At 41.4% G+C, this 69,715-nt stretch overlaps 6 protein-coding genes across 10 annotated transcripts; 4 read left to right on the top strand and 2 right to left on the bottom strand.

The window, feature by feature from the left end:
* Nucleotides 1–438: 438 nt before the first annotated feature.
* Nucleotides 439–11,002, top strand: LOC121186191 (solute carrier family 45 member 4-like). 2 transcript variants are annotated; one of them, XM_041044864.1, is made up of 12 exons: nt 439–697; nt 4,606–4,794; nt 4,887–5,066; nt 5,272–5,945; nt 6,182–6,331; nt 6,452–6,700; nt 6,822–6,941; nt 7,159–7,258; nt 7,389–7,469; nt 7,605–7,735; nt 7,887–7,955; nt 8,202–11,002. In XM_041044864.1, exons 1-12 carry the CDS (start codon nt 439–441, stop codon nt 8,487–8,489), a joined length of 2,490 nt encoding a protein of 829 aa, XP_040900798.1. In that variant the 3' UTR covers nt 8,490–11,002. The 2 variants fall into 2 exon arrangements, with proteins under 2 accessions (XP_040900798.1, XP_040900799.1); XM_041044865.1 differs by having other exon boundaries at nt 6,185–6,331.
* A 1,139-nt stretch (nt 11,003–12,141) lies between these two features.
* LOC121186307 (DENN domain-containing protein 3-like) lies at nt 12,142–26,156 on the top strand. 4 transcript variants are annotated; one of them, XM_041044995.1, is made up of 28 exons: nt 12,142–12,277; nt 14,316–14,412; nt 14,848–15,037; nt 15,285–15,374; nt 15,536–15,651; nt 15,911–16,035; nt 16,340–16,451; nt 16,621–16,740; nt 16,837–16,935; nt 17,417–17,536; nt 17,634–17,749; nt 17,892–18,047; nt 18,145–18,241; nt 18,385–18,488; nt 18,658–18,845; nt 19,011–19,170; nt 19,377–19,572; nt 19,727–19,895; nt 21,198–21,457; nt 21,554–21,724; nt 21,806–21,935; nt 22,166–22,273; nt 23,419–23,558; nt 23,767–23,927; nt 24,330–24,466; nt 24,596–24,714; nt 24,991–25,128; nt 25,464–26,156. In XM_041044995.1, the coding sequence occupies exons 2-28, from the start codon at nt 14,335–14,337 to the stop codon at nt 25,680–25,682; spliced, it is 3,819 nt and encodes a 1,272-aa protein (XP_040900929.1). In that variant the 5' UTR covers nt 12,142–12,277; nt 14,316–14,334; the 3' UTR covers nt 25,683–26,156. The 4 variants fall into 4 exon arrangements, with proteins under 4 accessions (XP_040900929.1, XP_040900932.1, XP_040900930.1 ...); XM_041044996.1 differs by having other exon boundaries at nt 12,151–12,277; nt 14,319–14,412; XM_041044998.1 differs by lacking the exon at nt 16,621–16,740.
* Nucleotides 26,157–26,934: 778 nt separating this feature from the next.
* LOC121186310 (potassium-transporting ATPase alpha chain 1) lies at nt 26,935–36,366 on the bottom strand. Its single transcript, XM_041045000.1, has 24 exons — nt 36,299–36,366; nt 35,662–35,766; nt 35,289–35,348; nt 34,832–35,035; nt 34,479–34,592; nt 34,220–34,354; nt 33,651–33,768; nt 33,224–33,492; nt 32,972–33,050; nt 32,724–32,843; nt 32,428–32,537; nt 32,074–32,208; nt 31,672–31,864; nt 31,213–31,388; nt 30,898–31,034; nt 30,496–30,646; nt 30,013–30,181; nt 29,629–29,783; nt 29,309–29,432; nt 28,736–28,881; nt 28,438–28,571; nt 27,815–27,916; nt 27,473–27,564; nt 26,935–27,374 (listed from the first exon to the last, which is right to left on the bottom strand). Exons 1-24 carry the CDS (start codon nt 36,308–36,310, stop codon nt 27,346–27,348), a joined length of 3,069 nt encoding a protein of 1,022 aa, XP_040900934.1. The 5' UTR covers nt 36,311–36,366; the 3' UTR covers nt 26,935–27,345.
* A 3,126-nt stretch (nt 36,367–39,492) lies between these two features.
* On the top strand, nt 39,493–45,282 carry tbrg4 (transforming growth factor beta regulator 4). The gene is made up of 11 exons (XM_041044999.1): nt 39,493–39,577; nt 40,061–40,569; nt 40,681–41,001; nt 41,437–41,611; nt 41,800–41,957; nt 42,089–42,199; nt 42,295–42,439; nt 43,339–43,578; nt 43,698–43,809; nt 43,924–44,038; nt 44,725–45,282. The coding sequence occupies exons 2-11, from the start codon at nt 40,156–40,158 to the stop codon at nt 44,824–44,826; spliced, it is 1,893 nt and encodes a 630-aa protein (XP_040900933.1). The 5' UTR covers nt 39,493–39,577; nt 40,061–40,155; the 3' UTR covers nt 44,827–45,282.
* A 10,888-nt stretch (nt 45,283–56,170) lies between these two features.
* nacad (NAC alpha domain containing) lies at nt 56,171–59,875 on the top strand. Its single transcript, XM_041044701.1, has 8 exons — nt 56,171–56,860; nt 57,101–57,349; nt 57,910–58,001; nt 58,309–58,377; nt 58,549–58,695; nt 58,775–58,909; nt 59,063–59,185; nt 59,737–59,875. Exons 1-8 carry the CDS (start codon nt 56,197–56,199, stop codon nt 59,749–59,751), a joined length of 1,494 nt encoding a protein of 497 aa, XP_040900635.1. The 5' UTR covers nt 56,171–56,196; the 3' UTR covers nt 59,752–59,875.
* A 495-nt stretch (nt 59,876–60,370) lies between these two features.
* glipr2l (GLI pathogenesis-related 2, like) lies at nt 60,371–66,229 on the bottom strand. The gene is made up of 5 exons (XM_041043399.1): nt 65,868–66,229; nt 65,104–65,212; nt 63,460–63,563; nt 62,891–62,968; nt 60,371–61,643 (listed from the first exon to the last, which is right to left on the bottom strand). The coding sequence occupies exons 1-5, from the start codon at nt 65,878–65,880 to the stop codon at nt 61,477–61,479; spliced, it is 471 nt and encodes a 156-aa protein (XP_040899333.1). The 5' UTR covers nt 65,881–66,229; the 3' UTR covers nt 60,371–61,476.
* Between the last annotated feature and the right edge of the window lie 3,486 nt (nt 66,230–69,715).

Raw genomic sequence — 69,715 nt, forward strand, 5'->3', positions numbered from 1 at the left:
TCTTCCTGAGTTTTGAGGTTGTGCAAGCTGCAGCGAGAAACACTGCCTCTCTCCCGCTGAGCTCGTGCACACTGGTCACATATCAGCATGATGGCGATAGGATAAAATGTATGGAACATATTTTTACTATATCGATTTTTTGGACTCATGAATGTCATTATAATGATGATTCCTGGCTCCTCCTCAATCATTTGCTATTTTTTAGCTTTAATGCAGAATGTGATGACCTGCAGAGATGCTCGCTGATTAATCTATCTGGAAATTTTGGGATGCTCTTAAACAGTGAGTTATCAAGATGAAAACCATGGACATTATATGTACTATTAGCATATCATAACATAGTATTATAACACAGTACGGTATGCTTACACATAAAGCCAAGTAGTAGCAATACATGATATACACTGATAGATAGATACCAACCATCCAGCAAAGGAAATGGTTCCTCTGAAGTCAAACCAAACTGTAATGGGAGGAGAAGCAGAGGACCAGGAGGGCTCTGGCCTTCCGGAGGAGAGAAAGCCAAAGGAAGAGGCAGAAGAGAGTGACAGTGAAAGTGAGAAGGAGGTGGAGGAAGAGGGCAAAGGTCTGCGGATCCCTCTCCATCGCTGGGTAATGCACGGGGCAGTGATGTTTGGACGTGAGTTCTGCTATGCCATGGAAACAGCCCTGGTGACGCCAGTGCTGCTGCAGATAGGTAAGGAAACACAATACAGTCATGTAGACACAAACACAGTCTTGCTTTTCTCTTGTTTAAGCAAATGTTGTAGTGATGTTATAGGTATATCTGTGGATGAAAATTCAGCCATTCTGACAGTACTGGAATTTCCACTTTCCAAGTGTTACTAGGAACTGGGTAAATGCCAGCAAATCAAGTCAATTTTACTTATATACCACCAGGGCACTTTCATATAGAGCAGGTCTAGACTGCACTATTATTTACAGAGACCAACATTCCCCCATGAGCAAGCTCTTGGCAGCAATGGCAATTTTAACATTTAGTAAATATACCTTGCTTGCCCCATTCAGAGGTAGCAGAGTTGTTGGACCCCTCCCACTTAAGTTACACAGTGCTATGGTAGTAGTTCTGTCACTATATGCCATATGGTATGATGTGATATATAATGTTTCAGAGCGGGTGTTTACACTGGCTGTAATGTATAGCATATTCTGTTTACCCTGTCAGGTATCTTAGTTATGTACTGTGTTTGTGTTCCCCTGATTAGTGTCAGGAAATGGGAAGATCCACACTGACAGTTTGCCCAGATTCAACTATAAGCATCTTGTTGTTGGTTCTTTTTCTATATGTAAGAATAGTATGATTTGTGATGAAGCCTATGGCAGCTATCCAAAAAGGGATCCCCATCAGTCTAATTTCCAGCTGTACAGTTGTCAGGTAACGGCAACAGCAATGTGGAATTTGACTGTCATTGCGTTAGGCAGGCTGGATCTATTGATCTCTCTGACTGCACCACTGTGTCGTGAAACCTGTGTGCCCAGCAGTAGCCAACAGGGGCTATGCAGTTAGATGTCAGGTTTGCCACCATAGCAGAAATGGAACAAAGGCATTTTCCCCTGGCTAGGTATTACAAGAATGTCTAACACAGCACATTTCAGTCTCACTGTTTTCCTCCCTGTTCACAATATTGTAAGAAAGATTATGTTTAAAAAAACTTCCAACCGAACCCCATTCAGGGTCTTTTTGGATGCATCCAGTTTTGCTTTGGTACTATGCCAGTAATCTCTGCAGAAACGTCTGTTCAAGTTGTAGTTTAACTCATCCCTTTAGGTTTTTGCAAGCCTAGAGTCCCATGCCTGACCCTCAGAGAGAAAAGATTGTTGTAAATGAATTGCCATATAATGTGGATGATAGGCGACAGTTGACCATGGTAGGTATTAGTGGTCTAAAGTAGCCAATTAGTAGTATTGTAACCTGTCACACTTATCATTTGGAATGAATCTTTTCATGGAGGGGGAAGGTACATACAAGATGACCAACTAGAAATATTAAGCAAAAAAGTAGTAAAGTCCATGTGCTGTACTTTTGTTTCCTTGTTCTGTCCACTCAGTGTTGCAACAGTGTGTGACAACGCTACCTTCAGAAACATTAACATGTTAAGCCTGGATGAATTACTACTAGTCTGAAGAGTTGAAACATTAGCTCTGTGTTTTTACAGGTTTGACTTTGCTATAGTCATCAACTCTAAAGACATACAAACAGTAAATGCTTTGCCAAATAAATCTATAGCTAAATAAATCCAAGCTAAAGCTAAAGCTTGCTGAATTTCCCAGAGCACCTCAAGCTTGATCACAAATTTACATACATCCTCATGTTTCTTGAGTCAATATCCATAGCGTAGGCTGTGGAATCTTGTTTGGTAAGAGTTCTCATTAGGTTGACACTTATCCAAAGAAGTTTTAGGACAGTGAGTCCATACACTGTTAAACATAAACATGGATCAGTTGGAATGGAACCTGTTTCTCTCTCAGAGCTACACAGTACACAGGAATTTGTGTTTGTCAGCAAGATTTCGTACTGTGATTCATAACTAATGATGCAAGTATCCAGTTCCTCATTTTGCTAGCAACACCCAGGAAACCCACAAAGTAATCCTTGTTTTTGTAATATCTGCTTTAAGAACCCGCAATTTGGCTTAAGTCATTTGGAGAGAGGCACAGCGAAATATAATAATCAAATGTGACCCACAGTTGACTGATGGAAAAGGTGGTTCTTCTAAACAGTGAGATGAAATGTGACTCCACTGTCAGTCACTGCAAAGTACTGTAGCTTTACCACACTGGGCTGAAACAGGATGTATGTTCAGCTTCTCGCAACACAGACTTACCTAATGAGTGTGTCATAGTTTGCTTGCCCTGTGGAGTTTTCTTTTAAACAAATAAAAGTTATGTTCACATACAGTGTTACTCACCAAAACACACAGTGTTTCACCTTTAGGTCTAATAAATGTGTTGAATGTATTCCCTTCCCCATTTAACACTTGCAGAGCCAATTTTTTTGTTTACCTGCATTGTTTGCACTCCTATTTACTATGCAGTGGTCATCGGCATCCCTGCCTTTGCTGCTACATTTCTAGCTGCATTACTCCCACCTGTCAGTCAGTGGAATGATGTGAAAGCATTGGCAGAAGTGTGTAGCTCATGCACTTGCGTCCTCGTCCATATCCACGAAGAAAACAAAATGGAGACCCAAAGACCCAAAAAAAACTTCATAGTGTGACTCGAGGTCAAAAATTCCTCAGGGTACCTTTCAGTCCTGTAGGCCTGTTGACAACAGAGAAAGTGAGCAGCGATGGGAAAGACAGACAAAAAGCAAGACATTTTTCCAACTGCAATGAAGTCATCTGCTGTTTTGTTGACTTAAGGGAGAGGGAAGACAGGAGCAGAGCAAAGCAGCATGGGTAACAAGTTGTTCCCGTGAGAACCAGTAGAGACTCACCCAGCCAGCTGACTGAATTTAAATCCATCAGATTTTTGCATTGAAACTAAAAGCCAGTGTCTTTATATGGAGTGGAAAATCAGGATATTGTCATCTAGCAAAGACAGCTGTGTGCCAAATCGGTACAGTAAAAACTGTCAAACCACACAGGTATTTAAGGACTATAAGGATGAGTGATTTCAGTGCATGCTAAAGCCTAGTTCTGTGTTATGACACGGTCAGCTGTAGGTGATTTCACCACTTTCCTGGCTGGTTGGTGCATACTTCTGTCTGTTGTAACAGGCCACCTCATTATCTGAAATGTTCCTGCCATCCTAAAAGCTGTTGGTAGAGGAAGCTGTTGAAGAGCCCTAGTGGTTCTTCAGCTATGCATTGGTATGCAAGTGCAGTCATGTGCTATGCTTTTATAAACAATACAACATAGGAAAACTTTCACCATTTGTGCAGAGAAAAAAAAACATCTGCCCAGACTCCCGTTTTAGTTATTCTGGCAAGTTCCTGCATGACAGACAAGTAATGATAATAATATCAGTCAGTAGTTATGTAGTCTGAATTAAAAAAGGGTTTATGATCAAAACGTAAAGTAAAACCAATTAAACCAATTAAACATTTCAGCATCATGCAGCATATCGTATGGACAAAGCTCAGAGTAAAAGACTATGCTTCAGGCCTGAAAATTATCGGCTCAGGTGCAAAATAAACACAAAAAACAAACTACATCAGATGCAGTAAAACATATTTTATGCTCAGTGCTGCTTGAATAAAAGCACCAATGGTGAAGCGTTTAATCTTTTCTCCCATTTTACACCTGGTCTTTTTTGATATATAGAGCCTGTCAGAAAATAAAACCATTACGGTTTCAACAAGTGTCTTCTCATGTCTTTTATCTCATTGCAAGGCTCAAGTCTATAATGTTGTGAAAGCACAGACAATTTAGCAACAGTTGCTGTAACAGTGTAGTTTATTATAGTAACTTATTAACAGCATGGTCAAACATAGGGGAACACAGACAAATATAAGGTAAAGTAATGCACCTGGTTCAAGCCCCTGCTCGAGAAAAAAAGTATATTTTAAGGCTTTTTTTTGGCTTTAATCTGATCTTACTTTGTCTGAATGCGGGGTACTGCTCTTTTCTTGCTTGTTTTTAGGCCTTCCTGAGCAATATTACAGTTTAACCTGGTTCCTTAGTCCCATTCTTGGTCTCCTCTTCACACCCCTGATCGGTTCAGCCAGTGATCGATGTACTCTACGATGGGGCCGGAGAAGACCATTCATTTTGGCCCTGTGTGTGGGTGTGCTGCTGGGAGTGGCGCTATTTTTAAATGGATCATTAATAGGTGAGTAGAAGGTTACAAATGTGATTACCACTTACAAATTACAATAATTACCGTTTAACCCCACCTGTGTATATTTTGTGTTGTTGTTTCAGGCCTTTCCATTGGTGATAGCCCCAACAGCCAGCCAATCGGCATCGTCCTTACTGTATTAGGTGTGGTGGTGCTGGACTTTTGTGCTGATGCCTCTGAGGGACCAATCAGAGCTTACCTTCTTGATGTTGCTGACACTGAGGAGCAAGATATGGCCCTGAATATTCATGCCTTCTCTGCTGGTAAGACGTGCATGTATGAACACCCGCACACACAGATCGACCACGTTGACCTGTATAAATATCAAAAAACATTTTAAATAATGAACACATATACATCCTCAAAACCTACCAGTGATCTGAGAGATTTTTCTTTGTTATAGTATTTGTACTTGTTTCTTAACACTATAATTAACATACGTATCTGTGTCTATCTTTGTTGCTCCAGGGCTCGGCGGAGCAGTGGGCTACATGTTAGGTGGCCTAGACTGGACTGGCACAGCTCTGGGGCAAGCATTTAAATCACAGGAACAGGTCCTCTTCCTGTTTGCGGGCATCATCTTTATTATCTCTGTCACACTGCACATGTTCAGTATCCCTGAGCGACCTTTCGCTCCAGCTAACCAACTTAAAGTCACAGGAAGTGGGGAGTCTACCAGCCAGTTGTCTTTCAGGCCCGTTGGCCACATGCCACCTGTGCTTGATGTGATTGCAGAGGAGGATGGTTCTGCTCAAGCCCCGTCCCGAGAGGACAACGAGTCAGATCCTGAGGAAGGGGAAATGGATTTCCTCGCTGTGGAACGAGTGCGGAGTAAAAGCGATTCAGTCTTAGCCATGCCAGATTCTACGATTGAGTTGGATCCTGACCTCAACCCAGATTCACAGCTATTCCTGCCAGAGGTGCATCCCTTTATACCAGAGACACAGGGAGAACTAGAAGATGCTTTCAAGCCATCAGGGCACAGTACTGGGTCTCCCCCTCCCGGTGGACCACCCGCCCTTACCGACATAATGGTCTCAAAGTTTGAAAATCCAGTTTTGCCTGATCATACGGATCCAACAAACTGTCCTTGTTCTATCCTTCAAATCAGTTCTGGCTCAGAGGACTCACATCGGAGACAGGTGAAATTGTTTGCTACAGTTGCAATGTTGTTTTTGTTAGCTTGAAATGACTTTCAGACTGTGAAACAATTTATTGCATGCACAGAAATAAATGTCATCAAGTGTCAGTATCAACAAGTTATTTGGTATGCAATTATTTTCAAAATGCAGAACTCTTAAGAGACAGAAAATCTCTGTACTGTGTTTCAGATGAGTAAGTAGACTCATGCGGTTTCTATGTCTATCTCCGGTCCCAGCAGGTCAAGGCTGCCAATGGTATCAATGCTTGCTTGTCCTCCACTGATCACTCCAATGCAATGAAAGGCCATACTTCCACTAAGCCTGGTGGCCGTCCAACCAACTCCTCCAGTTCACCACGGCCACACCCACACACCTTCTACAGACAAGTACAATTACATTTAACGTTTTTTGAATTACTCTGTGTAACCATCCTAAATATTTGCTGGACACCACAGTTCATTTTGCAGATGTGGAAAAGCTGACATTGGTCATCTTCTACTCTCCAGCCTTCCTTTACGTTCTCATACTACGGACGAGTAGGATCACAGCGCTATCGACTGCGACGGATAGCACCTTCAAACCTTCGGCCCATCACCACCTCCCGCAGTCTGAACGATCTCAGTGACCTCCAGCGGTACGCAGACAGGCGAGCGTTGCATCTCTCAGCTAGCAGTCTGTCATCTGAGGGCTCAAGCACTGAGGGAGGCCCAGACAGGGGTACAACTGTTCGACTGCTGTGGTTGTCCATGTTTAAGGTGAAGTACATTGAAAACTGATGTTTTTTTTCTCCCCATCACACTGTAAAGCAGTGGAACTCCGTTATTTTCACCTGCTAGTCTTGATTCCTTCTCTGTTGTTTTTTTTTTTTTTTTGTAGATGCCTAGGCAGCTGTGGAGACTGTGCGTGTGTCACCTCCTCACATGGTTCTCTATCATAGCTGAAGCTGTGTTTTATACTGATTTCATGGGGCAAGTCATCTTCCATGGAGACCCCACGGTACACACTCTCACACACACGCGTGCACACCTACCCTCATTATTATTGAAAGACAATTGTGCTAACTGACATCATTTTAGTGTTTTGTATGAGAGACCACGCAGTAGACGAACACAGAAACATAAACACAGTACACTACACATAGTAAATGTAAACACTACCGAGTTATCCAGTCCAGTGTATGATAACATTGCTGCAACTATTCCACTTTTCTCAGGCACCTGCCAATTCCACAGAGCTACAGAATTATCACCGAGGAGTACAGATGGGCTGCTGGGGACTGGTGGTCTATGCTGCTACTGCTGCTGTCTGCTCTGGTAAAACACAATGTTTTCTATTTTTAGATTAGGATTACACCCAACTGCTGTACTTACCCACAAAAAAATGTGAGTGATACAATTAAACTTCCTCTGCCTTTTTTTGATCCTCTGATTTTTCTCTGCCCAGCCATCCTTCAGAAGTACCTGGATAATTTTGATCTGAGCATTAAGGTCATCTACATTGTTGGAACTCTGGGATTCTCTATAGGTCAGTTAATACATAAGAATAATCAGCTGTCAGCAGTAGCGTGTATTAGGAATAGAGGCACATAGCCACAATTTGTATGTAGATAAAGGGAAGTTTAGTTAAATTACTTACAACTTATATTCCCCCTTATCTTAGGAACTGGAGTCATGGCAATCTTCCCTAACGTTTATGTTGCCATGGTGATGATCAGTAGCATGGGGATCATCTCCATGAGTATCTCCTACTGTCCCTATGCATTACTTGGGCAGTACCATGAAATCAAAGAGGTATGTACTCTCACAAACACTACACACACAAGTTCATGTTCACTGTCCCTACCTGATGACACAATATAAAAGCTTGATATATATATATATATATAATCTAAAGTGAACTATATTTGCAGTTGCAACAATCTCTCCTCTCATGTTTCCTCAGTACATTCACCACAGTCCAGCAAACACACGAAGAGGTTTTGGTATTGACTGTGCTATCTTGTCCTGCCAGGTGAGTGTCTCAAACTTAAGTTTCATGTTAAAACTTAAACTAATGCAACAGTGAGATCCAGGTAACATTTGATAGTTAAAAACATCAACACCCAAACATGGGTGATTCTTGATCTTCTTTGAACAAATTCACAGACATGATTTATGCTGTGGGCTAATAACGTGCTGGTGCTAATGAGAATTTGTGAAAAGTACCGTTATATTTTATGCAGTTATGATGACTCACAATGTCTGTCTCCGCTTTCAGGTCTATATCAGCCAAATTTTGGTTGCATCGGCCCTGGGAGCTGTGGTGGAGGCAGTCGGCAGCGTGCGCGTCATTCCTGTAGTGGCCTCTGGAGGCTCCTTCCTTGGCTTCCTTACTGCCTGTTTCCTCGTCATTTATCCTGATGTGGAGCCCAGTAGCTCAGAGCAGGACCAGGTGGATTTGTCTGGAGATTCAGATCAGAATGGAGAAAGGACCAGTGAGCAGGGACTGGCTCTGCTGAACCTCACAAACAGTTTGAAGAAGACAGAGAATCACTCTGTTGCCTAAGCATGAACATGGAACATGGAAATAAATGGTAAAGTTTTATTGCCACGGAGTACAAGCCACAGCATGTGAGGATTATACCAAATCCATCCGACTGGTGGAGGGAGGATAGTGAAGGAAAATGTGGCAGAAAGTTCACATTCCATTCTTTACAGAAATCTGGGTGGGATCAATTTGGAAAGATATCTTCTTGGAGTGGAGGACTGACGAGAAGAAACTTGCTCAGTTTTGGGCTGCTCTGTGTGTCCTTTTGCTACCTCAGCCCTAACACAAGGAAATGTTTGGATTGATAGAAGTAAGCCATTAAAACACACAGAGCCACATGACAGTGATTTTGGTCAGACTGTTGAAACTAAAGTAGCTCACACTGCTGAAGCAAATACAAGCCTTTATTGTGAAAACATAAATGGGAAGCACACAGAGCACTTTCTGTCTCACTTCTGAACAGTACTGTCACACTGATGCTGCAGAATGACGTAGTGTGTGACATTTTACTTCACGGAAGCTGCTCTATAACTGCTTAATGGACAATCGTAATGCTATAAAAGTGTACCTCTGCATTGCTTGTAGATTGAATACAGATGCAAATATTTGTTCCAATCTGTGAAGGGAATACCTTGAAATGACATTGTTATTTAACAAATGCCACAAAGTTTCCAAACTACAGTTAGAGCCCTCTGCATTTGTTCTAGACATATACAAAATGTTTAATTTCATAGGCTTTTTCAACCATGATCATGATGTTGTAGCCTGTTAACATAATAAGCTAGTGTGCAGTTAAAAGTGCTATTTTATGATTTTTTAAATGCCTTTACAGAAACACTAAAGTTCTGAATGCCATATTCTACTTTCAGGTTATGTTACACAAGCAACATTGGATCATAATGATGTTGTAAAAAATTGTTTGGCATTTTGCTTTGCAATTACTGTGAAATTACACAGTAAATGGAAGTTTATCATGGGCTCCTAAGTTCAACATCAGGTGGTTTTGGGTTTCAGTGTGATTTTATTGCAGGGTGGCATTTGTTTCGCTCTCTACTGAATTTGTTTCAACAATGTTTTGAAATATACATTCCAAATACAGATGAAATGGGAAAATAGTTAATGATGCGTTTTGTGTTTGTCATTGCGCATATATAGGTCATATACAGTCTTAGATGATTGGATAGAAGTGCTCTGTCATTGGTAAAGGGATGGACTTTCAATTTATACTTTGTATTGGAAGCCTTGCTTTACATATTAGGCTAGTGTGCCTTTGACAGCTGTAGAGGTCTGTACAGCTCTACAGAGAGCATAAGTAAGAAGATAAATCACTCCCATACTGCCAGGTTTCATTTTATCTCAGAACAACTAACATGAAAGGTAGCAGAGAGTCTTCTTAGGGTTATTGTGTGTGTTTAGCATAGTCTCTAACACACTTTAACACACATTCAGTGTCACAGACCTAGCGTAGTAAGCTGCAGACTTATGTACAATCTTAACTGAACAGCCTTGTCTCTTCTTTCTGAAGGCTCATCTTCAGTAGAACCTTATCACTGTTGACTATGAGAGCTGGTGTAAATGCCCAGAGCGGCCTTAAGCTCACTGATAAGAGCATTATTTGTTTAATTTTTGAGGTTTAACGTCACATGGTCTGAAACCATTCAGGAGACCTATAATGCTGCATATTGAATGGTAGAGAGGACCACTTAGGCCAACGACTGATCTATGCAAACTTGAAATTCTGTTGGCTGGGGTTTTATGACCAAATGAACCTTGAAGACAAAGCACAGGGCCATCTCAGTCTGCTTTCCTCCTCAGATGATTGTTCAAATCAGAGGAAACACTACCACAAGTGAAAACACTGCACAGATTCTCACACTTCTGACTTGACTTGAGAGCAAGATATTTATTATTAGATATATATTATTAGAGGCTTCTTCACTTTATAATACAGTTTATCAGTATTTGGGCAATGCTAACAATATATGTTGGGACCTTGTGTCCTGGTCATTATCCCATTTCTTTGCCTGTCATGACATAAAAGTGTCTTTTGTGGTGCGTTTGCTGTCATTTAGGATTTAAGGCCTCAAGATTTACACAACCTGATTTACAAGCACAACAAAGGGATCAAATATCAGAAGTAAAGTGTTGAGAGAATACAAAGTAATATAAGTAATGACTCTTATGTATTTGTAAATATTGCAGAGATTGAGTGTGTGTGACATCTGGTGTGTGCCATTGTGTTCTTAGGGAATTGTTCTGAGCCTTTTTTTTAAAAAACCTCCTTTTGACAAGAGGTAAGAGTATACAGTTTTCTTAGCGTTAAGAATTAGTTTGCTAACATAACTTATTATAATGGAACTGGCCCCTGACTTATTCATATTGTTTTGATTTTATACAAATGTTTTGGATTGAAAGTCGTGTTTTAAGTGATTTTTGGCTCTTTTTTGCTGCTGTACAGACTTTTGTACAATGAAACACGGTATTTTTGTACCAGTTATTTGAAAATAAACTCTCTCTCTCTCTCTCTCTCTCTCTCTATATATATATATATATATATATATATATATATATATATGAATGCACCCTCTGTTGTGTTTGTGCTTTTGTTAATAATCCCTCATTCATTTCTGTCTTGTCTTTGATTTTGTAATTATTAAAAAAAAAGAAAAGAAAAAAAAGAAAAATTAATTACTGATTTTATAACAGTCGGGGGATGTGAATAATTGTTTTTGCAGTTAGCAAGTTAAAAGTAATAGTGGAATATCAATTAATCCCTTTGCAAACTCACACTGAGTTTTAATGTTACAAAATATGAGCTATAATATAATCAAAATAAGTAATAACATTTCAGTAATTCATTAAACTAAATACAAAATCAGGATGAAATTCCATAATCTTGTAAAAGTATTCATTTTTGTCTGGTTATACCCAGACCATGATACAACAATGTAAAGTTGTTGTGTAAGTTTGCTGTTGAGTTTATGGATATTTTTTTATTTGTGTAATAAATAAAAAAATATCCAATAATAGACAGAATAGACAACTGTGCAAAAACAACATTTGAAGCAAACCCTCTCGATTAATGCAGACACTTGAGAAATGCAATTCCATCTCTCTGATTGTACGTTATGCTCAGTTAGTCAACCAGCGCCACCTTAAGGTCAAAATGGGTTATTACAATAGGCAAAGTCAACCACAATCATACAGGATTTACATTTTGCAATTTAAGAGATTCGGAGTCTAAAATCAGTATCCACTCACATATGAGTTTCCCCTAAGCCGGAAGCTAAATCAACTTAAATTCAAGTTTTTAATCTGATGTCACGATTTTTAAAAAAGGACATTCAGAAAATGTCGCAGCGGGTCCAAAACGTTTCGTTTGCGATTTTAGATCCGTGTTAGTCTGATTGAATGTAGAAGTCTGTTCATGTCTGTTACCCTAAGTTGGAACATTAGAAAATTTGACTCCACTGTTTTAGGCAACTAAGTTTTCAGTGGTTTTCAACGGACTCTTTACGGATTATTCAAGATACACTGCAGAGGTTGACGATGGTCCGAGATATAAACACTTCACATGATCTTGGAAGCGCTTTTATCATTCTCAGACCAGACACTGCGGTGCGCTTCCTCAAATCATCAGTGCGCGCGTTTACGTCTGCACACAGAGGAACAGGAAGCATACTGACAACATGGAAACTTGGACGAGCTGGTTTCATTCAGCGGCGGAGGAGTTTGCTGCGAGTTCAGATGTCGTGAGCCTGAGAGGGGAGGAATGAATGAGGAGCCGCACGGAAGTCTGTGAGGAGGTGAGTCACTCAAAGGAGAAGTTATTTATGAGTTTTGGTTTAACTTTGATTGTGTATCTTCGACAAGTCGCGTTTGAGGTGTAGAAACTTGAGACTGTGAGAGGCATCGTCTCACCTGTACAGCTTGTGATGCATCACATGACACACCTGCAACCACATACTGCTAATTAGTGAGAACTTCATAAATTCTTATTTCTTTGCTAAAATATTTTTCTGCATAGAGTATATTCTGTGCGGGTATGAGCATATTCTAACGTTGTTCCTTTACATCATCAACAGTGTGACAGTTAAATAAATTAAATAAACTACAAGTGAATTATTTAAAACTGCGCTTTTGCTCAACTACGTGAGCAGTCAGCTTATATTTCCTACTCAGGTGAGATTCAGACTAGGTGTGTTGTTAGCTACATGTAATTGTTTAAATAAGTAAAGAAAATGAAAGAAAGCCATACTGCTTTGCTCATGATATAAATGACATTGACTATAAACAGTCAATGTTCCATTCTTCATGAAAACTGGAAAAATACCTCTTTTAAAGCAGTTTTCTGGATTTGCATGGGAACAGATGGGGGGGGGGGGGGGGGGGGGGGGGGGGGGGCATCGTAAAAGTCAGAGACATCAGACAGTGTTAGTGGTTCTTCGAGGCTGTGAATATATAGCCTTTTTTTTAATGCTTCCTTGTGTCTTTCCTGGTCTCACTGCAAGCTTGACCATCTCCGATCTGAAAGAAATAAATGCCACATTCTTGTGTTCCCATATCACCTATTGTCCTGTGACATTATCAGGTGATGTAACACTAGTCTATATTGCATCTAAAAATATGGTGTCGATATGGGCTGACGCGGAATTTATCCTCTTTCTCAAGGATCATATGATTGTACTGTATATTATCATGATCATGTCACATCCTTGGCCTAGTAATGGAGGGACAGCAGCTGGTCATGTGGCATGCTCTTTAATGGGATATTAGTAACGTTATGCTGAACATTCTTGCTGCTGAGGGTCATTTCATTTTAAAGGAGTGAACAAAGCCACACTGTTGCAGCGGTTATTTGAAAACAGTGCACAGAGTTATTAAGGATAAAATGAAATAAATTAAAAAAAAACACCAAGTACTGGGGACAGCACTTGAAGTGATTTTAGGTTGTTTTAAGGTGGAATGATCCATGCAGCCCATTCACTGTGTCCCAGTTATAAGCCATTTCCTGTGTGTTTTTGCATGTGAGAGTCCATCCTCCTCTGCACACATGAGCCTAATTTTCCAAAAAGAGACTAAACCATCTGCAGCAACAGGGAAATGAGATTAAAACATGTTTTCTCCTCACTGTGGTGACTCAGCTGTAAAGAAAGACCAAAAGGCCAGAGAGGGAAAAAGACAGCCTGAGTCTGTACTTTGTCACAGTATGTGGATCTGTAATCTCAAAATGACAAGCTGATAATCTGCTGGCAACAATAATTTGTTCCAGAGAGTGGTTTATGCTGTAGTAATCCATACCACAGTGCATCAGATACATAACTGTAGACATTGTACTACAGTATTTAATAAAGTACATTCAAATGTACTGTCTTGTCTCTACACACTCAATTCTGAAGATGGCTGTTGTGCCGGTCTCAGTGTTTTGCAAATAAACTGATGAGTTTAAGCATGGACTAATGTAGAATTTGCTTAAACAGTTGAATTTACAAACTTATTGTATAACTTATTGATCAGATCATAGCAATGATACTGTATTTGCATGTTGTAGCTGTAGCTTGCTAAGAGGCTACTTCTACTCCCTGCATTCTGGTGGAAAAACACTGTGGGGAAAAAAAAAAAAAGTCCAGAAGTTGTTGTTGAAGAGAGCAGCAGCAGCGATAATGAGCTGGAACAACTCCTCTGTCATATGTTGTGACTTTATTTAGCTGGTAGATGTTGCTCTCATGCAGAAAGACGAAGATGAGAGAACTGAAACAACTGTTCTGTCATCTGTATCTTGTCATCTTTGTCACTCTTTGACTCATTTTATACTTCTCTATGTTTCTTCTCTGTAACTTTAAGTAGTGGACTGGTTTCAGTGATGGCAGACCATCCTTCTCTGCTGGAAGCCTGCGTGGTGGTAGGAGCATCTATTGACAAACTCAGGGAAGTCTACCAGGTACTTGCCTTTGAATACATGTAAACCTAATAATGTATTATCTTCTTGTCTATAGATAAAGGATTTATTTGTCAAGAGAGATCAGGCCATAAAAGCAGCATCACTGGAAACTTTAAACTGCCCGACAGTGATGTATAAAAATGCCCAAAAGTCCAAATTAAGAAAAATATTCCAGACATCCCGTTGGCCCAGTGGCTCAGAGGCAAACAATATGACTCAGCTTGATTATGGCCAGTTACCTTTTCAGCAACAAGAATAATGCTTAAATAATGTCCTAATGCTAATGACACTAAATGAACCACAGGCATGTATGTAGTATTAGTATGTAGTATGTGGAATGTGTTATTTTACATTATTCTATCATGTATTAAACCTAATCATAATTTGAATAGAGGTTCTTTCCCCCAATGGTTCCTTTTCTTGTGTTCCCCTAAGGCTGTTAACAACAATGGAGCTACAGAGAACCTCCTCGTGGAGCCAGAGGTCCTGCATGTCCTTGCACCTCCCTTCGTTAGCAGACCTCAAAATGAGGTTGAAGTGGTGAGGCCACATGGGAAGAGGCGGCACCCCTTTCTCAGGAAGAAGAGGGAACCACCTCCTCTGGCTTCTGAAGCCCCAAGCCAAGGTTTGGGACCTGCTTCTCTGGTCTGCTACACCCGCTGGTTACGTTTCTATACATACAGAGCAGGTCTTAGTTTATCTTCAAATATTAAACGTCTGTGGTGCTACAAACTCGGCCTCGAGGTTATTGATTGATCCCTGGCCTAGCTGTATGAGACTTTAATTCCCTGGCCAAAATGTTTTACCCATATCATCATCAGCGATTGGTATCATTTTGTTTTATATTGTTTTAGCCGCTGATATTTTTCCAGGTGGAAGAGCAGAAGGAAGAGGAGGAAGCGAAGATGTCAGTGTTCCTAAAGACATTGACCTCATGGCTTTACCTCAGCTCTGCTTCCCTGGTAAGTCTGTGTTACAGTATCCTCTGAAAGCAAAAATTGTGATATCTGATTTTGTATGTTCTTGCTGTTCAGCCATAGAGCAGCTCAAAAGTGAAATCTAATTGTATCATATCATACTGATGTGATAACGTATATGCTGTGTTTTTTTTTTTTTTTAACAGGTGGACTCCAAGTAACCAGTGAGCAGAGAGATGAACAATTTCATTTCCTGGTTTTCACTGATGTCTTTGGCAACAAGACCCATGGAGTAGTAATGCAGTGTTACAGACCCATACTGGTACACAGTACTAAACATAATACTGAACACACAACCGTTGAAATACACCCCAACTGTGTTTTACTGCTACAACTAGATTTCTCACCTGTAATGCTCATTTGCTGCCAGTAGGTGACAAGATATTTTCGGCGATAGGTTTTGCTGTTGAGCATGAGCCAACAAATAGCATGGCCACCATGTGCTGTAAAGTTCAGTAAAACTAACCAGACATTAAATAAAAACAAGTCACTGTTGAATTGTCTTTCCTGTGTTTTTACAGGAAGGCCCGTCTTTCTTCCACAATGGATCTGGGTCGTCTAAGTTTTCTAAACTTTTCGCTGCCTTTAGTTTCTGTGTCATATCCAAGTATCCTTACTTCACTGCACTTAAAGACTGTCTGTCATGGTGAGAGACGATGTCCTAAACCAAACTGCTCAGCTAATTAAAAAAGTTTGCTTTACCATATAAAACAAAGTGGTTGGTTTGTTCAGTTTAATCATATTTTTCTTTCTACTGAGTGCTAAGATCTAACAACAGGCTAACAGAGTAGGTGTAATTTCACCTGAAACACAGCTAAATCTTTATTAAGAATAATTTACCTGGGAACTTAATCTATGAAATTCTTGTTATGATGTTATGTGTTTGCACCACTTTATGTATGAAGAGGTCATTCTTCTTGTATCTCTCTCTCTGTCTCTTTCTTCTTTAGTTTGTTAAACCAGCTCAGAACTTGTCGTTTATCAGACATGGAGGAGAGAGTGAAGGAGTTTGCAGCCAAACTGACACTTGTGCCTATCCCACCTCCTGGGCAGCTACATTTGGTGTGTGTGTGTGATATTTATTAAAATTACATACATTTTGTAGCCAAGGAAGCTGTGATGTGAATATGCGTTCACTCAGCCTTGTCCTAAAAATGTATTTTTGTATTTTGATATTTTTAGCCACACAGATGATAGAAGATCACTAACTATAACTGCGGATGTTTTCCAGATGTTTACTTTGCGTCCTTTGACCATTGTATTACCATCCAGAGTAGACAAAGACCACCCAGCCATAGATTTAGATCTCCACCTGCCTTTCCTGTGCTTCAAGCCACAACAACTGCTGCAGGTATTGCACTCACCTGTTGTATTTGATGGTGAAGCAGGAGGAAGCTCACAGTAACCTTCATGTTTTCTCTGTTTGTCCATCTTTTTGTCTCTGTAGGTGATGTCTTGTCTCCTGCAGGAGCAGCGGGTGGTGCTATTTTCTGCTGATTGGGCCAGGCTCACGCTGGTGGCAGAGAGTTTGCTGCTTTTTCTGCACGTCAGTTCAACATTTGTCTGCACATCTGCAAAGGGCAAAGTAGTGTTAGAACTGATCTTGATATTTAGTGAATTTAACTCAATTACAAGATCAAAATTACTTTTAAATTGGCTTTTCTCATATGAAATTTAGTTTTTCCCAAAACAATGACTCAAACATTGGTCAAACAGTCCTACAGGGGTTGTGGTTGTTTAAGTGAAGAGTAGAGCAGGGCTGCAGCTGGAAGCCATGGAATAAGAACTTCCTGTTGATAATCAGGAAAATAAAAGCCCCTTTTTCTTAAATGTGTATCGTTGGAACTTGTGGTAAAAAGCACAATACATTAAATATGAGAATAATAATCTAATGGAATTTTATTCCATAGTACCTTACTGCTGAGTTTGTTTTCTCAGCATTTTATTATCCTTTATTTTTTTTGATTCATTTTCGCATTTTGATTCATACAATTTGTTCATCCATGCCTCCCTGATCTCTCTTCCAGCCTTTGTCATGGCAGCAGCCTTATGTTCCTGTCCTGGCCAGAGGCATGCTGGACTTTCTCATGGCTCCGACTGCCTTCCTCATGGGCTGCCATCTCAGCCATTTCGAAGAGGTTGCTGCTGTAAGTACACAACCTTTCAAATCAGTTCCTCAGATATCCAGTACAGGATATCAAAGGCATATGGGTTTACTAGTTGTATCCATACTCTGTTATGCAGGAAACAGATGATCTGATCTTAATCAACATTGATAATGGAAGTGTCTCCTCCTCTTGTTCTGATACGGTTGACCTTCCACACATTCCCCCAGCTGCTGCAGACTGCTTCACACAGAGGTACTCATTACTACTCAAGTGGCTGCTGAACTGTAGTGCATAAAAACACTAGCAAGTACATATACTGGAGAAGAATGGCGAGCTTCTCTCAAACAAGAGATGCAGAGACCATGAGTTTCAACAATGTCAGTATGTTTTTCAGGTGTCAGTCTCTGCAGATACATTTTGACTTGGATCAGTGCCACCGCGCAAGCTGCACTGACATCAACGAGCAGCGGGCGCAGAGGAGAGCGTGGCAACACAACCTCAACTATGACATCCAGAGGATCACACTGGAACTGATTGTCAACATATTTAGGTTGTGTGTGTATTCTTTGGGTACAAAGATCTGATGGGATATTACTCCTAAATTATTATTTTTTTTTTGCTAATATATACATGTATGCATGTTACAGGGATGTTAGTAGTCATCTTAACTATGAACATCGAGTGTTTAACAGTGCAGAGTTTCTGAAAAGCAGAGAGCCAGCTGAACACATTTTTTACAAGAAGGTAAATACTAACTTGGTACAACAAGTGATATTTTTCTATTATATTATTATTTTTTAATTTTACATGAATGGATGACAAAAGTAAAAAAGACATAGGATGCTGGACTGGATGCTTATCTTCAAATGAACGTGACTGTGTTGCAGGTGTTGGAAACACACATCTTCCATTCCTTCCTCAAGGATCGTCTGAACAGAAAAATGGATAATTATGCTCGTATGGAACTCAGCACTCGTTCTGAAATGCAGAAGTAAGACATTAAACGTTAAACATTATTCTTTTTAATTAAATTGGAAAGTAAGTGAATATTGAGATTCCCTTCTCTTAACGGTATGGTAAAAAGTAAATGTTTTTTTTATTCTGAAGTACTTTCTTCATCTCCTTTTTGTGCTGCATTGTTTCTGTCATACGTCCCCCAGGATGAAGGCTATGGTTGAAGTCCCACGCAGACCCACCATGCAGGAGATTCAAGCCCGGAGGAAGAGCTCCATCACAGAGAACAGGCTGAACAAAAGACTGGGGATGAGCCTTCCTAACTTGGGAGACGACCAAACTGCCAACTTCCAAAGAAACACACTGCTGACCAGGATCATCGTGTCTGACCCTGGTGAAACTGTAGAGGAATATACACAATTATAATTATTTATTTATATAAAGAGGCACAAACTATCATGGTAAAGAAGCGGTAATAAAAGATTTGATGTTTTTTCTCTGTTTTTCGTACTTACTTGTCCTCTCGTCCTCTTCCTCCCCACTCTCCTTCATCCTGTAGCTCTAAGAACAGCTCCTAAACCTGTAAAGGTGTTTAAACTCCCAGACTTCCCAGCGTCTCTGTCCTTCCACTCTGTCCAAAGTTATTACAGTGAGCTCATCCAGCTGCTTGGCAAGGCCATCTTCTCTGTCCAAAATGAGAACTCTACTCTGCTGGCCAGGTACTCTGCTTACATTATTTTCTGTGCTCTTCCTGTCATTGTTTCAGGAACAACCCTGTCATTCCTGTCTTCTTCATTTTATTCATTTCTGTACAATCAATCAGTCTGTTAGCATTTCTAGTTTACTCTCTTCACTCTCAGTTGTTTTAATGCAGGCGCTGAGTCCAAAGGCTTGAGTCCTTGTTTGAAAAATTTTCTCTCCTTAGATTCTACTACTTGCGTGGTTTCACCAACATGCTGTGTTCACGGCGGCTGGATGCTCTGAGTGATTTTCAGAACCTCTACAAGACAGACACTGCTATCTTCCCCACACAGCTGGTCATGTGGCTCGTAGACTCCCTTCGCCAAGACGAGAGACATCAAGCTGACAGACGGCCTGAACTCAAGAGACTCATCCTCAAGGTCAGTCAGCTCACACATTCATTGTTGCCCATGTTGGAACAGGCAAATTCAGTTTTTATAGACAGTATGTTTGGTAGCATGATATCTCCGCCTCTGTTGGAGATTCAGTAGTGATCATGTTCGTGATCTTTTCTTTTTTCCCCTCATCTATCAGGTGAAGACAGAGAATGAGAAGCCTCTGGTGCAGCCTGACGACCATGTTAAGAAGTTCGAGCTTCCTCGGAATCCAATGCATCAGGACGAGTTTGTGCGTTGCGTCCAAGAATGTGGGATTGTTAAGGATGTCGCGACCATACACCGTTTGTTTGACACTCTCACTCACGGTAAGTGAGGAAAGGAAGGCTGATGTATGTAGATTAGGTAAAACTTTAGATTTCTGTTATCCTTTATGAATTGTGTCAAAACTTCTGAATCATTAGAGTCTCCGCAGACTTACAAATTATTTGGTAACCAGCAGTGTGAGTCAAAGTAAAAAAAAAAAATTCTTATTCAAGTTTCAAATCCATGATGAAAGATAGGGTAAAGGGTAAATCTTTAAGGTATTTTGTTTCCTTTGCATTTCTAAAAGTCAGTTGTATTTTCTCCTCCAGAGACTTGTTCCCCAATACTAATTTTCTTTACACAAGCCATAACATAAATAACAAACAAAACAAACTACAGAATAGTGACACTTCTTCAAAACAGAAGTCTTTAGCATTGCTGTACTTCAGTTTAGTGTCACTTATTAGCTGACATATAGACTACCGGTCAAAAGTTTTACAACACCCCCATGTTTTCCAGTTTTAAAACTTAAGTCCAGTGAATAACCTTAAATGGTACAAAGGTCAGCAGCAAACTACCCAAGGTAAAAAAAACAAAAAAACTGAAACAAACTGACAACTATACAATGGTTGTGTTGAAACAAACTGTGCATTAGGACAGTAAAACATAAGTGAATAACAGGCTTACATTCTTCAGGTGGCTAGAAAAACAGTTGGACTGGTAAATGCTTTATGGCCTGGGAACAAAACAATGGACTGAACTTTGTGATTTGTATATCTGATCTGTTGTTTTCAGTTAGTCACATCATGAGATATAACGCACTTCATTAATTGTTGGAAGAAAATTTAATATTGCAAATGTCTACTTAGTAAGTCCAATTAGTAAGTCAGTCTCAATTTGGAGCTACGAAAAAAACATGAGAGAAAAAAGAGACAATGTCCTGTGACATGGATCATGAAATGAATTTAGGCTTAAAGCTGTAAGCTTGTGGTTTGGTATGTCACTGAGTCTGAAGCCACTTCAGTGCAACTTTTTTTTCCCCCCCAACATGTTTTTCCTTGTCTTTGTTTTGATTTTTATCTGACCTGAAAAGGAATCATGCATGGATAGATTACAGACAGGCAAGACTGAAAGAGGACTGAACATGAATAGCTTATAATTGTTGTCTGGGAGCAACACTTTGTGGATGTTTGTGGACATTCTGATATGGCTGAGATTGCATGAGAATGAAAAATGTTTATGTACATGTTTTCAGCCTGTGTTTTTCCCCTCAATGTGCCCATGTGATTCTTTGTTTTTTATACGGTTTGTCTGCTTACACCAAGTCACATACATGCGTACATACCTCTCTCTGTGTGTCCCAGGCCAGTCAGAGCAGGTGGACGCTGAACTCTTCAGAGATTTTTACAACTTCTGGAAGCAGACAGAGGCCGAGGCTCAAGATGTCAACCTGCCCACTGAGGTCATTGAGCACCTTGACAATAGCGAGTGTGTCTACAAGTTGTCATCCTGTGTCAAGACCTCCCATGGCGTTGGTAAAATAGCTATGACACAGAAACGTCTGTTCCTGCTCACCGAAGGACGACCAGGTTACCTGGAAATCACAAGGTTCAGAGATATACAGGTCAAACATCTTTAAACCTTTTTTGTCTGAATTTTTTAATCTTAACTCACAACTCTCACTCATATTTCAATTAATAACTCACCCATCTCTGTCCAGGAGGTGAAGATTTCCTCAGCTCCCTTTCTGCTTGGTCGTATTCCTTCCCTTCGTATCCAGACCTCTGGCAGATCTGAGGTATTTGAGGCCAACCTGAAGACAGAGACCGAACTCTGGAACCTTGTGGTCAAAGAGATGTGTGCTGGACGCAAGATGGCCGATCAACACAAGGTAAAATCTGTCAAAGGTTCTTAAAATATTTTGGCTGGCCTGGGATTTCTTTAACATTTAGCTCATTTTATGTCTCTCTAGGACCCTCAGTACATGACTCAGGCTCTGACCAACGTCCTATTAATGGATGCTGTCATGGGCTGTCTGCAGACCCACAGGTCCATTATTGCTGCCTCGAAGCTGGCGTACTTTGATAAGATTAAACACGAAGGTCTGGGCTCACTCTTGTTCTTCTCCTTCTGCATGTTTTCCTTTCTTTTCATACACATATGTAATTTTACAAAAGTGTATTATTTTGCTCGTGCTCATCCTGGTGTTGATGCTAAAGCTGAGTCATCATAGTCTTTTATAGTTATTTCTTTCTCTGTTCATATCCTCCTCCATTTACACTCTCTTATATTCATTCATTCATTTATTCATTGTGTTTGTTATGGTGCCCAGTGCCCATGATGGTGCCTAAAACTACCTCAGAGACTCTAAAACACAAGATCAACCCCTCATTGGACCTGGCTGAACCTCAGACTGTACACGTGCTGCTATATACACCAGGTACTACTCTGAGCAATTTGCAGTGTGTGATTTTGTTGATGAATATTCATTTTATGTGTGTTTACCCACTATCATATATTTCAGCCTCAAAATGTTCTAACGTGTGTCTGAAACATCATACATGACAAATAACAGAGAACTAACACACATCCCCACAGTATATATCCCTGTTGCCCTCTCCTTGACAGTCCTTAACAGCACAGAATGATATAATCAGTTTATTTATTTAATAGTAATCAGTGAGGACAGAGAGTATCATGTGCCTCACATTTTCTGTAAACTTTATTCTATATATTTAATTTGCTGTATAGCTGTATGTCTGCTGTACGCTGACTGTTAAAGTCACAAGACACCCGCTGTCAAATGGCGTTAAGTCGTCATAATGAGCATTCACATCAGAGTGAAGACAGAAGTGACAAAGCAAGGGACAAAAATTAGGACAAAGTCAGACAGACAGACATGTTTCTGTATCTGCACATGAATTCAAATACAAATCTGTTGTTGCTCAGCTTGGCTGGTTAAAATTTTTAGGTTTGCATGCAAACATCTCAACATAAGGAACTTCTATGTTCAATTCAATTCAATATTATTTATATAGCGTCTTCCACAATACTGTGGAAGTGACTGTATCTGTGAGTGTGTGTGTGTGTATTTGTGTGTGTGTGTGCACGTGTATACTTTGTAAATGTTTGCATGGCAATAGATGCTCCAGGGAACATTATCCACATAACCTGATTAGTTTTGTCGTGTTGTGTATTAGCAGACAGGATAATAGTGGTCTTGTTAGTGTCTCATTTGTTTACACTGTGATGGAGAACAAAAACATCTGCAAACTGGTGCTCTGGTTTGAAGAGATAACTGAGGTCACTCGACTAAATAAAGCAGATGAACAACATTAAAGCGATAAAGCTGAGAGGAACACACCAAAATGCATGTATGTGTGTTGAATTTGTATTTCTATCAAAATATATGCAAGTAACTCACAGTCATTTCTAAAATGTTTATCAAGACAACTGAAAAATATAAAATGCAAATTACCTAAGTGTCATCATCTCATCTCCAGCCTCCTGAGCAGTTTGTTTTTTCTTTTTGTTTTTTTTAAACTGTGTACAGTCAGCTCTCAAACGGTTTCTCACTCTCTCCAGGTCAGTTGTCATGCAATGACTCAGAGGGTGAGATGAACCCGAAGCTGTGGGTGGCTCTCAGCGGGGGCAAAGTGGTTGTATTCGACGCAGCAAGCTGGTCCATGTTGCAGGATTGCATCCAGGTTGGAGAGTCGCAGCTGGTGAGAGCACACATGCTGCATTCCACCAGTTTTACACATCAAAGTCTGTTGACAGGTCTTACAGAGCACTACTGCATGTGTGTACATCTATACTGTGTATTTACAGATATACAGTAAATACATAATCCTATTAATCTTGGTTTTGAGTCTGTTAGTCCACTATTTTCTAAGGGAAGTGAGACTGATCCATGTCACTTCTTCTGTGTAGAACTGCATGCTGGGATTGGTCCAGGAGCAGGTGTGGATTGGCTCCCAGGACTCCGTAATCTACATCATTGATACTCACAGCATGTCCTGCAACAAACAGCTGACTGAACACAGACATGAAGTGACCGGCCTCACAGTGGACACCAGAGGTCAACACAACAGGTAGAGACATGACTAACTGTAGTTCATTCATTCATTTTCATTTTCTACCGCTTAATCTGTCAGGGTTGCGGGGGAGCTGGAGCCTATCCCAGCTGACGATGGGCGAGAGGCGGGGTACACCCTGGACTGGTCGCCAGTCAATCGCAGGGCTGACACACAAAGACAGACAACCACACACACACACACTCACACCTACGGGCAATTTAGAGTAGACAATTAACCTAACCCGTGCATGTTTTTCGGATTGTGGGAGGAAGCCGGAGTACCTGGAGAGAAGCCACGCAGGCACAGGGAGAACATGCAAACTCCACACAGAAGAGCCTAAATTGAGTCTAAATGTGTAAGTAGACATGTTGCAGCACTGTATGGTGTTTGAATCAAGCATTTCTCTCGTTCTCCCAGTCAGCAGACATACTCCTGCAGCTGCGATGGGACAATCCTGCAGTGGGACTCAGCCAGTCTCAAAGTGAAGCGACAGCTTCACCTGAGCTGTGACCGTCTTTCCTCCTTACAGATCCATGATGGCACACTGTGGTGCTGTGAGTACTTTCGAATCTTAAACTGTTAATTTATGTACACTTAGGTTTAGTTAACTAAACTTATAGCGTCTAAAAGTCAAATGGATCCTGATAATGATCTGTTGAACAGAAGTGTCTGTGTATGTGCAGGCTGTGGTGACAGCATTGTGGAACTGAAAAAGAGTGGGACACCACAACGAAGGATGGTACTTCCTGACGACCTACTGAGCATGCCCAGTAGCTTCAGCAGCTTCATTGTCATTCCAGAGGTGACTTAGCAATCCTAATCCAATATGTCACTCAGTTACACAAAGTGCAGTCAGTCATCAAGTCTACTGTTCAATATGCATGAAACAGTTTTGCCAGCCAGCAGGACATTGAAGTTATTTACTGACATTTTTAAACACTTGGATATCTAGATTTAAAAAATTATAATTTGTATAATAATTTGACTGCCAGAGATGTGGTGGTATGGCTCACTACAGATAAAATGCTAAAAGTATACGCGATTGTTAATTTTCAGTTTTTGCGTGTGTTTGTTCAAGCGAGGTCAGATGTGGACGGGCTGTGCAGACTCAGAGGAGCTGTGTCTTTGGCACACAAACAACCACAGATGTCCATCCAAAAGAATCTCCCTGCCGGGCAGTTCAGGGGTCACCTGTATGATTCGTGTTAAGGACCAGGTGAGCTATGATAAAATGTCAGGTCTAAAACACAAGATCAACCCCTCATGTCAGGTTACAGGTTATCTTGTAATTGTTTTAGTGCATTGAGATGCATGTCTAAAAGACGTATACAAATAAATTTGTTATTTTGAGCTGTAAGAATTAAGCAATGATTAGTTGTCATCTATTAAGTAAAAATTCCAAAATCAGGTTGAGTCCAGCTTGTCAAATGTGAGGATTAGATACTTTGACATACATTTTCTGCTTTGTGGACTCTCATCTCATCCCCCTTTTAAAATTTTACTACCACAATCATTACGCTACCTTTCCTTGATGCCCTCTCCTCCCCTCAGATCTGGGTGGGCTGTCGTGGCCGGAGTGGTGCCGAAGGTCAGTGTGACGGTCAGCTGAGGAGTCAGGTGTTGGTGGTGGACCCAGAGAGCCACACTGTGGCAAAGGAATTGCAGGCTCATTCAGACTGCATCCAGACACTCTGCTCAGCTGAGGATCGCTACATCCTGAGTGGCTCCGCGCGCCGTGATGGCAAGATCGCTATCTGGAAAGTCGAGTAGAGAACAGAGACTGAGAAAGCAGTGGAATGTAAAGACGTGGGTACAGGTGAAGAGAGAGAGGAGCATGGGGAGAGGAAAGAAGAAAGCAATTGGATAAAGGAGATACACAAAAAAATGACATGAGTAGAGTGAAGGTGGAGATATGAGTACTAAATCAGCAGCTCTTAAAAATTACATTTTGCGACTGTTATGGAAGAGTGAGCCCTTGGAGCAAAGTACTGTATACAGTAATCTGAATGTAACTAAGATTTGGTTTCAGATACTGGTCCTGGACTACAAAGAGTAGATCTTTTTCTTTTTGGAAGCAAACCTTCTACGCACATGAGAAAGTGAAAAACATGAAGTCTGTGCATTCTTTATGTTCTTTTTTCAAAAATTTGATTTAGTCCACACGTCAAAAGTAGTCACATATTGAAGTGTGTAATTGACATTCACGTTTTGTTAAGCACTGATAATAAATTGCATTCTCAGGTATTATCATGTACTCTTTGTTTATGCCCAGTCCTACTCAAGGCTGCTTACTTTTTGTTACGTCCAGAATGATGCACCTTCCTGTTTCACAATCTATTTCATGCTTATTATCAGAATCAGATTTATTCAGAATCAGATTTATTGGCCAAGTTTGTACATACAAGTTTGTACATACAAACAAGGAATTTGACTCCGGTTTTTCTTCCTCTCTTGCGGTACAACAACAGAAACAACAACAACAACAACAACACACAACCGAAGGAACACTAATGGTGCAATGGGACAGTCTGAATGTGGGTAGTGCAATTTGTCCAGAATATAACTATATAACTATTTACATAAATATAAATATATATTCAGACTACTAAAAATATATATCCAGGCTATTGAGTGAAATAGTCCAGGTTATAGTGCAAAAAAAAGAGACGGTGAAATGAGGTAGTGGATGAACCTGACTACTGCTGAATGATTGCAATGTGATGAAAGTTAGTTCAAAAATTAGGTTCACTTAAAACATTCAATTTAAGAAACATTCAATTTGTCATTTGAGGGAAATATTACTTGCAGCAAAGAATTTATTATTGTTTATTTATATTTTTGAAGCAAAGCCCAGGTTTCATTATTGTTAACTGAATTTAGTTCCACATGTACATTATCATGTCAGTGATAGATTGGCTCCTTCCAAGATAATCAAAATCAAATCAATCCTTGAAACATCTTTGTGCACACTGTAGATTCACAAGGCTCTTTGCCAGGTCAATAAATAGCCTGATAAACCAGATAAAACATTTTGAATCTCAAGTGCAACTTTAAATAAGACTGAATTTGTGAATCCCACAACATTCCAATGCAAACAACCTCTCTAAAGTTGAGTAAAGATACAAAAAAAAGACACATGAAGCTGTGTACAGTTCAAAAGTGCTGCTACTTTTGTTATTGATTTGAGATCATCATGGTCTTAAAATTCTTTATTAGTACAAATACAACTTCAAAGAGCTGGAACAAAATAAATCTGTGTGAATTATTCAACGATGACTTGATTACCTTTATACTTTATTAAAAGAATTTAGGCAGACTCTTGAATATTAATATAATATTAACATTAATTGACAGGAAAGCTATAAATACACAGATCACAGAGTAAGCTTCCATGCATATGGATGGATGGGTGAATGAAAGAGCTTCTCCAGTCTCAGTAGTATAACTCCTGATCCCACCAACCTGAGAGAGTACAAGCCATTAATTAATGAATACTGAATGGATGTACAGTAGAGATGTTAATGATGACTGATGGATGGATTTAATGAATCCTGACTTACTTCCTGGATGTCTTCTGACTCCTAACTTCCTGATCTCATCGTAGACAAAGATTAAAATACCATATGGAAGGGGAACAAACCACCACTGGACCCTAAAGCAAAAAAACACAACATGCAAACTTTGGACTACGGGCTACAGCTTTTTTTGTTTGTTTGTTTTTGTGTTGAAAGATGATTTTCTACTTGTGCGTTCCATATCTTTGATTCTTAAAAATTTTTTATTCTTATAAAATTTGTTCTCAGAATTCAGACAACAGAAAACAGACCAATTTTTACTGCTTGTCCAGTCTGAGCTTTGATTTCAGATGGAGACCAGGTGAATGAAGCTTTGTGCGCTCTTACCTGATAGGCATGAAATTGAAGATATTGGGCATTCCAGGGCAGTAACACAGCAGATTACCAAGGCAGAGCTGGAAGACTATGGCAGTAACCAGGACACGGTTCCTGCACACAAATAAGCACATAAATAACCAAACACCCAGCTGGGATCTTGCTGCAATCTTAAGCAGATTAGTTCAGGTTTTATTATTTCCATTTAAATGGACTGTCAAAAACACAATAAGACTCAGATGACTCGCTTGCAGATGAAAACATGAGGTAAAATTTAGAGTTTTATACAGCTGTAAGAGAATTGCAATTTTCTGCAGAGACTTAATATTTCAGCTATTCTTAAATCACAAAATATGTTGTTTAGTAAGGTATTTAAAGCATGTGGCATGGCTCCAGAGAGGAACCTGCTCATGAAACAGCTATAGGGCCTATATACAGTTGTTGTATCCGGTTTCTTAACAAACCAACCTGAATATTCAAAAGAAGAAAATTTAGACTACAATACCATCAACAGGGTTAATCAACTTGGAATAATAATGCTAACATGCTTCCGACACAGAATTAACCCTTTGTTACTTTAGCTGTTAAAATACATTATGCTGAGAGATTTGTTTTAAAGATGAGTCTTTGCTGACCTGAAGAAGCCTTGCTGGAACGCAGACAGACGTCGAGTTTTCCTGATCAGCACATCAGCGATCTGACAGATCTCTATACTGACGAAAAACACAGTGTAGCACGTATATTCCTGGTACAACCTCTGACTGAACGTCTGTAAGCAGAGGAGAGGACATAAGGGAGGAGTTAATTGGTTTCTATGCTGATAAAAATTTGAATACAACTGTGTAGGTTTAACACAGGACAGATAGCTTGGATATTTTTACGTCCACGGTTTGAAAAGGGTCCTTTGTTAGGATTTTTCAGTCTATTACTGACCCATTCTTGTCCATAGCTGTCCTGCAAGTCTTGAAGGTGAACATCCTCCCACTGAGAACGCAGGCCCACGCACAAGAGTGGAAACCAGCCCTCCTGGGCCATGGCTGTGAAATAATCTGTAAAACCTGCATAAGACTGGATGGCTCCTAGAACAGAGAAAGAATAACGGGTTGATAATAATTTAAAAGTATATAAATCTGGCTCATTGGCTGTGCAACACTACTCAGAGATCATAATAGGCAGTGGCTCAGCCCCTCAAAAGGAATTGTGAGTGCATTCTATTAGAGGTGCTGTTTTTATCTGATTTATTCATAGGTTTAACAGTGAAAAATGTGAGTCTTAGCAAAGTTCGTTAGTCGGCTATGCATGTATTCATAGAACTAGAGATACCCTCAGGTAACTTTTATGTGTGCCTGTTTCAAGACCATGTGAAGCAAGTATTCAGTTCAACCTAACTGAAGTTCTTAAAATAGTAATATCGAGTATGAATATTTTGTTGACCAGCAGACAGACAGACAGACAGACACACAGACACACAGACACACAGACACACACACACACACACAATCTCACCTATCTGGAAGTACGAGTACACGGCCAGAGCTTCATTTACCAGACGATCTCGACGAGGGTTCCTGGGCTTCAGGTGCATGATGTCACTCTCTGCTTTCTCATAAGCCAGAGAGACAGAGGGGAACTACAGGAACAGAAAACATATCACTGCACAGCAGATCCGGGAGTGAGGAAGATAAAGGTGTAACTAATTTATTATTAATGTTACCAAATAACCAGCTGTAAGGGCTAAAAATTAAAGTGTACGTGTCACAGTGACACACTCGTCATCTGTTATGATAATAAATTGCAGCTTTAATGATTTAAACACTGCTACTCACGATGTCAGTGGCCAGTTCGATGAAGAGAATAGTGATGCAGCCCAGAGGAAGAGGCACGCTGACGGTGATGTAGATCAGATATGGAGTCAGCTCAGGAATGTTTTTGGTTAGTGTGTAGGCAATAGACTTCTTCAGGTTGTCAAAGATAAGACGGCCTACAGACGAACACACACACACAAAATTCATACGGTGGTCAATGTACAAGTCATCTTCCTCCAGATTCTGTTACTGTATGTATATACAGTAACCAGCAATATAAAAAAAGAAAGTGTATTCCTTTCCACAATATTTCTTTCTGAATTATTTGATTTTGGTAGTTTTTGAAAATCTGGATCCACCATCATGAATATTTAATTCACATTCATTAATGAAAACCAGTCTCACCCTGCTCCACTCCAGTGACAATAGAAGCAAAGTTGTCGTCCAACAGGATCATGTCTGCAGCGTTCTTGGCAGCATCTGAACCGGCGATCCCCATGGCGACACCGATATCAGCCTTCTTCAGAGCTGGCGAGTCGTTCACACCATCACCTGTTACAGCGACGATAGAGCCCTGGGGGGATGAAGGATGACAGCTCCCTCTCACAAGAATGGAAATGCAGTTTGATCATTCACACTGGATATACGACCACATGCAAACCGATCTCTTCCCCTGCTGCTTATTCATTTACAGTCCTACCAGGGACCAATCAGCTTTATAGTGTCTATCCTCCTTTTTTCTTTTTTTCAAATTATATGTCTGGGAAAGTTGCTTTAGAAACATGTTCTTTTAAATGATAAAATTAATTCAGTTAGCCAATCAGTTAGTTAGAAGACACGTTTTAAAGCAAAAGGTGTGTGTGTATGACTATTTCTGTGTGTATTTACCAGACGCTGACAACTCTCCACAATAATCAGTTTCTGCTGGGGAGATGTTCTTGCAAACACCATCTCAGGATGGTTCCGCAGGGCCTCATCTAACTCGTCGCTGCTCATGTCTTTCAGCTGACCGCCGCTGATCACACAAGCACGCGCGTCACTGCACACAGACAACACCGCGTCGGTCAGAATTACATACAATGAACATGTAAAGTCATGCATGTGTGCATCTAGACAAGGCAGTCCAGTGAATCTCTTGTAAATCTTATAAGGTCAGGATGTAGAATTCTGTGGCTCTGCATTGTGGTCACATATTAATATATAGATATATTATAATATTAATATACAGGAATGGATATATTTCCTAAGAGATGAACTCTGTTCAAAGTGTGGACAGCAGCAATCCAATACCTCTTGTTGACTTGTTCAACAGGTATGCGCTTCCTCTGGGCGATATCTTCCACTGTTTCACTGCCTTCTGAGATAATACCAACATTAGCTGCTATTGCCCTTGCTGTAATTGGATGGTCTCCAGTCACCATGACAACCTGTGTTTCCAAGATTAAAAAAAAAAAAAAAAATGAGACAGGGAAATAATCATAACAAACTCACAAAGTGAAAACAGTTGTAAAATTCAGCATTACAAAAGTAATTACACACTTTTCTTAGAATTAAAAACCAGCCCAAACAAGTTGTTTATGAATATGTGGGGCCATGTGAACACACCCTGATGCCAGCAGTACGACATTTCATCACCGCATCTGGTACGGTGGCTCTTGGGGGGTCAATCATTGAGATGAGACCAGCAAAGCACAGTCCTGACGTGGTAAAATTCATCTCATCAGGGTCAAATCGAAAGCCGCGAGGGAACTCTTTCTCATTAAGGTAGAGATGACAGAAACCTGGGAGAGGAGGAAAAAAAAAAAAAAAGAAAAAAATATATATATATTGTGCACCACATGTACTACATCTGTGTACACATCTATGTACTATCTACTCGTCAGTTTATTAGCTACAAAACTAAACACCAGAAATATAATAGAACTAGCTCACTTCAGAAGGTTTTACCAAAAGTGTCATTTTAATTTTGCTTTTGGTATGTGGAGAAAAAAAATATAGTCCAATCTTAACCACAGCAGGTCACAGGATTAGGCCACATGAGTGTTATTAGAAGAACATTCTAACCCAGTACTCTCTCTCCCAGTCCTCCCAGGTCCATGTAAGCGGTCTGAAAAGCTTCTTTCCACTGCTCATCCAGAGGCAGCTCCTGGCCTTTTATTAAAATAGTGGAACAGCGCTCTAAGATACGTTCTGGTGCTCCCTTCATCACCAGCAGGTAGCGTAGGTCCAGTGGATCCTCCAGTTCATGAACAGATAGCTGGAGAGAGAGAGGGATGGTTAACGAAAGATGAATAAAACTGGACATAAATCTATGCTCTTCGATCTGCCATGAATCAAAGAGGGAAACTGTGGATGATGGCCTTGAACACAAAAGAACTCTTTTGCCCACTGTTCTTCTGACTTACAGTGTAGTTACTGATCAAATGGGACACAAACCCCATCAACAACAAAACCTCCTGCTCTCACCTGGAACTTGTTGGTGGAGTTAAAGGGCACTTCCACAACTTTGTTGAAGCGATTACGGTAGTCCATGATGTTCCCTACGGTGAGCTCGGTGAACTTTAGCAGAGCTGTCTCTGAAGCATCTCCCACCACGGCCCTCTGTGTGAGACAGTAAGAAATATATACAATGAGACCGTTCTTACAATAATTTAGAAAACGTTGAAACTGGCGTCTTTTAGCCCAAAATTACAGAATGTAGGCAAACCATCTATATAGAACTTAGACTGAAAATTAAAGCCAGAGCAAGATGTAACATTTTGTCTGCTCAGGAAGTCACCACACGGATGTCAACTAAAAATGTCTTAAAATAATACATACCTTAGGAATAGGTATTCCTTCTTGGTCAGGTTTGAATATAGCTCTGTTACACAAGGAAGCCACTCTCGCCAGTGAACGCCATGTCTCTGATGACTGGTCAAAACTCTGGCCTGGAAACCACACAATCACATGATCACTAAAAGATTACTGAAATGTAAAACAAAATGAATCCACCTTTGAGGAGCAAGCCACACATTACCTTACTGTAGCTTATATTATACCTATATCGTGACATTGCTTGTAACAACAGTATTGATTGATTTCAACAGGGAAAAGGCTTTTATTCATGTGTTTACCTGACTGATCTTCAGTGGTATCAGCAGCGTGGATCTGGTTGTCGAACCAAAGGTGAGCAACAGTCATCCTGTTCTGGGTCAGGGTACCAGTCTTGTCAGAACAGATCACTGAAGTTGAGCCTAAACACACAAGGTTTATAGGTTAAGCATGTCTAAAATGTATGCATAACAGACTCTGCCTGAAAACAACAGAACTCTAGGAAGAGGTACACTAGTACAGTACTAGTCTTGTGTACTAGTCTACTAACCTAATGTCTCCACAGCCTCCAGGTTCTTCACGACACAGTTCTTCCTGGCAAGTCGTTTAGCAGTCAGAGACAGACATACCTGTTAACAAAGACACAGGCTGTCACAGACTGACAGATTATGACAGAGCAGTTGCAAATCTTGGTGCCATAATCCAAAGTAAACACACTGAAACCTTGTGAAGATACCCAGAGACTATAAACAACGAGCAACATTACACAGATTAAAAATCCACATTTGTTGCTGTAACTCACAGTAACTGTAGCAAGTAGCCCCTCTGGCACATAAGCCACCACAATAGCCATGAAGAAGATCATGGCTTCCAGGAAGGCATATCCGATGAACATGGCGACCACAAAGAAGGTAAACCCGAAAAAGATCGCAAGACCAGCAATGATGTCCACAAAGTGCTCGATTTCTATGGCAATGGGTGTCTTCTCATTACCGACACCACTCGCCAAACTGGCAATCCGACCGATGATGGTACGATCACCTGTGTTGATGATCACACCAGTGGCCACACCTGGCGAAGAGGAAGGAGATTTATTCTTATGTTCACTCGTCTGTCAGTGATTACTATCATGGTGCTTCCTGATCAAGACACTTAAGTCGACCCCAGCTAAAGTTGTAACAGAAGAACTTAAACAAAAACAATTAATAATCAAACAAATAATTTTGTACCTTCCAGACAGGTGGTAGAGAAGAAGGCAATGTTCCTGGTCTCCAGTGGATTCTCATGAGTACATTCTGGACTCCTGGTTTGCGGTTCAGACTCTCCTGTCAAGGACGAGTTGTCCACCTGGCACACACACAGTACATTCACAAACTGTTATTGCATGTCCAAATAATAAAAATGGGGGTAGAAGAGGTGGTGTGTGATGATGGATTGGGCAACATCTGTTCCTCAGACATGATTAAAGTTAAAGGAAAGGTTCATTCTTCCACTGTTTGTCACTGTGATTATATGAACATCACACTAACTGGCCTCGTGCAGTTCAATCCAATTGGCACCAAACTCATTGTTGAAAGTAAATTACACTGTCTAGGCTCCTGAGGACTCAATAATTAAAGGGTCACAAAAAGAAAATGCAAACATTTTCACACTGTGTTATAATGTTGAAAAACAGAGGTTGAGAAAATTCAGGTTTTAAAGTCTGAGCTTACATGTGCATCATTACATTTTAAAATTGTCTTAACAAGCAGCATGTCTTTCTTTGTCTATATGTTTGTGCAGTAAGTGTGTATTTTACCTTGCAGCCCTGACCAGTGATGATGCGAATGTCAGCGGGGACTCTGTCTCCTCCTTTGATCTCCACCAAATCCCCCACCACCAGTTCGTTGGCATTGATCTGGTTTTTCTTGCCATCGCGGATCACAATGGCTTGCTATTTGTTTTTAGAGAGACAGAGGTAAACATGAGAGTGGCAGAAAGAGATATAAAGAGATGTAATGAAAAAGAAGCTGTTAACATTGAATTCCAACAATGCATTTTCTATATGTGCAAATTACCTGTGGCACCAGATTCTTGAAGCTGGCAATGATGTTAGTACTCTTGAATTCTTGGTAGTAACCAAAGCACCCGGTCACCACAACGACAGCAATTAGGGTGATGGCCAAGTAAAGCTGAGGTCAGAAAGAAGATGTAATCATAAAAACAGGTAGCTAGAAATGGCTGATTCAAATTGCACTCCTCCCTTTGAAATTTTCCTCTCTTCAATTTCCTTCTGTTGTCTGTCTCTTTCTCTGTCTCATTTGTCCTGTTCAAAGCAGTCCACATTATCTGTAGATTATGCACTCGATCTCTTTTTTTTCCCCCCACAGTGCACTAAAGGTGAAAAACTCAGAATGGTAATATAACTCACATCGTCAAAGCTGGTGAGGTTCCCTCTCCCAAGCTCAATTCCAAAGGCGATGAAGCAGATGACAGCTGCGACCCACATCAGACACTGCAGCCCTCCAGCCAGCTGCCTGGCAAACTTCACATACTCCGGAGTTCCTTTGGGAGGCTTCAGTTCATTAGGACCATCTCTCTCCAAGATTTGTTGGGCGAAGGTGGAGGTCAAACCCTGTGGATGGGGAACAGAAAACAGATTAAATAAGTGACAAAAAAAAAGAAAGAAGAAGAAGAAGATAATGTAACTGGGAAACATCATTGTCTTGGAACTGAAAGGAGCCGTGCAGCTGAAAAGATTTGGGTAAAGAGAAAAGGAAAGCAATTTATAAAGCAATAACCAATAACCAATAAGAAGGATGAAGTGAATCTTTGAAGCTGAAGATGAACATTAAAGAAAGAAAGTCATTACAGAGGAAAATTCTCACCTTGGTAATGCTCGTGTTGTATCTCATTTCCAGCTCTTCAATTGTAATTTCATGGTCGTCCTGCAGGAGGAGACAGAGGGCATCATTGATTCAGAACACACTTCTGAAGAACAGATCAGTGAACTAAGGTGATTTATTCAGAGCTGGTTGTATAAATTGGTCATAACTTCACAGTAGCTGGAATTAAAGTGTGAGTTCATTACTTTTTCTCACGTACTGAGATTATACTGTGCAGCCCTGAGGCTTCTGGAGAATATCCTGTAAAATCACACATTTGTCTATACAGCACACAACTGATTATTGATGCATGAATTTAAAGGCACTACAGCTGTTCTCTTCCTACTCTTTTTTTTTGCCATGTAACTGTCCTTACTATATCCATTTCTTTCTTCATGCCCTCCAGTTTCTCCTTTTTCTTCATCTTTTTCTTCTTCTTCTTGTCCAAGTCTCCATCCATCTCGAACATATCGTAAGCTTCCTAAAACCAGACAGAAATGGGGAAAAAAATATGTACATGTATATATTTATACAGGAAGTCTACAGGATTGCTCACTTATGTGAAAATGTGATGTGTGTGTGTGTTTTGCAGTAAATGAACAAATCGGGACATGTCATATATCAGAGTCCATTCATTGCATCTGCTAACAGGAACTTGTTTAATTGAGTTATTCACTGACATTTATTGAATGACCCTCAGTAACTGACTGAAATAGCTTCTATGAGGAAAAACTATATATTGTACATTTAAAATGTACTAAATAATAACAAAGAACATACATTTTTGTTGCAAATAATAATTGCTTTACCTTTTTAATTTCTAGTGTTCAGTACATAACAACGTGCAGACTTTTTTAAATCATCTGATTTAGTCTTTGTTTTTGTAAGACTTGAATAAATTAAAACATTTTCCCACTTTTTTTTTTTACATTATTAAAAATCTCATCTACTTTCTCCCATAAGTAATAATAAACTCGACGAATGGTCAGCATCTAATCTGCTGGTTCTCTTACCGTTTTACTCATAGTTGCTGTTGTGATAGGGGACTGCTCTCCCAAATCAATGGAGGTCCAGACCACTCGATCTTTCTTCACCCCCGAAATTTTGGCTTCCAGTTAGGGTTCAGTCCCAAACATACACCCTGTATCTCTGGCTCTCTCTCTCTCTCTCTCTCTCACACACACACACACACACAATGGTTAGAAACAGGACAAATTTTCTGGAAAAGCCTTTTATACCTGAAACTCTACTTTTTATACACGCATGCGCACAAACACCTCTGGACACCTACACACACATATGTTTTAAGACGCACTTAAATACGACGACCTACGTAAAATGGTACCTCAAGCAGCAACAATGTCACCCCTAGCCAGGTCACACACAACACACACTCATATATACAAATACACCCATATCACATGCAATGCGTAGGCTAGTGTTACTCCGGCATCTCTTATCTTTCTGCAGCACGTTTCTTTTCCTGATAAACTGATTGGAGGAAGGAGCAGTGAAGGTTAAGACAGACCAATGTCATTTCTACCAGTCTGTCTCACACAGTGCACTACACGACTACAGGCTACTACTATTGGCCACTGAGTCTTTCTATAGGTCAAAATGGGATTGACTGCCTTCGTAGAATAAGTATTAACTGAGAAAAAGTGGCTTTACTAGTCCAGGGAAAATTAGCCATCTTTACTGCTGCCATGTATCTATGAGCTGATGCTCCAGTGCACCCATAGGAAAGAAGACAGAAGAACTTAAATGAGCATGCACAATTCACAGCCTGACAGCTGTGCCACTAGATCAGAGAGTCAACGGTTCCCTGCAGCACCATAAAGCCAAACACAAAGGGAGAAGACGTCAGGGAGAAAATTGCCTGCAGCTGGAGTTAATCAGTTGTCACACCTGCTGCCAATCCCAGCTCATCAGCCGAGCTACAACAGGTAGTCTCAGCCACAGAGGCAGGTTAATGGTGTCAGCATGTCCACTGGGGTTGGGTTTACTCCACCCGCAGGGTAACTGGTTGTGTGATTGCTCCAATGATCACACAGTCCTTCTGCCTGAAACCATTCCCTCCTCTGTCTAGAGCTTCTACCCCTCGCCAGCTTCATGTTTGATTAATACATTCCTCTCTGCAGCTGTGTGCACCTCACTTGTCATGTGGTCTGGTTGCGATGCCCAGCTGGTGATTCCACCACAACAACTAAACACTAAAAACTAGAATTCACTATGATATTAAAAAGTAGAGTCTCAATGTGTACAACAGAAGCATCCTCTCAAACAAACTAACAAGACAGTTTGAATCATGTCTCATGACTCCATGTATCTATCTATCTATCTATCTATCTATCCAGCCTATATTTAGTTTAGTCTCTCGGTCGGTGTATTACAAGATTGTTTGATTAATATGGGACTGACAAAAAGTTCTCATCCAAAATTTAGAGTTTTGGTGGCTTTTGTATCAAAGATTATGCTTTCAGTGACACACAGCACTCCTTTGTGCTGGACTATGCCACTGAGGGTGTCAGCAGCCCTGTCTACATGCTATGAAGAGCTTCTGACAGAGGACCATTACACTGAGAGATGTTAAAAAATATGGTGAACTGTTGCAAATGCAGTAACCCAATTTACAGTTACCCCATCGTAAAATATGGGTTAATAAGTAACATATCCCACATAAAACACATTTAACATTATCAATTTAAATACTACACAGCAAGACAAATTACTCTGCAACATGGGAACATAATGTTATTGAAAAAAGCAGGATTCAAAACTGTTCTAAAATAAACTGTTACCCTGTAAAGGAGGAGTAATGAGCAATTTGGAGCTAAGGTCACTGTGTCCCTTCACTGTTCCTGCTTAGAACATGTTGCGTGCTGGATAAACAACAGCCAGGTAAGATAAGCTGTGTTTTAGAGAGTCAATATTGTACTGTACTGTATACTGCAGAGTGACAGTATAATCAAAGTAATGTTATCAGACTAATATTATCAGCTCTAATTACACATAATAATGGGGACAGGTGAGGAGACAGAGTATAGAGGGGATGATGGAGTCACCTAAGAGTGAGAGACAGGGACACAGATAGAGGGACCAACACACATACCTAAACACACACTAATTTTTTTTCCCCTGGCCTTTAAGTGTCATTTGTAAAAAAGAAAAAAAAAAATCTCAAGAACGTAAGACTTAAGACATTATTGAGTTGGACCACATGAAGCATGACTCTGCATTTCTGGAGTTTGACCCATAGAATTGAAAGTCAGACTATCTCAGTTTCTTCTGCTTCAGTTTTAACTGTTCTTTTTTAAAATCAATCTCTTGCGAGCACCACGACTTTATGGAAGTGCAATACAAAATTGTTGGTGTGATCCTTTGAAACAAATTTGTATTAAATGAAATTAAAGAAAATAGGGGCAAACTGCAGGCCGCTCATAAACTGGATTAAGGTCAGACTGCATTAGTTTCAGCTAAATTTTACCACTGATCAGAAAATTCCAAATTACCCAGGACTTTGTAACTGATTTCACTACCAACACCTAAAGATGAAACTAAAGCAGGAACTTATGGGACCAGGGGTCATTTGTCAGAAATAAATAATAAATGAACTGAAGTCTATATTACATGAGCATTAAGAGTGCTCCAGTGTTTTAGATGTAGCAAATAAATTCTCTGTGTGTAAATCAGGGCATCTCTGACTGTAGCTGTCAAGTAAACCATCGCCTGTTATTTTAGCTTAGGTCATTTCTGAATGTCCAAGCCAAATGACCTCAAAATATGTGCCAGTAAGACCATTTGATTCATACATCTCCAGAACTCAAGTTACTGTGCAGATGCATTATCCGAGTTTTACCTGCCGAAAACTGCACCCCTCCTTTTCAGTCCAACTCTTACATGTATTGTATTTTTTTTTTAATTTATTAATCCGTTCCCACGGATTTTCACCCAAATATTTTTGTTTTTACCACATGACCGCAGGGGGGCTCCGGAGTAACGGGAGATGTGGCAGTAAACTAGGCTAATTCCCTAAAAAAGAAGACACTCGTTGAAAACTCACCTGACGCTGCCTATTTCATAAAACCTTAACATAAACCGGTGGAGAAAAAAAAAACATTTTTATCGCTGAACTTCGGATCACAACTTTTTAACGGAATGAACCAATTACGGCTGTGTCCGCTGATCACGTGACCACACCCAGCGACGTCATTTCCCTGCGACTATCTCTGAGAGATAGGTCCATGTGAACAACTTACACCAAAATTATCACCAAAGGTTTTTTTATATGGGTAAGTCATGTATCAATATGATGACGAGTTCTGTCTGCATGTTGCTTTTGCTAATAAAGTGCAGTTTTGTGAGAGGTGGCGGGTTGCATTGCTGCCGGTCCCCGGCGTTTCTTCCTTTCCGCGACAAGGTCAGGATTTCACGTTACATATCAGTAATATAGTCTGTGGCTGCCGGTTCCGGTAACACTGCTTTTACAACATGAGAGATGTGGTCTCAGTCCAAGTTATAGTAACAAACATAAACTGGTCTCAACGCAGCTATATTATTGTCTTTCTGTGCTTCAGATAAGTGTCTGCGTTGTGGGTTACACAACCCGTACAATTACAGCATTACACTACAGTGGCTAGTGAAAGATGGTTTAAGCATTTGGTAGACACGAAGGTGAATATTTCTCTGTGTATTTGTTGCTAAATTAAACTGAACAAATGCAGGTTCAGTTCATTGCCAACACATTTCTATAACTTTGTCAACCTTTCCCTTAGGTTGGGTGTGCAATGGTGACGCCGGCTGCTGAATTGTGAGAAAACCTTTTCTCTCCTCTTTTGCCTGTGGCCACTGTCCTTGTCTCTCATACACAATGGCCAGCCGCCTCTTGGGCAGATATGCCAGATTGCTCTGCAGGGCCTCCTCTCAGGCTCAAGCTGCTGCTACTGCTGCTCGCCTGCCTCCACCTGTGGCTTTGACTGGAGAGGTGCTGAGGGCTCAGGGTTGGCCCAGGGTCACAGAGAGGTTAATGTGTGAGGGAAGGACAGTTACCAAGGAGGACACCTTTCCAACCATGCCTACACTCACCCAGCTGGATGAGTTGGTGGAAAAGGCATCAGTGCCAGAGGACATCCTTCAGGCCTGGGTAGAGCATGGAGGAAATGGCAATCAAGCCGCTAATGCCCTGATGAAGTGGACTCTCTTGGTGCTTAAGACGAAGGGCAAATTTAAGGAATTGATGGTGGATTCAAGGCTACTTGATATTATGACTACGGCGTCTCAACAGGTAAGGAAGATACAGTGCTGTCATTATGGGTGTTGGTGATTGACATCTTAAGATTATGACACTCAACATGTTAAGATTAATTGCTAATTTATGTGATTGCTTTTCTTCCAGGTGTCGACAGTGTGGAACGGTAACCTAGTGTCTGCCTTACGAGCTCTCTGGATCATGGATGTGCCCTCCACTGATTCCGTCCTCGGTTCTGTCCAGACAGAGGTCCTGTGGCGAGTGCGCAGGCTAACCTACAAGCAGCTGGGCTACCTGGCAGAATGGGGAGCAGACAGGAAGGGTCAGCAAGATGTGGCAATAGTGAATGCTGCATTAAAACAACTGGAACTGCGCTGGACTGAAATTGCTGATGCTAAAACTGTCACTGCATTGATGGCCAAAGGACATCGCATGTCGCCTACCTTGATGGACAGATTAGAGGACAAGGTATTGGAGCTAACCCCCCCCCCCCCCCCCCCAAAAAAAAAAAATCCATCAGCTTTGAATGCAGTTAATGTAACATTTGACCATATTAATATCAACGTTACTGTATGTTACTGTATATACTGCAAACACAATGTGAATTATTACATATAAGACTGGCAAAACAAGAAATCACACATGCGTGTAATAGCATACAGTATGAACATATAGTAGAAAAAGTAATAATACTGACTCAATCACTCACGAGTGTGCAGACTCAGACATGACATCAAAGTGATTATGTCTGGAGTGACAGCCCAGCGAAAGGTAAATGAAAGTTAAGAAATCTTGTGCACATAAACAAAACTTTGAAGAGGTTCTTTTGGAGCATAAAACTAACCTATGAGAGCTCCATTATCCTAAACTATAGTTATAACCTTCTACTTGTATCCCTTTCAGGCTTTGGAGCTCGCAGAAGGCTTTTCAGCAGAAGAGATCCGCAAAGTCTGTGTGTCTTTGGCAGCTCAGAACCGCAGATGTGTCCCACTGCTCAGAGCTCTGTCTTACCATCTTCTCCAGAAGCCGTCGTCAGAGTTCACCAATCAACTTATAATGGACATGGCTTTTGCTTATGGTAATGGCAATCATATAATACTGAGATAACCTCTAACATTTAAGGCATGCACACACCAAACTAACTTACGGAAAGTTTCAGTCTAGTCAAAATAAATAGTTATTGTATATTTGTTATAATGGAATGCTATGTTAAGCACTGTCTGCTCAGTAACACACATTATCATCTTTGTCTTTGCCCCTCTACAGGGAAGTTGAATTTCCATAATTCTCAGGTATTTCAGCGAATGGCCTCAGAGTTGTTACCCAGAGTCCCTGAGCTCAACTGTGGTGATGTCACACGCTGTGCTAAATCACTGGGCTTCCTCAAGTGGCTCCACCTCCCTCTCTTTGAGGCCTTTGCTGAGGTCAGTCATACACCAAAGACTAACTCTCATTCAGTCAATGTTGAAAAGTGCTTAATCTCTAATTTCAGGTAAACAAATATATTTTTTCTTACTCATTGTGTGACTTTCTCTCTGTACATTATTTTATCCAGCACTACATAGCAAACAGTGAGAAGTACAAGATCCTTCAGCTCTGTAATCTGCTTATGACTTTTGCCAGACTGGACTTCCAGCCCAGCAAAGCAGAAGAGTTCTTCAGCAAGGTACTAATGACATTAAACACCGTCTGTTGGCTTTACATGGTTGCTTCTGCTTCCTACCTTGAATGTATTCTCTATACGTGTAATTTTGTGTAAAGGTTCACTCTGTGCTGGAGGAGTCTCTCTCTGGCCTGGAGCCGTTCCTGCAGACAGATGTGGTTTGGTCTCTGTGTGTGCTACAGCAGGCCAAGCCCCACTACCTCACCCCCCTCACACAACCAAATCATGTTACCAAACTGTCAGGTAAGACACATAACTGTGGGTGTTTATCCTTTACCCTCCTGTACTTTCCTACTTTTAATGGGCATATTTATAGTGAATTTATAAATATGTAGATACACAAGTTTCCACCATTAGCTACATACATCACATCACATACTTCAGCAGTTTGTAAAAACCTGCTTCTCTAAACTGGTGACATAATCACAAAAATGGTTCAGTCACTGCTCTTGAAGCACAAACAACAGAACACGACACTGGGGCACCTGATCAGGCTGACAAATTGACCATTAAGCAGTACTTCACCAAGCTTGTAGATGGTGTCATTGTAAGTTGAATATCTTGGGTTTTGCACAGTTAGTCAGACAAAAGAAGCAATTTAATGAAGTCACCTTGGCTCTGGGAAATGTGCATATCCCACTGAAATTATTTTAAAAACAACAAATGACAGATTCTAATTAAATAAAAGCCATGAGTCATAAAAAGGTCAGTGTTCACGTTTTAAGATGTTGGTATACATTTGTATTCCTGAAATATATCTCGCTGCTAACAGTAGACCCTAAGGCCTGCAGTGATATTGTAGTTTAAATAGGCTTGGTAGAATAAGCCAACACTTTTTTCCTGCGTCAGGCATTCCCATTTTATCTTTTATTGTGGGTGATGATAGGGACCATAGAAATGGTATGCCTAATTAATGTTTTCTTTTGAATTACTGCGGTCTTAGGACTCTGGGAGCGGAAGGCCAAAATACCATTGTGGCTCATTAGATTGTAGTGCATCACCAGTAGATTTCTGGTTAAAAAGGCACACGAATCCCATTTTCTCTTAGAAATGAAGCCTAGCATTGATTACTGAAACATTATTCTTGCCAGTGGGTTAACAGGACTTTTCCTCTCATCCTGTCATTTTTTTTCTGCCTACAGAGGGCAGTGCAGCTCAAGTGGAGGGCTATCGGCTGAAGCTCCTGCACATTGCCGCTGCTCTCCATTTAGAGCATCCTGGCTCCTCAGATCCAAATACTCCATCCTCCCTGACTGCCCCATCTGTCATGGCCAGAGTCTCACCCGTACAGAGCAGCCTAAGGGAGGCACTACAGAGTTTGGTGGGTGGGAAGACAGAGGCCCTTCGCACTGGGGTTGACACTGTGTATGGATGGACTATTGGTAAGGGGGCCAAGGTAGCCCATAAATATGCTGTACACATGCACAGTCATGCTGTCTGTTCCTTTCATTACTGGAGTTTTATAGGACTTTTTACAACTAACATGCCCTTCTCTAATCAGATGGTGAACTGGTAGTGGATAGTGACAACAAACCAGTTGACATGTCGATGCTGAAAGCCCCTCATCTATCCAGCGGAGGAGGAGACCAGGCCTTGCCTGTAGGGGCACGGCGGTGAGTTATAGTTATAGAATCAAGTGGGCCTAGGTTGTTAAAGACTTTTTTTCTTATTTTACTGTAGTTATTTTACTCTCTCATCTCTTCTTTTTTCTTTTCTTTTTTTTTTAGGATTGCTTTCCTGGCTTGGGAGTTTCCCAACTTTGGCTCAAAGAGTAAAGACCTTCTGGGGCGGTTTGCCATGATGAAGCGACATCTTCAGTTGGCTGGCTTCATCACAGTGGAGGTAGGGAGAGGCAGGAGGTGGGATAGCCCAGCTTTGTAGCAGTGTTTGTAATGGTAGTTCATATACTTGAAAGTAAAGGCCCTTTTTTTTTAAACAGTAATCAAATTATTGCCTCAATATAGGGTGAACTGAGCTGTTTGGTTTCCAGATCCGTTTTTCATTACACACACATCAAAGCCGATTTGAAAAAGAAATTTTCTGATGTCTTTGCTCTGATGTGAGGAATTTATCAGTGAGCAGAGGCAGAGAAGCAGTGCTGCTGCTGCTGCTTTATCTGACAGGCTGAGTCCAAGCGAACAATAGACCTAATATTTTGGTAGAGCTGAGAGTCAGGTGGGTCCCGCTGCAGTCTGTGGTATAAATAGAGCTCCAGCCGCAGCTCTGCCTCATCTAGGCCAATCCAAGCACTCTCACTCTCATCTAGGACAATCTCCTGAGCCAACAGTAGCATCACTCCCCTCTCAGGTTTGCAGTGTGGCAGGATGTGTCAACTGGGCAACCTGGGACTAAAAATCAGCATTATGTCCCTTTTTTTAAAAAGTCTCTGTAAATATATGACAATTAAATGATTTTTACAATTGCATTCACTTCTTAAGTACTCACAGGGCATTGGTAATGAGGAGGTATTTGCTCATAAGCCTTCTAAAAAAACATTTTCTAAATCTATCTTTTTTGTCCCCTTTCAGGTACCGTATTATGAGTGGCTGGAGCTGAAGACAGACTGGCAGAAATTGGCATACCTGAAGGATAAATTGGGGAAGGCTGTTGCAGAGGACATGGCCAAGTGAACTGGGCAAATTCTTGATCAAAATTTGCAGCCTCAGCTAAATCAGAGCTTTCCCGACCAAATGGGACCACAGGGAATACACACATACACCCACGTTCACACTCAGAGCGGAGCAGCACTGCACAAAAGCTCTCTCATACAAATAAAAAAATATATATATCATATTTTCACTCTGGTTCCCTTGGCAACATGTGGGGCTTTCCCTGTTTCCATGGTGATGATGAGCAAGAGTTTTGGAGCCAGAGAGAGAGAGAGAGCAACAGAAATAAACACAACAGTGAATTGTTCAGTAGAAATGATATGATCAAGGCCACGTCTGACATGTCAGAACAGAAGCACCTGGGCCATTTGGTCAAAATATTGTGCTTAATATCACCATGTGAATAGATTGGAATAACTTAACTATCTCTGAATGTGTGTGGAGTCGTCTTATGATGGAATAAATTGTTTTATTGTGGTTTTTGTTCCCATTTTTTTTCCAGTTCTCTTGAGATTGACTTTACTCAGATTCAGGATGTGAGGGAATGTGTGTGATACATGTGCACATTTTCTCAGTGGGTGTACAGTGTACATTGGATTGTATTTGGTGTGGTATTCAGACCGACAATGCTTCATTTCACATCTAACAGCTAGTTCGCTCACCTCTCTGGCATATGGGTGTGTGTAAAATGCGTTAGTATTTTTAGCAAATATTTACTGCATCAGCAAAGAACAACAACTTGTTTGTTATTGTCATTCAGAGCTTAAGTAAGTTATTCCTTTTTAGCAGCCTGACTTTGGTTAACAATAGGAAATCAGAGGCATTAAAATCACTAAATTTAGCAAGTTTGGGTAATGGACAAGTTTGAGTTCAAATGTTTAATTTCTTAAGTACTGTGTTAAATTTGAATGTATATTTCCTGCTTTATCTCTTATTCATGTCCATGTTTGTTTAAGAACAGCAACAGCATTATCATGAAGAGACAGGGTAAGATTCTCAGATGAACCCTTTGCTGACCTGAAACTGCTTACACAACATCATGGGCGGCAGCAGCACTCTGACATCTGAGGCTGCTAAGTGGCAGAAAGAAAAATGCAAGCCAGGGCAGAAGAGAGAAAATGAGTTAAACTGAGCAGGAGCCAGAGGATAATGCACAGCCAGAGTGGCAAATAAGGTAACGGGGAACAACAAACCCAAAAATTAATTGTTACTCTGAGAAAACATCACGTATTTCAGAGGCATGGTGCTTACCTCATTCTTCCCAATATTCAGGGATTAGTGGATCGATTGATGGGACTGTTGACAAAGAGCCCAGCTAGCACTTCCAGCACTGAACTCCTTGGTCACAGTTTCTCCTTTCTGAATGGTTAGCAGTGTGCAGGTCAAGCCAGTGTGTTCAGACAAGGCTAAAAAAAACAAAGGATAAGAAAATATTTCACATTGGAAAGTTCCCAAATTAATAAATAAAGGAAACAGTGAAGCGTCATTATTTCTACACATCACATCAAAAGCAAAAACAGTATTTTAAGGTGAAAAAAATGTTATGCTATTCAGTATTAGTGAAATATTCTCCTTGTCTCCCTCTCACCGACACGTGAGAAGTGCTGCTGCGAACAGGACACCCACATCCTGTGAGGGTAATGTGAGTTGAGAACTCTCAAACACATTTTTCCTTTTATAAGCTGAGAGCTTATCAGCAGCTGTATTTATTGACGTCGGCTGGATTGCAAGGAGGCCATTAGAATTTATCCAATAAAATGGCAGTCATTTCTGCTGAGCTGGCAGTCCATAATGGGACGTTTTGGGTTGTCATGGTAACTACTGTTGCTGATCATTTGGCTCACTGCTGCCGCCTCCATTGTCTCTTTCTATTTTCATCTATCGTTCCCCTCACTTGTTATCTATAAAAGTGGAGTACAACAGAGGAGAACAAGCAAGGGTGCTGGAGAGGTGATTAAGATGGGGAGCAGAAACAGATGCTCTGCCTGCCCTTGGGGGAAATGTCTCCCTGTTGATTCCTCAGAGATGCAAACCGAGCAGGAGGCAGAAGGCATAATTAGCAGAGTACTTTCAGGTTTTGCTTCTGCCCTTTTGACTCTGTCTTATAAGTTTCTCTTTCCCCTGCATGTTTAGTTTTCCTGGAATCAGTCTCCCCCTTTTTGATGTCTCCATCTTCCTCATGTTTTTGCAGTACCCAAACTTTCCTTCAAGGTTGAGGGCAGCACTGAGAGGGAAGTAGAAATCTGCTGACATCATCTCCCAAGATCCAGTCATTGCTTGGCTGGGAGAGAAGGAGGTGGGGAGGCGAGAAGGGAGAGAGATACAGGGAGGGAGGGGGAGGGAGGGAAGCAGGAATTGGGCATCAAGAGAGAATGCTGCAGCTCCCTCTCAGATTTTACACACACACACACATAGGCACACATATTCAGATGAACTGGATCATGAGGCTCTAAAACACACGCCCACAACAGCAGCATCACTGTGCTGCAACACAGAGAGAGACCAGTGTACACTCCCATCTCTCACTCTCCCTCATCTCTCTTTCTCTCTGCCTGTCTCACTCTGCCTCATACACAAACACACACACGCACAGACAAACACGTGCTGCAGGGAAGATCTGAGTGCTGGGTCGCTGAGCATTCAGGTCCACCCCCCAACACACACACACACACACACACACCCTCCCCTTCTTCTGCTTTCTCCCTCTCACTCTCTCACTCCCTCTCCCTGTTCACCTTGTCTGTTCCGGCTGTATGGTTTATTGTTGCGTCAGAGCCAAAGAGAGCCAGCAAGAAGCATGCCGGGGGAGAGCACACACAGATCTGTCCCCGCCGACAAGCATCCAGAGCAGGGAGCTGAGGAGACAGGGCTCCCTGGACCAGGTAGGACCTTTGGGGTTGGGGATGGAGAAGAGATAATACGGTGATTATAGATACGATCGAAGACAGAAACCTGATTGGGAAGAAAGAATAAAGATACTGTAGAGCAAGTAGATATTGTTAAATGTTTTGGGGCAGGAGGGGAGAGAGAGAGCAGGATAGAAAGCATGGCACATATATAGTGACTTCTTGGCCAGTGAGAGCGTAAGAAACTGTAAGATAAATGCAATCTGATTTAAACTGCCATGTGGAGAACAGTTTAAAACCTGGGTCATTTATGTACATCTGTTGACATGTGCAGTGAGTAAGCTGTAATTCAGCTGCATGCTGTTATCCCCTCCAGCTCCTGACTATTAGCAGCATCCCCAAAGCCTCCACCCCAAAACTGCTAGCTCCCACTCCACCTCTATGTCCTCCTCAATACTAAATCCCAATTAACAAACAATCTCCTACCTAAATGCACCGCTGACTTTCAAAACCTTTGTGCAACTGCCCAGCCCCCATTGAAATCAGACTTCTCGCCCTGTCTTCCCCCACCCTAACCCTGGCCTCCTCACCCCTATCCCTCCTCCCGCTGCCCCATCTTCAGCCCCCTGAGCATCCCCATCCGCATCAACATCCACGTCTCTCCATCAGCATTGCAAGCTGTAAGGACAGCGTAGAGTGGCTCCTCCCTTCCCCCAGCCTCAGCAGGAACATGACACAGCAGCATGGCAGAGCACTCTGAAGGAACACAAAAACACAGCTGCACAACAACAAGGCCTTCTGCCTTTTATGTTCTCAACTGTTTATTCTTAGTTATTGCTCATGGTTCTGCTATGTATCTTAAGTTGTAAAATCATGAAATATGTAGGCTAAATAAGCAAAACTGATGAGGGAGAGAGCAATGGAAGTAGGTACGGTTGGGTCAGGATTTTATGAATTTCCTCTTAATTAGTTAGGAAATAACAGTCAAAGTGAAAATTTCCTCATTGGTGCAAAGTCTTGTGAATACTGTGTCTCTGACAATTATTGCATAATACAGCTTTCATGACTAGAGGGATTACTATATACACCTGACAGTGATGATGGATAACCTATTAGTAAGAGAGCCCCCTCTCTGCTGGAAGTAGTCTACAGTGGCTTGCTATTTTAGACATACTACTGCTTTAACTTCATCATTGCCCCAATGTGTTCTTCGGCTTCAAATTATTTTAAGCTTTCCTGGCCTGAATCTTGGCAGAGGAGGGAGGAGAGAGAATTTTTGGATGCTCTGGTTACAACTTGTATTCTGGCACATGACTGATGAAAAAGCAGAGGTTACAGAAGTGACTATGACTAACAAGAGAAGGGGCAGATGGAGAAAGACAAAGAAGCATATGAGACTGTCGGGGTGTCTCTTCTTAATGGCTCAATCTGAGCAGTAGCTGAAGTAAGAGGCTCCCTAATGTGGCTGAGAGCGCTGCAGCCTCTGTGACGCAGCTCCAGTCTGCTCAGCTTGCTGCGGCCTACTCTTCGTACAGTGAGCCTGGTGCTCAGTTTCACAGCTTTCCCCCAGAGGAGACTCCAAGCCTGGGCCAGGGAGGGGAAGAGAGGCAGACACCCGTAGATTATTGCAGCACTGATTCTGCAGCTAAGAGACAGAGGCTGACAGTTACTGTATGCTAGGAGACATAACACATATCTCTGCAGCCTAACAAAACGGCAGCTCCCACATTATGCAGTTTTTACGTTTCATTCCAATTCATAGCATACTGTACAAGGGATTATTTCTAAATGGGTTCAGTAGATATGCTGTTTTGCTTGACTTTCTATAAGTATAATCATGTTAAGCTGTACCACCATCTAACTGTACAATACATGTAAGGTGATGCAGGAGTTGGCTTTTGTGCATGCATAACTGAGCATCTCTCTGATTAGAGGCAGGTTTTAGTCTCTGAGGCATGACTCAGCACACACACAAACACACCTAGAGCTTGTTACTGGGGCAGTGATCAGGCATGGCGGCTAAGTGCTGATGCTTGCATCCGCCACCACCACAGGCAGGGCAGGAGAGCAGCGAGGGAGGAGAGGCAAAGGAGTTACACTATTTGCAGAGAAAAAAAAAAGAACATGGAGGCGAGAGAAGGAAGCAAAGAGTCACAGATAAAAGTGAAACAAGGAGAGGCAGCTATATATATACATGTATAAAGCAGGGCCAAGGCAGGATTAGATAGGAAAAGGTTTAGAGAGAAATTCTGAAGAAGAGAGACAAAGGAGCGGCTGCAGAACAGAGAGTGAATTAGTAAGTGATGTCAGGGTTCCTGGCAGAGCAAATGTGTGCATGTGTGTGTGAGGGTGTGTGCGTTTGTGGCTGGCACCAAGCTCAGCCACTTGTGTGTTATAATAGCCAATCAGCATGTGAATTGAGGTCACCGTGGCAATGGCCCAGATAAGAGAGCAAAGGAAGGTTCTGTTCCCTCCCTGTGTGTTATAGAGAAAGAGACTTACATCTCATCCTGTAGGGATGTTTCAGTGAATGTATAGTGTTGTGTAATGGTAATCAATCCAACATAACAAAATCATTAAAGATAATCCGTGGAACTAAAACAAATTAACAATACAGGTTTTTATCCTATCTTCTCCCACCATTTGCTTTCCCTTCCTTGCTCATACATGACACACCCTCAACGCACCCCTGACCCAATTTCTCTGTGATTTTCCAATTCCTGATGACAGTTATGAAGATGATAGCACAGTCTAGAAGGACAAGAGGACAGAGAACACAGCTCCTTTTGCCTCTGGCTAATTGTGCAAATTTGATACAGGAAAAGAAAAAGAAACAGAGAAACTTTGAGAGATAAAGTAAGATACAGTAGTTTGCGTAGAAAGCATTGGTTTCCTCTATATTGGAAAAGCAGAGGCAGGATTATCAGTTTAAAATTTAAAAAAACAAAAAAAAAAACAAAAAAAAAAACATCCAAAAACAGCCTGGTAATAGTCTTTGTTTTCAGTTGTGGTGATTGTTTTGCTTTCCAAAGGCATTTGCTGTGTCAGAGTGACATACAGAGATGAGAGATATTTGCTTAATCCACTGACTGGCATTTTGCTGGCATTTTCTGCAGCCCTCTCTGAGCTAGTGTGTGGGAGAAGAAAAATAAAAGTTCAGCTGAAGAGATAAAAAGTCTATTATTGTTCACTAAAGGAGATGTAGCCTTCCACATCATGTCAAGTGCTGTGGCCATACTGGGATAATTCAGTCAGTTGAATGATCTCACCTCTTTGTTAGATTCTCATTACAGTATCTTCCCATTTCCTCTTATTTCAAGATTTTGATGAATCTGCTCCACTGTTTAAACTGTTGTGTGCTTTTTCTGTTTTTCAGACATGACCAGACACCCGTCTACTGACTCCACCCCCAGTGACAGTGGCTCCTCCCCTAGTGATAGTGGTTCTAGCCCTTCTCCCAGTACTCCTCAGAAGCTACTCCCAGCATGCACTTCTCCATTTGGACCACGGCTATTTCATTCAATACCTAGCTCCTCTGGTACTCCAAGACCTCAACCTGAAGGCTCTGACCATCGCAACACCACCACACCAAGACTGTCCGGAAAGTTAGGTGGTCATGGACCATGTGGCCGTCATGTCCCTGTTAAGATGGAGAGAATCAAGGTGTGTTGTGTGTGTATGAGCATATTTGCAATTTTACAGCAGATATGCTACCATACTTTAATATGAATACATAATGTGTTATTCTTAGGTCCTGACTGGTTCTGAGGTGGAGAGCGACTACCAAGAGCCACAAACCATTGACACAAGGGTGGTGATGGGTCAAGAGACACTCCTCAAAACAACAGACATCCAGAAAGAGAAACCCCTGGTTGAGCCAAGTGGTCAGGCTATACCTTTGCCAGCTATTCCAAGCTTTTCTGATCCTCAGGCACAAGCAAAAGAGCCTCAGCTGGAAACCAGTGCAGACGAAAGCCAAGGCCAAAGCTCTCAAAAACAGGATCAACAAAAAGACCCTGTACAGCCCCCAACCACACTACCTTCCCCTTTTCACAAGCCCCTGTTCCCTTCCTCATCCTCTCCAGAGCCTGTCATAGACAATGACAGACTGATAGACAACAAGGAGGAGGGTCAAACCCTCTCTCAAAATGAAGTGCCTTCCCCTTCTTTTTCTGATCTGGCCTGTCCAGTTGCTTTGTCCTTCTCTGAACCAGCCTGTGCTGTTGACCCTCTACGAGTGGGTGTGCCCTCTTCTCTTGACCCTGACCTATATTATACTGCCCCTTCCACCCCGATCAAGATGACTTCCCGCTCTTCGCACCTTAAACATCATTCATATCCTGGTTCCCCAGCCTGTCCGCTTTCCCCTGGTTCTCCCTCAGACAGCGAGGACCTCTGTTCCCCTCTCACCTCTCCCTCTGGCTCTTATATCACAGCAGAGGGAGGCAGCTGGACCTCCTCTTACACATCCTCCACCTCCCCATCTACTTCTCCCAATCTTCTTCTCACAGAAGAAACACAGGAAGCCCCTGCTTGCTTTGTGGGCTCCTTGTCAGAAATTGGAGATGAAGTTGGGGAGGAAAAGGGACAAGTGGGACCTGAACGGGAGGAGGAAAGGGCAGGGGACCTCTGCTCATACCGCCCTGAGGATTTTGTCATGAATTCACGAATAGGTATAACAGGGACAGTGATTCTTGAGGAAGAAGAGGCTCTAAAAGGAGAAGAAGTCAAGATTTCTAGAGAAAGTTGTCGTCCATGCTGGGTGACTGAGGATGCATCACCTCCAAGGAGCAGTAGCAGCCGTAGCAGTGACTCCCAGGAGGATGGAGGGGAGTCTGAAAGCTCTCTAGGCCCACTGGAAGAGGCTGGTTCAACAAGAATAGAGTACTCTAGACCCATGCAGACAGGCCTGAAACTGCAACTGGAGGCATGTCTGTCAGACGAACATTATGGACAGATGGATGACCACTCACAAGTACCCTCCACTGACTTAACTCCTGATATGACGATGGCCTCATCTAGCCTTAGCCCTGACTCACCTCTTACCCCCCTGGATGCCTTCTGTCCAGGTGCCTTTGATAGGCTTGGCCCCAGTTCTTTCATGCTCTCCCAGGCAGCCTGTGCTGATGATATACCAGAGGAAGAAAGGATGATCCCTGCTTCCCTCATCTCATTTCCCCTCCACACTAGCCTTATCTTTAAAGCTGATTCAATGGAAATCACCCTCTTCCCCACAGAGGAAGAAAATGAAATAGAAGTTCATGACAGCAATGAAGGAAAGGACGTTGATGCATATGCAGCAGGAGAGGAGGAGGCCGATGTTGAAGATGACGATGATGATGAGGATGAAGATGACGATGATGAAGAGGATGATGATGATTATGATTATGATGATGATGGTGATGGCAACGCTAATGGTGCTGCTGATGGTGATGATGATGATGAGAAAAATGAAGATGATGACAGTGAGGCAGGTGAGGAAGCTAAGGTAGAGGTGGAAGTGGTGGAAGAGGAGGAAGAGGAGGAAGATGAAGAACAGGATGATGATGATGATGATGATGATGAGGAGTGTGACAGCAAAGCAGTGGAGGATCCTACAGATGAGGACAGCTCAGCATCATTCCTTCATTCACTTTCAGAGACATCTATCAATGAGGGGCTGGATGAATCTTTCTGTTTCCAAGATGATACAGATGACTCTTTAGATTCTGCCTCCTATAATGGGGAGGAAGACGAACGTCTCTACAGCACTGAGAGGCATGCACAATCACTAGAACCCACACCAATGGATGCCATTGATCCAGCTGATATCCTAACAGAACCTGAACAGCCTGAACAGAGGTCTACCTCTGCAACAGGTCAAACTGAACCTTTGCACACACAACTGAACACAGACAAACTGGTGGATGATCCCAAAGCTTGTCCTTCTGAGGCCATTGCTGCCGACCCCATGGACATCAATATAAAACCCAAACCTCTGGATGAACCTAAACCCCATGAACCTCAGTCAGAGCCTGATCTAGACGTTACCAATGGAATAGGTCAGACAAAACCTTTGGACATACAAGTAAGCACAGATGAACCAGTGAATCATCAGATGCTGTCCTATCCCTTACAACTAATTTCTTGTCAACCAGAGTCCTCCAGCAACCTGAATGAGTGTGGGAGTGAGAGTGAGATGATAGACGTCTCTGGTTCTTTGAACCCTCTTGCGGAGCCCAAAGACAGCCCTCATGTTAACCCTTCCACCACTCCTGTTGTCATTCATGCTCCACCTGACCCTGTGGATGAGTCCCACACCACTCCTCCTTCTGCCCCTTCTGCACAGGACACAACAGATCTAAACAGTTCAGTTCTTCTGGAAGAATTGATTGAGGAAAATCCCCAAATCAAAGATACTGATTTGAAACAGAGCAATGATTATTCAGGGGAAGAATCTACAGAGGAACTAGAAAATGATTCTTTCAAATTGCTCATCAAGCCTCGTCATTATCAACCAGAAAGCCACAAGACTGTTGGAGCAACTAGACTTGTATTATCAAAGTCTTTCTCCAATAAATCTGATGTGCTCAGAGGGGCAGAGGCCATGTGTAATCCAAGTATTCACAGGGAGTCTGACACTGAGCTTGACCAGAAGAATGGGAATTCCTCATCTGAGTCCATGAGTGCAGAGTGTAGAAATACTGATTCTGGCCCATCTCTTAATATGGCCACTGCTACCAATGACTTGAATAAAGGTGTTCTTCTTCTTTCCTGCCCTAAAGACCCTTGTCCCAACCCCAGTAACATCCCTGTTTCTGTCTCTCCAGAGATCATCTCAGAACTTGCTGACAATCTGGCTCTGACCCCTGATCACTGCCCTGGTGACTCTGCCCAGGAGAACCTGAGAGAAAACACTCTGAGTACTGATGAGGGGGTGCTTGGAGCTGTTGGATCTCCACACTCCCCCCTTGCTATTTCACCCAAAAGAGAAAACTCAGAAGCGGGGGAGATGGGTCCTGGAGCTGGGGCATGGTGTGATGACAGGATGGGGCTAGAGTTAGGTCTGGGATTAGGTTCAGGGGCAGAGTTTGGTGTCTGGGGAGCAGGAGAATCTCTTTCCCTGTCTCTGGGGAAGAGGTATGATTTAGAGGCAGAGAGTCTGCTCATGTGTGACACAGTGGGCCAAAGCACACAGACAGCTGAGGTTCCCAACATGAGCAGTGAAGTATATCAAATTTACGACAATGATCTGGGTTCTGTGCTGGATGAGGAGGATAACAACAGTCTGTGTGGAAAGAGGGACCGGATGGCAGATGAAGAATTGGTAGAAGAGGGAGCTTCTGAGTCCAACTTGGCCCGTTGGAGGTCCATTGAGGAGATCTCAGAAGCAGGGGGAGGAGAGGATGGAAGCTCCAGATTCCCTGAGGACGATGTTAGTAATCTAAATACAGACAATGATGGAGATAACACAGACACGAAAATACAAGACACTTGGAATAATTCTAACAATGACAATGACTCTGCCTTTGACTCCTTGGAAGTAGCCATGAGTGGAAGTCTGAATGCTCTATCAGAAGAAGTGAGACCCCAGAGTGTGAGTGTCAGTGTTAGAGAGTCTGTGTCTAATATTCCACTTGAAGAGATGCCACCTCAGGTTTCTGATACAATTGCTGATGAAGAGCAAGAATCAACAGACAGCTCCATAAACCAGACATCAGACACAACACAGGCACCATCTTCAAAGGAAGGTGTCTGTACCATCTCAGCACCCTTAGTTGAGACTCACACAGACCCAGCTACAAGTTCTGAGTGTCAGACAATCATTCCAGAGAATAATACAGCATTTTCTTTGCTGCATGGATCCTTTGGTTCCTTTACTCCTAAAAGTAAATCTAATGAATCCAGACCTAGTAGTGCTTGTCAAGACAAGGTTGAAAATACTGGTTCTCTGTCAGAACCTGAGACTGTCAAGCCTCAGACTGAAGGCCAAAAAAACGATGATGTGACTGACAGACTTGTCGATGAACCAAAGATTAAAGATGCCTTCAGAGGACAGCAGTGTGTTGTTTGTAACTCAGGGGAAGAAGAGGAGGAAGAAAAAATGGAAGAGAAACTGAAAGAGAGAGGTGAACAGATAGATAAGGAAAACAAAAAGGAAAGAAAATCCTCTCCTGTACAGAGTAGCCCAGAGCACTTTGTGTGTCACACCCCTAAGGGGGAACTTTGCACAGATAAACCAGTTGCTGCTAAGAAAGGGAGGAGAGGGAGGCAGAAAAAACACAGGGAATCCCAGAGAGGCAGTAATACTGACTCTAGCCCTGAATCTATTGATGATTCAAAGAATGATGATCCATTAAATACCGCAGCAGATGGATGGTCAAAGGGGATCACAGACAATTCTAAAACTAAGACAGGTCGAAAGGCAAACAACAAAGCTTCATCGTTGAACTGTCAGAAGAGGGCATCTGGGACAGACAAAGCAGAATCTAGCTCACAGATGCAGGAGGATAACAGTCCCAGTCCTGATGCCAGAAGTCCGAGCCATGGATACTGCAATTCGAACATGCATATCCCAGACAACCTCAATGCTACAGTGGCACTGAACCAAGAATTACAACAGAAACAGGAAGTGCTTGATAACAGACCACTATCTGATAGTCAGAGAGGAAATACAGTAGACATTAATGACAACAACATAGATACAGGCCCACTTACCCAGGATACCATATCGTGTTCTCCGACTCCACTCCCTTCCTCAACATCTCCTGATTCCTCCTCCTCCCCTCTACCTTGTGTCTCACCAGAGCCAGAGGATGATCTTTCCACACCTGTGCAAGAATCCCAACCTGTCCCCTCAGCCCAGCAACAGTCTTCATTGTGCCACACCACTCCTACCCTTTGCTCTACGTCCCCCACAACACAACAAGCCCCTGATTCTCAATCTCTCCCTAACAACAACCTCCAAGAGGTTACTGTTGTTCTTTCTACATCAGCTTCATCTGCCACAAGTGTCTCTTCACCCTCATTCTCTACTGCCATGCCGTTAGGCCTGTCCCAGCCTACCCAGGAATCATCTTCTTGTGGGTCAGGGACTCAAGATTCAGCATGTGTTCCAGACTCTATTTCTTGTCCCCAGTCTCAATCCCATTCACAGCCTAATCTCAACAACCAGTCTCACAAACAAATCAAGCAAGGTTCCACATGGAGCACACAAGACAGGTGCAGGGGTGAGTACAGAAATTATGGCTTGTTAGACTTATGTCAAAGTGTAATACATACTGAGGAATTCCTTTTCATTTTTTGTTAGTCATTTATGGCTACAGTGAAAGGGTGCTTTGCATGTTGGGATTGTTAGCAAAAAGAAAAATGGCCACTACAATCCCCTGCGCACTTTAAGAATTTGTTAAGACAAAGTCTAATGTATGCCTCCTAATACAAATATGATCGATTAATGTGTGCTCTGTAAGGTCCCAGTTTGGCTGAGGAGGAGACAGACAGTGAGGATGATGGTGGACTGCCTCAACGTGGTCGCAGATCCCAGCCCAGAGGAGTTGCAGGAAACAGAAATGGATCGTTAAAGAATGAATCCGGCCCATCCAATCAACGGGAAATACTACCTTTCTCTGCCCACCAAATAACGGACAAACAGTCAGGCTGTCCAGTCAACCACAGCCACAAGGTTTCCGAAGAGATCGACCTATCTTTCAAAAACAATTGTGAGTTGTTTCTGACTTCTGTGGGGACAGAGAAATCCCCTAAAATTCTTTTGCTTTCTGTTCTACACTCCACCCTTCTCTCTTCTGGCCTGTTTCCATCTCTCTCTGTTTGCATGACCACAATCTCTGTTACTGTGTATAACGTGTTTGAATATAAATTGATCATACAGGATAGAATGTCCTAATGTGGCTGTTTTTCTAACAGATAAAATCACATGAGACATAAATTCTCCACATTATATAATTTGTGATATAATTATTGATGACACTTTCCTTAAGATTTCCCCTATTAGTGTTAATGGCACATTGCATACGATGTAAAATCACATAGTATGTGGATATAATTAAATTTATTTTCCATAGGCTAATTCAATTCCCTGGTGTTGATTAGATGAGCGTTTGGATTTTATAATGAACACTCTTCATCAGCATAGCACTAATGAGATAGACTCACTAATACCCTCATTACTTCTACTATGGTGATTAGTTTCTGTGGCAGTAAGGATATGATACCCTTCACTTAATGTACTTGTGTGTGTGTCAAATATGTGTTTGTGTAGGTTCCATACTGGCTTCCTGTAATGAGTCTGAGAGTGAGGGATCAGTGCCTGAGCTAGAGGAGCCAGAGCCACTGAGACCATCAGAGCCCCAGGTGGGTCTATTCATGCCGCTTGTAGGAAGCATGAGTTAAACAGATTATTTAAAATCTGTAACATGTTGAACTAACTATACTACTGTTGCTATAAACAGAAAATACACCACTTTCTGTGTGTGCAAGAGACAACAAAATTGCCCAGTAGCAGCAAAATAGTATTATAAAACCTTGCTTTGTAGAAAACTGCACAGCAAAATTCAGCAAAATTGACATATGGCAAACTAGCAAACCAGCAAATTAGTATAGCTGAAATATGAAAAGTCATTACTATAGTAAAGTCACTGATACTTAGTTTTTTCTTTAGTCCCTCTCCTCTGCAGACGAAGGGCTGAACAGACCGAAACAGAGCCGCAGTGAGAAGAAGGCCCGCAAGGTCAGACGACGGGCTGTATAAAAATACATCAATACAGTGGTCAAATATTATATTCAAGATGATTATGAAAGCAATAGTTCCTTTATTGTTTCAGTACAAATAACAGCAGTGTTTAAATTCTGCTATTTTGTCTTCCTTTCTCACTCTTCCTGCTGCTGTATGTGTATGTAGGCCATGTCTAAACTGGGTCTAAAGCCGGTCCATGGTGTGACCAGAATCACTATCAGGAAGTCCAAGAGTATCTTGTTTGTCATCAGCAGACCAGATGTATTCAAAAGCCCTGCATCAGACATTTACATTGTATTTGGAGAGGCAAAGGTGAGTCTTTCTTTCTCTCTTGCTTCGTTTTTTAAACTTTAGCTCATGTATTGCCTCTAAATCTCTCCTCTCCTCTCAGATTGAGGACCTATCTCAGCAGGCTCACAAAGCAGCCGCAGAGAAATTCAAGGTGCCTGTGACCTCTTCTCCCTTGACCCCACCTGTCCCACCCAGCCTCACCATCAAGGAAGAGAGCGAAGAGGAGGAAGAGGAGGTACTGCCTAAACTATTGTTTCTCAACACCTGTGCATCACTCTGATGTCCGAATAGTACATTGTAGTTCTCTGTAAAATATTTCATTCTGTTGTTAACCTTATCCTATATTTCTCTCTCTGTTCCTGTCTGTTTTCTTCTCTTAATACATCAGGTGGATGAGGGAGGTCTTGAGCAGAGAGACATTGAGCTGGTGATGGCTCAGGCCAATGTGTCACGAGCCAAGGCTGTCCGTGCACTGAAACACAACAAGAATGACATTGTGAATGCTATCATGGTGAGGAGGAAGGGGGGAGCGAGAGAGGAAGAGGGTAGAGGGAGGGCAGCTGGTGAACAAAATAATGAGTCATAGCCAGTGAACGGGGAGTGCACTGAGGAAGGGGGGAGGACAGAGGAGAAAGAGCAGAGGACAAATGACAAGTACAATTTCTCCCCAGTAACTGAACAACCTCTACAGTTCTGTAGGTCAACAGTGCAGTTTCATGTCCACTAGGTGGCAGCAACAGCTCACACTGCGGTAACTGCTGGAGTTGTTAAAGCGAAAACATTGTGAAGCTGCTTTAAGGTCGCTGGCCAAATTTGGCTGAGTAAAAACACAGCCTTAATCCTGAGTATCCCAGACAATTTTGCTTATTTTAGCAGTGCGATGTCTTCTAGATTGACTCATGTTTTTTTAATTTAAATAGTATTGAAGACTCTGTTACATATTCTAGTTTAATAAAGGAAAACGCATCAATGATTTTCTTTATCTCAATTTTACCTTTGGTTTTCAGAGTTTTATTTTCCTTACTTGAAACATTTTTCTCTTTCTTTCCCTTTTCTTTACAGGAGCTGACCATGTGAGCAGAGGACAAGTTGAATCCTGACCCCCTTCTTCCAGCCTATAAAGCCTAAACGCCACTGACTCTTCTGTATCGCTGCTACTGTATGTTGCATCCCCAGTATCTGCTAAATAAAGTCTGTTCTGACCTGGGCTGTGACTGCACCATGAGATTGATTTTACTGAAATGACTGCAGATCGTTCGGATATCAGGAACTGCATAGGTCTTCACTTTCTGCAAATTCACAAAGCCTAAATTTAATTATTTTTTTCTAGTACTCCATTTTCAGGTTTTAGGCTGGGAATTTAAATACAGAATTTAACACAACAATAAAGTTCTCACTTATCTGTTTCTCTCTCTACCAACTCCCACACTTTCTTTTGCTAATTCCCTACTCTTCTACAAGTGTTCAAAAACCAGAAGTAAATGTTCAGAAAATGATTACATCTTATCTAAATATAAACTCTAATTTGGCATTTAAAATGTTGTCACCGCAAAGCTGAAAACAAAAACCAACATTCAACAAAGAAATTAATTTGCAATCACTCTCAAACCAACTGATCATAACATGGTCTAAATGATTGTTTTTAACAGGCCTATTTTTTCAAACTTAAAGAACCGAGAAACACACAAATGCTCATCTCAATATACAGTGAATATACAATATAGCTTTAATTTATACGGTAACAGATTGGAGCTTTAATGCCTGAAGCTTGCCATGAGAGGCTGTTCATGGGTGAAACAGGCAAGACATTAAAAAAATATTTTCGGGTAAATGGCTTTTTGTAAAGAAACATTACTAACAGGCTGCACCACTATTACTGATTACTGTTACATGTAATTGTTTTATTGTTTTGCAGAGGCAGTTTGCAGATATGAAAAAAAAATACTTTGCACTTCTATATTGGTTTTTAGAGGCAGAAGATTTATGCCACTCTCACAATTATTCACACCTTTAATACCAACTGTGGAAAAACATGCTCATTACTCAGTGTTTACTGAATACAAGTGCTTACATTGTCTAAAATGTTCCCGCTTTATCATATTGCATGTGTGGGTTATAAATGAAACTCATTTTCTTTTGTTTCTCACTCTCTAAGAATGTCACACAATACTGATAGCACTAGCATGCATGGACAGATGCTAAATGCATATCTGACAATCTATCAACGTTATTGTACAAAACTGATGAAGAGTATACTGGGATGACAGGGTTCTGGTTTGACAAGTAGTTGAAATAACACAAACACATACCAATCATGTTGAGTCATCAGCTTTAAATGATAAGCAGTGACTCCTCATGTAAACGTATGTTCTCTGTCCTTTTGACTGAATTAGTTCCCATTCCAAAACAAATACGGATGTGAGGCTATGGTGTGTTTCAGTGTGTGGAAATGTGAAAAGCACTAGAATTAATGAATTAACGAGATACCATCACAGACAACATAAATCAAAATCAAGATTATACAATCCACACGGTCTCTGGACATATGTTGTTAGCAATGTCAAACAGTAATGCTTCTTTCATTTTTGTATCATGCACACCCCTTTCAAAATTACAATCATGGGACTTAAAGCCCAAGTGCAATTTTTAGAATCCATACAAGACTGTAGTATGGGTCTCTACTAGGCAAGAAGTGGTGCTCTCCTGAGTGCTCTTCACAGCAGTTCAAGCAGATAACTTCCCTCTTCGAAAAAGGAATAAATGCCTTTGGGCTTGAGCCAAGTCTTGGGGATCTAGACATCTTTAGGAAGTGGCTTTAGCTGGGAGAACGTTTTTATCGAAGTGCCCCTGGTTGGTGACATTCCCAGGTGGGAAGTATCTTGCTACCACGAAGGAAGAACCGTCTAATGCAGTGGCCTTACCGACACCCAGCATTTTAGTGCTCTTCCACACCATTGCAGTGAAGTGGCCTAGGTGGACAGTGAAAAGATAAATAAAAAATGATAAACAGAAAGAAATTAAAGGGAAAAGGAGAACGAGAAGACAGACTTAAGAGTGAAAAAGAACCTGACTGTTTGGACAAGGTTGGAACCGAGTGCTCACACACTTAAGATCTTCTAAATATTTACAGACGACGGAATCTTAATTCCTCTCTCACTCATCAATCCCAAACCTCTCCCTTCTCCCTGTACACTTAATTGCTTTCTTTCTCAATCAGGCAACTTCATATGAATCAGTGTGAATCACTGTGATGAGCTGCTCGGAATGATGTGCTTCATGTATGATTAAGTTACACAGACTCATGCACACTGGAGTCTGAGGCTATGGGAAATCATCTGGAGGAATTAGGGCAGACTAGAAATGACATGTGGGCTTAGGAGTGATACAGAGGACTGTGATTTTCCCTCAGTTTCTCCATGGCTGGTCACTGAGTCATTCACACGCTGACTGAGGTGTGACATCAGCCTGAGAATAACAACAACCTTCCTCATGCCTGGGTAAACGAGACACTGAGACAGAGAAACTGACAACGAGCAAACAGAAAATGACAAAGAGAAACAGATCAAGAAATAGACACCCTGAGATTAATACACAAAACACATGGGAGGGAAGAAGTGTCAGGGCAAACTTGAATTTTTCTGTTTTACACAGTTCTGATGTTTAAATGAATGTTATCACATTTAGGTAAAACTCAAAATGACATCTTAAATGTTTCAAAGAATAAGCCAGTTTCATAAATCTGAGTCAACGATGAGCACAATTTTAATTATTGACAATCATTTTCATGACCAGTTAATTCTGTCAGTGAACTTAAATTTAAACAACTAGCTAACAATGTAAAAGATATTCAAAGATATTCTCTATCATATTTGTTTTCACAAAAGACTTGAAAAATGTTTGGTGTTTTCCTGAAATTACTTGAACTGATTAATTACCAAAAACAGTTACTGATTAATTTTCATCCAATCAATTATTCAACTAATTGTTTCAATTGTGAATTATTTGTCATGCAATTTTACATAAATAAGCCATATGGATGGATATATATATATATATATATATATATATATGTTAATATGCCGAACAATATAATGATGCAGAATTTTGGCTTTTTTTCCAGTTTACTGTTATTATACTGTCGGTCAGAGGAAGTCTGCCCCCTGACTGAAATATAAAGAAAGTGAGACAGACAGACACTCTCATGCATGAAGCTCACCAGTGCTGGAGGAGAATCCAGGACGGTTGAAATTGTACTGCTTCACCTCATCATACCAGCGGTTTACCACATCCCTCCCTGCACGAACACAGGACAAAGTGTAACTTCGACATAAAAGGACGATAAAATCAGTCATGCGTCGTACATATTAATCAGAGTGACAGCAATGTAAGAAGACTGCACCCTGCAGTTACAAAATCCCTTTTGGACACATTTGGTTTACAGTGCTGCACTTTTTGTCACCCTATGTGGCACGCTGGGAGATGTTTTATGAATCACACGGTCCTGTGCTGACATATTTCTGCGGTGAGTCATGTTGTCTGAGGTCTCAAACACAGTGTGAAGTAGACAGGAAATAGATCCCAGCTGTTCACTTGCAGGGTGGGAAAATCAGCACGGAGCTTTAAGCCCCTCAGACTATACCATTGTATCTACAGTTATCTATTTCATCTACTATATGTATGTCCAATGTACAAACCAGTACATCAGGAGGACCAAAGACTTTAACTCTGGCTAAGTGCGTGAGAAAATGACCATTTGGGTGGTTTATTTAATATGTGTGTATGTACCTGATTGGTCGTAGGACGCCCATGCCAGGTTTTCTCCACAGCTGCCTCTATTGGACTCCACACTATGTTTCAGGATCCGTGTGCTGGCCAGACTTTCAGCATAACTGTGGACAGAGACAAAGAAAGTTGTAAATAGTACTGCTTAAATTGTCATAGTCTCTATGAACCCTGCTATGCGCTCATTTCTGCAGTGGTCAGATTACCAGTGTGAGTTGTGTATACTTCCCAGCTCATCACTTCTTAAGAGGTGGCCTTTCAGGAAGACTCAGTTTTTAAAAGCTTCCTGCACTGTGCTTCTCTCCAGCCCCAAGATAAACAGCAAAAAAATCTGTATTTTAGAGGCTGAGTCTAGTGGAAAACTACAATGTCGGCACAGAAAAAACTGCTTTTGATATTTGGATTAATGTTGGACTCAAGGCTCTTATGATATTTCCACGGACTAATTAGATGTTGTAAAGTTCAGACTCTACAACAGCAATGATAGAGTTGATGTAATGACGTCATTTGTAAAGTTTACTCCAATTCACTGTCTGTACTATTACTGTACTCATTACTAAACGGACAACTTTCAACATCTTAGCCTGATGGCAACTAATTCGCTGGCAATCATTTAACTGCCATATGACCTCAGTGACTGCAGTCACAACATGGTGTGGGTCAACAACAGACAAATGGCAGGGAACTCCCTGCTCAGCAGAACTACTGAGGCTTCTTGAATGAAAGGACAAACTTCTTTCGGCTGTACAAATACAAGTCCAGTGAGCTTTGTTACTTATTTTCTTAGATTATTTTCTAAATATAAACAATGTTTCTATTCTAAATATACTAATTGTTCCCAAGACATGCAGCTGTAAATGAGTGAATGAAACCTTCCCCTTGAGGGGTGAAACAGTTATGATTGCATAACTTTGGAAAGGTTATAAATGTTGACACAGAGAGACAAGGTAAATTTGCCATTCATCATACCCCAACGAACTGTGCCGCACACTAAATGGTAGATAATCTTCAAACAGTTATTTACCATCACAGATATTTAGTATACACACAGCATTTAAAAGACAGCCATGTGAACAAAGGTTTCTTCCTTTAAAATCCATTTCAACACATTCAAATCAACAGAAGTAACAAATATACTTTTTCCTCAACATGGATATTGTTGTACTTTTGAATGCTCGAGCACATTTTCACATCAGGTATCATAAAATGAAAGGTTGTTTCGTATTCTTAATGTTGCTGTTGCACCATCAGACATGCTCGGGTATTATGTAAGACAGTTGCCTCTACCCTTCCTGATAGTACTGAACACATTTGCTTTTACCCAACAGAACACACTCTGTTTAATAACTTCTCTGAGTTTAGCTGGAGTTAATGATACAGAAAGTCTGGAAATTGAGTTTCATTAAAACCTTATTCATATGAAATGTTAATATAGTTGCAATTAGTGGAAATGAATTGTCAGGGCAACCTGTAATCACAGTAAAAACAAATCAAAAGACCCTTCATATTGTGTTCTGTTTTGCAGTTATTAAATTTGACAAGCTAGGCTGGAACTGTCACTGTTATGCAGGGCAGGTTGACAATGACTGGTATGCGTAGTCCCTGCTAATTGGGTTTCTAATTTGATCTGTGTGTGCATTAACCCACCGGGTAGCCTCTTTGCTCAACTTGCTGCTCAGTGCCAGTGGAGGAGCCTGGTGCTTCTTCCTGTACTCATTGTGGCACTGCAGTACCTCCTCAGCAAACTGCTTTGAGCCTGAGAGACAGAAAGGACACAGGCAGATGGGTCAGACAGCCAGAGAGAGAGAGAGAGAAATCTGACAAACAAGACAAGGTGATGCAACACCAGGACTGATATGTGACTGCAGAGTACAAACTCGAGCAGAAATCTGAGTTTGAGTCGCACCACCCACAGACTGACTGACCTCAGACAGTGAGTACTAACTCGATGACAGATGATGGATGCAGAGTAGAAAACGTCATCCACATCACCCCCCTCTGCCTGGTGCCTATCACTCACTGGCCTTTTCATAAGTCCCACGATCTCTCGAGTGCTCGCACACAATAGCCACATTCAAATAGTCACACAGAAACAATACAAATACCAATGCGGTTACTCAACATGCTGCAACATTCATCTTAAAAACCTGTGTTTTAAAACTTACTGGAAACACCAATAATGACGAAAAGAAGTTAGTGAAAAAGACAAAAAAAAGAAATTTCATTTGCAGTTCTGTGTATTCTCTATCCTGTTTTTCAAAGACAGCCAAGCTCACAAACAGACAGTAAACAAGCAAGCACTGACACTAACACACACACAAACACACACAGATTCAGTGGGGGCGAAGTTCTAACTCAGGCCAAACTAATACAATCAAAGTTAAAATTCTCTGGATGCAGTTTCCACTTACCTGACTTTCCCATGGTGCTGACACAAGAAGCCTTTCAGTACGATCAGTAACAAGCCTGAACGAGAGCAGCCTCTCTGTCTTGCTTTCTGTTCCTGCTCTCTTTCTCTCTGCCTCTTTATCTATTGCTTGCTTGCTGCCTCTCCCTCTCTTCCTTTTAGTGCTCTCTGTCTAATGCTGATGCCCTGAAACAGCTGATAATGCTTTCATTTTGGGCCTTGCCTTCAACTGCAGCATGTGTGCAAAGCTTTCCTATAGCTATTCATCTGGATGTACTGGTCATTGCACAACATGCTTTTTCATCAAGTTTTGTTTCACAAAGCTTGCCTGTCTCTCCTGTAGCCACACACCAACTATCTGCACGGCCTACCACTATCTTTGTGGCTCAGAAGAGCACACACCCAGTCTGTGTCTTGAAAGGGGAGACCCTGCAGTGGCTGGTGACATCATTTCTGTGAGACAAATGCCCATATAAGGCATGTGGGCACATTATTCCAAGCAACCGCTGTCGGCACAGTGGATTTTCTCACAGTCTACATGATGCAGCACTGTGCTACGGATAATGTTCCACTAAACACACTGGCAAACTCTGAGATAGATCTCAGAGTGCATGCTGTACATCACGTCCGCTGCTATTCCTGGACTGGCACATCTCATCTTTCTTAACATCCTTTCACTTTTGCTAAAGCAGATATTTTCCAAGTGCTTCAGTCATGAAAACTTTATAGGGGACTTTCCACCTCTATCTTTCAGTTTCGACAGTAACTTCTGGATCAATAAGTTATCCCAGTACACCCAGCAATTCCTTAACACCCAACCTGGATGAAAAAGCATTGATTGAACAATATGCCTACTGCAGCTGACACAGGGAGAGGCAGAATCACCATTCATCTTGCTGCAGAGCAGGTTTCTACTTTTTGGTTTTCTCTGTATGAGGTATGCTACCTTCTGTGCTTTAATGGTATTTCTGATCTGAGATATTCATCATTAAAAAAAAACAAAAACAAAAAACAATGACATGTTTTAACAAAGCCAGGAATGGGGTGCAACAGAACCTCACAATGGATTACCTAATATTTTACTGCAAGTCTCATAACTCAGCTTTTGAAATTGTCTCTCCAGTTTTTGTACAGGCTCCAGCTTGTAGAGAGAATGACTACTTTAGAAAAATACTCTTTTCTTACACCCTGTAAATCAATAGGACTTCATTGTGTCAGCACCAAAGTGCTGTGATGAAACTGCTCCATGTGTAACAGTAAAATGCTGAGGCTTGACTGGCTAATCTCCCAGTTGTGAATAAGAGTTTATCAACACTTTGTTAGACCTGAATGAATCAAGGTCAGTAAACACACACTGTGGCTACTGTGTTCATATCAGTTACTGCAGAATGTGAATAGAGCCGACCTATACAGTAGGTTAGAATGACTACAGAATGAACTGTCATGAAACTTTGCACAGGCATTCTCCAAAGGATGAATCCTGCTCACTTTGGTGAGCACCCAACTTTTTTTCTATCTTCTTCAACGTTTTTCAAGCCAAGGACCCCGAAACTGATGGAGAGATGGAGCACAGACCCCCTACCCCGCTATATTTTATAAAATTGTGTTTTATATAAAACCGAGCCTAGCGCCATGTATAAACATACCTTTTTTTTATTGTGCATTCAGCACTAAGCCATTCAAACAATACACAGGTTCATATATTAATGTTTTTATTTTAAACATGTGCAACAGTGAGTAGGGTGGCCGTGCCACTGCCGTTTATAAACATAGGTATCTCCTTTTCAAATAATATTGCAGCGTCTGGGATCTCAGTGAGCTGCGGGACTGAAAAGGCTCTCGGCCAGCTGAATTGTGCCAAATGATTGGCCCAGCAGCGAAAGGGGCGGGCCCTCCTCTTAGTGTGAAGGAGGCTTGGAGGGACAGGTCTAGACAGGTCTCTCCGCGGACCACCTGTGGAAGACCTCTGCTCTAGCGCCATCATCAGGCCCAAGTTTCAAATTGTTCAATATTTGGACATATAACGTGCCAAACTAATATCATCCCCAGTATCTGTACTTTGTATTTAACAAATGTGAGCATGCTCACATGCTAAATCCATATGGTGAACATGGTAAACATCACACCTGCTATACATCAGCATGATAGCATTGTCACTGTGAGGATTTATCGCAAACAACCATGGCGCCCAAGTATGCAACAGCTTCACAGAACTGCTGGTAATTTGATGCAGCATTTCATCCTGTAAATGCAATAAATCATAATTCCAAAGACAGCTTCATAAATGAGTCACTTTCAGCTGAACGCCAGTTTGCAGCATGTGTCAGTTGTAAAAGAGGCCTACCCAGTGGCGGCTCCTGACAAATCTCTCGGGGGGGGGGGGGGGGGGGGGGGGCAATTGTCGCGATGATGGCTAATATGATCCATTCAATGGGTAAAATAACCAACTATGATGCCATATTGACAATCAAATCAAATTATCCTAAAATCAAATCATCACAGAGTATATTCAGTATATGCAGTAATATTCAAGCTGGCAATGTGCAATCAATACAACTATTTACAATTCAACATTTAAAGAGTACAATAACGAGACCGTTTTAAAGTGCTCCTCAAACACCTCGTCTAGCGACACCGCTAAGTCGACCAGTCGCAAGGCTAACTCAAACACGCCACAGAATTAGACAGTCAGTAAGGCGGCCTAGAATATGGCGGTTCTTGCTCACCTCATCGTTGTGACTACAAACAACCATCACGTAGCTCTCATCCAACTGTGTGGCTCTTCCAAAAGACGAAAGTTTCAGGCAGCTGTCCATGTGCATCTTCGATGTTTCATGTTCCATCCGGGTGAATCAGAAGGCAGGGGTAGCGGAACAGCGCGTTAGCTGCTTCGCATCCTGCCAGCCACGTTTTCCGCTCATTCCAGCTCCGTGAAAATCCGCGGCTGTAGGTTTTCCCCGCCTTTGAAGACACCTGCTTGACATTTAAATTTGGTCTGGGTGGTACTAATTCTTTGATAGCCAATTTACCTTGATTGCTGCGACGACAGAATGATAATTCCCGCAACGACAGGGTTAAGTGGCAGTGCTAGCCATGCTGATCTTGAACGTGAACGCGATGCGTATGCACACGTGACTTCATCAGTGCGTATGACGAAAGCACGTTGGGGCAACCCCTCCCGGAGCCCATAGAAATGCAATGGTCTACAGTTTGAAAAATGAAAAAACAAACAAACAATCAATAAATAAACAAATAAATAAATAAATCGTAACATGTAAGTCTATGAGAGCACACGGGGCGATTTTCAATGTGACTGAAATCGCCCCAAGGAGCTGTTGACAATGATATTCAGGCTCCTGACTGGGCAATAATATTCAGACTTGGAACGGCAAAATAAACTCTTATGTTTTTCGTGTGGGTCACAGAGGGCGGCGCCCTATCGCCCATTATTAGCCAGCTGCCTCTGGGCCTACCAATTACCATTTTATATGTGACTTCTTAAGTCATCACAAGGTGACTATAAAAACCCACAAAGAATCCAGATAATCACTGCCTGCAGTGCTAATGCATGACTGCAAACACAGTACAGCCAAAGGAAAAATTTTGCTCTTGTGCAGGCACAGGAGCATAATGTATTCACATATTCTATAAACGGGCCTGTATTAGTACCATTTTCTGTCTGTGTACATCACTGCAATACCCTCATGCATTTCCTTCCACCCTTAGATTCAGTGTGAGACTAATTCATGAATCATAATTTAAAAATATAACATTAGATACAATGGGTATACAAGCTCCAATTAAGTCAAATAATGTTTCCACTCAAATCTGGGCAATCTAAAATTGTGTGTT

This window comes from Toxotes jaculatrix, chromosome 8, assembly GCF_017976425.1.
Source record: "Toxotes jaculatrix isolate fToxJac2 chromosome 8, fToxJac2.pri, whole genome shotgun sequence".
NCBI classification, from domain to species: domain Eukaryota; kingdom Metazoa; phylum Chordata; class Actinopteri; family Toxotidae; genus Toxotes; species Toxotes jaculatrix.

Coding starts and splice junctions, on each gene's coding strand:
- LOC121186307 (XM_041044995.1), top strand. CDS start 14,335: ATGGCAGACCATCCTTCTCTGCTGGAAGCCTGCGTGGTGGTAGGAGCA. Junction 19,171..19,376: donor AACTCTACTCTGCTGGCCAG/GTACTCTGCTTA, acceptor TTCTCTCCTTAG/ATTCTACTACTTGCGTGGTT. Junction 21,725..21,805: donor AGATGGCCGATCAACACAAG/GTAAAATCTGTC, acceptor ATGTCTCTCTAG/GACCCTCAGTACATGACTCA.
- LOC121186310 (XM_041045000.1), bottom strand. Junction 30,182..30,495: donor TGGAGAGTTGTCAGCGTCTG/GTAAATACACAC, acceptor TCATCCCCCCAG/GGCTCTATCGTCGCTGTAAC. Junction 29,433..29,628: donor TCGAACTGGCCACTGACATC/GTGAGTAGCAGT, acceptor CTGTTCCTGTAG/TTCCCCTCTGTCTCTCTGGC.
- glipr2l (XM_041043399.1), bottom strand. Junction 63,564..65,103: donor TTGAGCAAAGAGGCTACCCG/GTGGGTTAATGC, acceptor CTCTGTCCACAG/TTATGCTGAAAGTCTGGCCA. Junction 61,644..62,890: donor TGGATTCTCCTCCAGCACTG/GTGAGCTTCATG, acceptor CTGTCCACCTAG/GCCACTTCACTGCAATGGTG.
- tbrg4 (XM_041044999.1), top strand. CDS start 40,156: ATGGCCAGCCGCCTCTTGGGCAGATATGCCAGATTGCTCTGCAGGGCC. Junction 41,612..41,799: donor GGACATGGCTTTTGCTTATG/GTAATGGCAATC, acceptor GCCCCTCTACAG/GGAAGTTGAATTTCCATAAT. Junction 41,958..42,088: donor TCTTTGAGGCCTTTGCTGAG/GTCAGTCATACA, acceptor TATTTTATCCAG/CACTACATAGCAAACAGTGA.
- LOC121186191 (XM_041044864.1), top strand. CDS start 439: ATGGTTCCTCTGAAGTCAAACCAAACTGTAATGGGAGGAGAAGCAGAG. Junction 5,067..5,271: donor TATTCATGCCTTCTCTGCTG/GTAAGACGTGCA, acceptor TTGTTGCTCCAG/GGCTCGGCGGAGCAGTGGGC. Junction 5,946..6,181: donor AGGACTCACATCGGAGACAG/GTGAAATTGTTT, acceptor CTCCGGTCCCAG/CAGGTCAAGGCTGCCAATGG.
- nacad (XM_041044701.1), top strand. CDS start 56,197: ATGCATATCCCAGACAACCTCAATGCTACAGTGGCACTGAACCAAGAA. Junction 56,861..57,100: donor CACACAAGACAGGTGCAGGG/GTGAGTACAGAA, acceptor GTGCTCTGTAAG/GTCCCAGTTTGGCTGAGGAG. Junction 57,350..57,909: donor CCTATCTTTCAAAAACAATT/GTGAGTTGTTTC, acceptor GTGTTTGTGTAG/GTTCCATACTGGCTTCCTGT.